The sequence below is a fragment of the Oreochromis niloticus genome, linkage group LG3, assembly GCF_001858045.2.
Source record: "Oreochromis niloticus isolate F11D_XX linkage group LG3, O_niloticus_UMD_NMBU, whole genome shotgun sequence".
In the NCBI taxonomy this organism is placed as follows: domain Eukaryota; kingdom Metazoa; phylum Chordata; class Actinopteri; order Cichliformes; family Cichlidae; genus Oreochromis; species Oreochromis niloticus.
The window spans coordinates 76077921-76149310 of record NC_031967.2 but is presented as its reverse complement, the minus strand read 5'-3'; the positions used below and the strand labels follow the sequence as shown (position 1 = coordinate 76149310).

General features: G+C 44.9%; 4 protein-coding genes and 4 long non-coding RNA genes across 8 annotated transcripts in view; 6 read left to right on the top strand and 2 right to left on the bottom strand.

Moving 5' to 3' along the window:
• Nucleotides 1–1091, top strand: part of LOC109199879 (nuclear factor 7, ovary-like) — a gene marked incomplete at its 3' end in the record, with an annotated part of 1634 nt that extends 543 nt beyond the window's left edge. The window contains exon 2 of the mRNA XM_025906040.1: nt 1–1091. This exon is cut by the window's left edge and continues 267 nt beyond it. Coding sequence (XP_025761825.1) covers nt 1–1091 — 1091 coding nt within the window.
• LOC109199872 (nuclear factor 7, ovary-like) overlaps nt 1–1431 on the top strand; it is an 11445-nt gene extending 10014 nt beyond the window's left edge. The window contains exon 3 of the mRNA XM_019355217.2: nt 1098–1431. Within this exon, the coding sequence (XP_019210762.1) occupies nt 1098–1121 (24 nt within the window). The 3' untranslated portion in view covers nt 1122–1431. The remainder of the gene's footprint in view (nt 1–1097) is intronic.
• A 21239-nt stretch (nt 1432–22670) lies between these two features.
• Nucleotides 22671–25808, bottom strand: LOC102079173 (uncharacterized). Its single transcript, XR_267674.3, has 3 exons — nt 25709–25808; nt 25498–25620; nt 22671–22701 (listed from the first exon to the last, which is right to left on the bottom strand). It is a non-coding gene; the product is annotated as an uncharacterized LOC102079173 (long non-coding RNA).
• A 2425-nt stretch (nt 25809–28233) lies between these two features.
• LOC102080010 (uncharacterized) lies at nt 28234–28777 on the bottom strand. The gene is made up of 3 exons (XR_001223233.3): nt 28753–28777; nt 28472–28578; nt 28234–28339 (listed from the first exon to the last, which is right to left on the bottom strand). It is a non-coding gene; the product is annotated as an uncharacterized LOC102080010 (long non-coding RNA).
• A 16656-nt stretch (nt 28778–45433) lies between these two features.
• On the top strand, nt 45434–47922 carry LOC109199868 (nuclear factor 7, brain-like). Its single transcript, XM_019355208.2, has 2 exons — nt 45434–45653; nt 45755–47922. The coding sequence occupies exon 2, from the start codon at nt 45772–45774 to the stop codon at nt 47188–47190; it is 1419 nt and encodes a 472-aa protein (XP_019210753.1). The 5' UTR covers nt 45434–45653; nt 45755–45771; the 3' UTR covers nt 47191–47922.
• A 5090-nt stretch (nt 47923–53012) lies between these two features.
• Nucleotides 53013–57035, top strand: LOC112845140 (uncharacterized). The gene is made up of 3 exons (XR_003217944.1): nt 53013–53041; nt 56708–56876; nt 56992–57035. It is a non-coding gene; the product is annotated as an uncharacterized LOC112845140 (long non-coding RNA).
• Nucleotides 57036–59275: 2240 nt separating this feature from the next.
• Nucleotides 59276–61846, top strand: LOC112846573 (uncharacterized). The gene is made up of 2 exons (XR_003219584.1): nt 59276–60052; nt 60398–61846. It is a non-coding gene; the product is annotated as an uncharacterized LOC112846573 (long non-coding RNA).
• A 1597-nt stretch (nt 61847–63443) lies between these two features.
• On the top strand, nt 63444–64976 carry LOC109199864 (zinc-binding protein A33-like). The gene has a single exon (XM_019355203.2). It carries the CDS (start codon nt 63444–63446, stop codon nt 64824–64826), a length of 1383 nt encoding a protein of 460 aa, XP_019210748.1. The 3' UTR covers nt 64827–64976.
• Nucleotides 64977–71390: the final 6414 nt, after the last annotated feature.

The window sequence follows — 71390 nt, the reverse complement described above, 5'->3', positions numbered from 1 at the left end:
ACTCTGAGAAACTCAAACTCTTCTGTCTGGACCATCAGCAGCCAGTGTGTCTCGTCTGCAGAGACTCAGAAAAACACACCAATCACAGATTCAGACCCATCGATGAAGCTGCACGACAACACAAGAAGGAACTTCAGGAAACTGTCATGGACTTAAAGAAGAAGTTAAATTTTTCCAAAAGAGTTCAAGTGAAGTTTGATCAAACAGCAGAACACATTAAGGTCCAGGCCCGACACACAGAGAGGCAGATTAAGGAGCAGTTTAAGAAGCTTCACCAGTTTCTAGCAGAGGAAGAGGAGGCCAGGCTGGCTGCACTGAGGGAGGAAGAGGAGCAGAAGAGTGGGATGATGAAGGAGAAGATGGAGGCTCTGAGCAGAGAGATAGCAGCTCTTTCAGACACAGTCAGAGCCACAGAGGAGGAGCTGAGAGCTGAAGACGTCTCATTCCTGCACAACTACAAGGCAGCAGTGGAAAGAGTCCAGCGCTGCCCCCTGCTGGATGATTCACAGCTGCCCTCAGGAGCTCTGATAGACCAGGCCAAACACCTGGGCAACCTGACCTTCAACATCTGGAACAACATGAAGGACATGGTCTCCTACACTCCTCTCATTCTGGACCCAAACACTGCTCATCCAAAACTCATCCTGTCTGAAGATCTGACCAGTGTGAGATATGGAGGAGAGAAGCAGCAGCTTCCTGATAATCCGGAGAGGTTTGAGTGTTCCTATGCTGTCCTGGGCTCTGAGTGCTTTAACTCAGGGACTCACAGCTGGGATGTCGATGTTAAAGACAGTACACGGTGGTTACTAGGTGTTTTAGCAGAGTCTGTGCAGAGAAAGGGAGATATATGGACTGGATTTTGGGGGATAGGGTTGTATAAAGATAAATATTCAGCACTCTCACCATTAACTGAAACTGCTCTCTCAGTACAGAAGAAGCTCCAGAGGATCAGAGTGAATCTGGACTGGAACAGAGGAAAGCTGTCGTTCTCTGATCCTGATACTAACACACACATACACACCTTCACACACACTTTCACTCACAGGATGTTTCCATATATTTGCACTGATGATAAAGTGAAGGTGTTGCCGTTGAAGGTGTCAGTGGAGCAGATGAGTTGAGGATGATGATATTTCTAATGTTGTTTCCTGTCAGTGAATTGAAGCTGTTAAACTGCAGCTGTCCTCCTGCTGCCTCGTTGTTCCAAAGCTCTTTGTTTCTCTTTTAGTTCTCACTGTTTCTTTCTGTTTCTGCTGTCCACCTTTTCACATGGAAAATCATTTCACTGTTTCTCACTGAATGACTCCCCAAACTAGATTTGAAATTCTATCAAGTTTCTAATCATTACAAGTGATTCATGTTTCTATTTGATGTGTGTAAATGGAGATGATTTAGTTTGCTGGGATATGGACTGACATGTGTTGAATGGGAGGAGCAGTTTGTTGTTGTCTTCTTGTCTGTTTATGACAACAATAAATATACTGTTGAAACAATGATTCGTGTTTAACAACATATATGAAATTTTTCTGATATTTGAATTCTGTTTTATTAATTGTAATACATTATTAAGTGTATTAATAGTACTAAATAAGATCAGAGTTAAAAGGCTGGAGTATTATGTACGTGCTTCACTGTCAGTATCTTCAGGGGGATTCAAAATCTTGAGATAAACTAGTGTATAGAAAAATATTTGAGCTTTATTTTGTATCAAAGTAGAACATTTCATTCAGTGTTGGGTTTGAAAAAGTATAAATTGCTCATAAAATAAATAAAGTTGTTTTATTGTTTTAATATATCCCCGATGCAAATGTGCTCCTAAATGGGTTGGCGCTCTGTGTTTTGAGAGTCAAGAGCTTCATTCAGTGTTATTGTCTGGATTTGAAATATTGCAGGTACACAGAGTGCAGAGGGTTTCGCAGCATGCTTACACATACACCTGTGATGGCTTTTTATAAGTCCCTGGGTCACAGAGTCCAAACAGGATGTCCTGAACTGGGCCTTAGAATCAACTGAAGGATAACATTTGATAATCAAGGCTACGCAGGGTGTGTTTTTTTGTGTCCATGTCTCTCTTATTTCAGGAAAAGGAACAGGAGGCCGAGGGACAGAGTGGACTTGGATTGAACAGATAAGATTTGCTGTGGACTGCCACAAAGGTGTTGGGAGAAGATAGCCATAATAATCTTTTGTTATTGTCACAGTACATAAACTGTACAGCCTTATGAGGGTCATCTTTTCTGTGAAGCAGTTTGCTGGTTGACACAAAAGTCCAGTGCTGTAAAACTTCTAATTTCAACTACAAAAGCAAATTAAATCTTTTTAAACAACAAACATTTCTTTCTAGAATTTCTGACCCTTTTTTTACCTGGTGCAATTCCTACTACTAGATTTACTAACCCTGTGCAAATTTGAGTAAATTCCCTTAACCTAACACCTCCTAGCACCCTGCTGAGATTTTCACAGGCCTTCAGCTCCATTATTCTCCTGCTTTTGTTGTGCAAACACACCCTCCCCCAAACCCCAAACAGGAGAGATTCAGAAGGTCTTTCCTTTCATTTGCTTCAAAACTGTATAAAAAGTACCTGCAGCCTACAATACACCATGGTAGTTTCTATGTGCAATATTTCTCATATGCAATATTTTTATATACTACATAATAATAATACTTATATACTTCTCTCTACCTTAAATGTGCGCATGCGCCAACCAGCGTGCAGCCTGTTACAGTTGCTCCTGCTTTTTCTCGTTCGTTTAGCTTTTTTTCTTACGTATTTTTTTTTCTTACTTTTACTTTCATCGGTTTATTATCTTTCATTCAATCATGTGGATTGAGAGAGTTTTTGTTCTTCTGGTGGCCGGGAACTATTACTTTTATCAAGGAACGGGACCGCGGCACCCGAGTGCCTTTATTGTGATCTCGGGTGACTTCAACCATGTATCACTGGACAATACACTACCAACATTCAGACAATATGTGGACTGTCCCACCAGGGGAGAGAAAATTTTAGACCTACTGTATGCTAATATCAAGGATGCATACAGCTCCTCCTCCCTCCCCCCACTTGGAAGGTCAGATCATAACCTGATTTACCTCACCCCACGCTATGTGCCAATTCTGAGGAGGGAACCTGTGACCACGAGGAGCATTAGGAGATGGTCAGAGGAGGCCTTAGCGGAACTACAGGGCTGTTTCGAGGTGACTGACTGGGAAACACTCTGTGAGCCTCATGCCGAGGATATCAATGGGCTTACTGAGTGTATCACAGACTACATAACTTTATGCACCGACTCCATTGTACCAGCTCAGACTGTTCATTGTTACCCAAATAACAAGCCGTGGGTGACTAAGGACATGAAAGCTCTCCTCAACGACAAGAAGGGGGCTTTCAGAGGGGGCAATAAAGAGAAGGTGAGGAAGGTCCAGGTGTTACTAAAGGACAAGATCAGAGAGGCTAAGGACAATTACAGGAGGAAGCTGGAGTGGAAACTCCAGCAGAACAGCATGAGAGAGGTGTGGAGGGGCATGAAGACCATCACTGGATTCAGGCCAACCAACAGCAGGGGAGCTGAGGGAGGTGAGAATACAGGGAGTGCAGAATTATTAGGCAAGTTGTATTTTTGAGGAATAATTTTATTATTGAACAACAACCATGTTCTCAATGAACCCAAAAAACTCATTAATATCAAAGCTGAATGTTTTTGGAAGTAGTTTTTAGTTTGTTTTTAGTTTTAGCTATTTTAGGGGGATATCTGTGTGTGCAGGTGACTATTACTGTGCATAATTATTAGGCAACTTAACAAAAAACAAATATATACCCATTTCAATTATTTATTTTTACCAGTGAAACCAATATAACATCTCCACATTCACAAATATACATTTGTGACATTCAAAAACAAAACAAAAACAAATCAGCGACCAATATAGCCACCTTTCTTTGCAAGGACACTCAAAAGCCTGCCATCCATGGATTCTGTCAGTGTTTTGATCTGTTCACCATCAACATTGCGTGCAGCAGCAACCACAGCCTCCCAGACACTGTTCAGAGAGGTGTACTGTTTTCCCTCCTTGTAAATCTCACATTTGATGATGGACCACAGGTTGTCAATGGGGTTCAGATCAGGTGAACAAGGAGGCCATGTCATTAGTTTTTCTTCTTTTATACCCTTTCTTGCCAGCGACGCTGTGGAGTACTTGGACGCGTGTGATGGAGCATTGTCCTGCATGAAAATCATGTTTTTCTTGAAGGATGCAGACTTCTTCCTGTACCACTGCTTGAAGAAGGTGTCTTCCAGAAACTGGCAGTAGGACTGGGAGTTGAGCTTGACTCTATCCTCAACCCGAAAAGGCCCCACAAGCTCATCTTTGATGATACCAGCCCAAACCAGTACTCCACCTCCACCTTGCTGGCGTCTGAGTCGGACTGGAGCTCTCTGCCCTTTACCAATCCAGCCACGGGCCCATCCATCTGGCCCATCAAGACTCACTCTCATTTCATCAGTCCATAAAACCTTAGAAAAATCAGTCTTGAGATATTTCTTGGCCCAGTCTTGACGTTTCAGCTTGTGTGTCTTGTTCAGTGGTGGTCGTCTTTCAGCCTTTCTTACCTTGGCCATGTCTCTGAGTATTGCACACCTTGTGCTTTTGGGCACTCCAGTGATGTTGCAGCTCTGAAATATGGCCAAACTGGTGGCAAGTGGCATCTTGGCAGCTGCACGCTTGACTTTTCTCAGTTCATGGGCAGTTATTTTGCGCCTTGGTTTTTCCACACGCTTCTTGCGACCCTGTTGACTATTTTGAATGAAACGCTTGATTGTTCGATGATCATGCTTCAGAAGCTTTGCAATTTTAAGACTGCTGCATCCCTCTGCAAGATATCTCACTATTTTTGACTTTTCTGAGCCTGTCAAGTCCTTCTTTTGACCCATTTTGCCAAAGGAAAGGAAGTGGCCTAATAATTATGCACACCTGATATAGGGTGTTGATGTCATTAGACCACACCCCTTCTCATTACAGAGATGCACATCACCTAATATGCTTAATTGGTAGTAGGCTTTCGAGCCTATACAGCTTGGAGTAAGACAACATGCATGAAGAGGATGATGTGGACAAAATACTCATTTGCCTAATAATTCTGCACTCCCTGTAGAGCTAACGAGTTGAATCTGTTTTTCAATAGATTTGACACTACAGTGTCTGCTCACACCCCCAAAACCTTACCTGTAGTCAGCCTTGAATCCAGAGCCACACCACTGTGCCAGCCTCTGTCTTCACATAGCACTGTTGCCTCCCACCCATCACCTTCACTCAATAGGGCTTTGGAGTTGACATTGTGGGATCGCGGTGCCATGTCAGAAGCCCACAAATCAAAACAAACACACTGTGTTGATAGCAGGACTGCCAGAACCATGCTTAAAATCAGCGCAAAAGACAAAGGGCTGTATCGCGAACGATTGCGCCCAGACGCCAAGAGACGGTACATGGAAAAAATAGCGTGCATCGGTAATGTGGACCCGTATGAAAAAAGGGAGTGGAGTGGAAACCCAGACGGCCTACCACCGTTGTCCTATCCCGATATCTTCGCGTACCTTGTCTGTGGAGTCAGCGCATACACGGCGAATCATTTTTGGAATTATAAATTCCTGGAGGCGCACATCTAATTCACAAACGGTTGGGTAAAAGATTTGGCCGTTTTTAAGCCTCCAATTGGTGAGTACGTTGACCATATGACCAAGATACAGCCAGAGGTTGCCAGCTGTGCGTTGCCATGTAAATAGTTTGCATTTCATGTGTATGTACTTGCTAAGTACATGTGAACAGATCTTGAATAAAAAAAATAAACACTTTTCTTTTCTCTTTCATATTTCATATGCTGGTTTGCCTGCAACGTGGTTCTGCAGCATCACACATTAGGATGTTTTATCTAATTATCTATGACCTCAGCGCATTCAAAATAACACTAAAAGCCTATTAAGAGAGATATGAATTTATTTAGAACTCACCGGAAAGAAAATGCTGCGAGCAAACCAACAAAAAATTGGGGATGGCAGAGAACTCGATATCCGCTCGTCTGACCGCTGCAATCCAAGCCTGACGTCTTCGTTTAGTAATATCGGATACATGAGATCCCTCCCGTTGCCTCCAGGAGGGGAAATGATGAAAAGAGAGCCCATTTTCCAGCTTCTTGCCTTCCCTATCGTGTGATCTAACGTTGCAACACAGCACGTACGAACCATAGCTGACGCTTCCGTGTGCTTTGTTTGGCCTACTGTAATGGCGGGAGGGGGTGTGGCCCCGCTCCTGTGACATCACGCTCCAAAGCCCTATACCAGGTTCAGAAGTAAATGAGGAGACTCCACTCAGGCAAGTCTGCTGGACCAGACGGAGTGAGTCCCTGTGTCCTAGAGGCCTGTGCCCCCCAGCTGTGTGGAGTCTTTCATAAACTGTTCATGCTGAGTCTGAGTCTGCAGAGGGTCCCAGTACTGTGGAAGACATCATGCCTCGTCCCTATACCAAAGACGCCACGTCCCAGTGGCCCCCAGGATTACAGGTCCGTGGCACTGACCTCCCACATTATGAAGACCCTGGAAAGGCTCATCCTGGACCAGCTGGGACCCACTGTCAGACCACATCTGGATCCCCTTCAATTCGCTTATCAGCCTTGTCTCAGAACAGAGGACGCCATCATCTATCTGCTCAATTGTGTCTACACCCATCTGGACCAGCCGGCGAGCACTGTGAGGGTCATGTTTTTTGACTTTTCCAGTGCTTTCAACACCATCAGGCTGACCCTCCTTGGTGATAAGTTAACTGCGATGCAGGTGGATGCTTCTCTGGTGTCCTGGATTGTTGATTACCTGACAGGAAGACCACAATATGTAGGTCTCCCACAGTGTGTGTCTGACAAGGTAATCAGCAACACAGGGGCACCACAGGGGACTGTCCTCTCCCCCTTCCTCTTCACCCTCTACACCACAGACTTCAGCCACTGCACAGAGATCTGCCATCTTCAGAAATTATCTGATGACTCTGCCGTGGTTGGATGCATCAGCAGGGATGATGAGACAGAGTACCAGTAGCAGTAGCAGAATCATCTGCAGCTCAAAGTGGCGAAGACCAAGGAAATGATAGTGGACTTCAGGAAGATCAGGAAACACTTGACCCCTGTTTCAATCCAGAGGGTCAATGTGGACATTGTGGATTACTATAAATACCTCGGAGTACACATTGACAATAAACTGGACTGGGCTAAAAACACCACAGCACTTTACAGGAAGGGGCCAGAGTCGTCTCTGTTGTTTGAGGCAACTGAAGTCCTTCAACATCTGCCAGAAAATGCTCAGGATTTTCTATGAGTCTGTTGTGGCCAGTGTGATCCTCTATGCTGTTGCATGCTGGGGGAGCAGGCTGAGGGTCGCAGATGCCAACAGACTCGATAAACTGATCCGTAAGGCCAGTAATGTTGTGGGGATGGAACTGGACTCCCTCAAGGTGGTGTCGAAAAGACGGATGTTGTCCAAGATTCAATTCAATTCAATTCAATTTTATTTATATAGCGCCAAATCACAACAAAAGTCGCCTCAAGGCGCTTTATATTGTACAGTAGATCGCACAATAATAAATACAGAGAAAAACCCAACAATCATATGACCCCCTATGAGCAAGCACTTTGGCGACAGTGGGAAGGAAAAACTCCCTTTTAACAGGAAGAAACCTCCGGCAGAACCAGGCTCAGGGAGGGGCGGGGCCATCTGCTGCGACCGGTTGGGGTGAAAGAAGGAAAACAGGATGAAAGACATGCTGTGGAAGAGAGACAGAGATTAATAACAGATATGATTCGATGCAGAGAGGTCTATTAGCACATAGTGAGTGAGAAAGGTGACTGGAAGGGAAAAACTCAATGCATCATGGGAATCCCCGGCAGCCTACGTCTATTGCAGCATAACTAAGGGAGGATTCAGGGTCACCTGGTCCAGCCCTAACTATATGCTTTAGCAAAAAGGAAAGTTTTAAGCCTAATCTTGAAAGTAGAGATAGTGTCTGTCTCCCGAATCCAAACTGGAAGTTGGTTCCACAGAAGAGGGGCCTGAAAACTGAAGGCTCTGCCTCCCATTCTACTTTTAAATACTCTAGGAACAGCAAGTAGGCCTGCAGTGCAAGAGCGAAGTGCTCTAATAGGGTGATATGGTACTACAAGGTCATTAAGATAAGATGGGGCCTGATTATTTAAGACCTTGTATGTGAGGAGCAGGATTTTGAATTCAATTCTGGATTTAACAGGAAGCCAATGAAGGGAAGCCAAAACAGGAGAAATATGCTCTCTCTTTCTAGTCCCTGTCAGTACTCTTGCTGCAGCATTTTGGATTAGCTGAAGACTTTTCAGCGAGTTTTTAGGACATCCTGATAATAATGAATTACAGTAGTCCAGCCTGGAAGTAATAAATGCATGAACTAGTTTTTCAGCATCACTCTGAGACAGGATATTTCTAATTTTAGAGATGTTGCGCAAATGGAAGAAAGCAGTCTTACATATTTGTTTAATATGTGCATTGAAGGACATGTCCTGGTCAAAAATGACTCCAAGGTTTCTCACAGCATTACTGGAGGCCAAGGTAATGCCATCCAGAGTAAGAATCTGCTTAGATACCATATTTCTAAGATTTTCAGGGCCGAGTACAATAACCTCAGTTTTATCTGAATTAAGAAGCAGAAAGTTAGCGGCCATCCAGGTCTTTATGTCTTTAAGACATTCCTGCAGTTTAACTAATTGGTCTGTGTTACCTGGCTTCATGGATAGATAGAGCTGCGTGTCATCTGCATAGCAGTGAAAATTTATGCTATGTCTTCTAATGATGCTGCCTAAGGGAAGCATGTATAATGTAAATAGAATTGGTCCTAGCACTGAACCCTGTGGAACACCATAATTGACCTTAGTGTCTGAAGAGGACTCTCCATTTACATGTACAAATTGGAGTCTATTAGATAGATATGATACAAACCACTGCAGTGCAGTACCTGTAATACCTACAGCATGTTCTAATCGCTCTAATAGGATATTATGGTCAACAGTATAAAGACAATGTTGGATAACACCTCCCACCCACTCCATGACATGCTGGTCAGTCACAGGAGCAGGTTCAGTGAGAGACTGAGAGTACCGAAAAGCACCACCGAATGACACAGGAAATCATTCCTGCCTGTGGCCATCTCCCGGTACAACTCCTCCACTTAACACACGGTTTACTGCAATAGCTAAAACTTTTTGCACATGTTCTTCCTTTTTCAGCTATTTATTAATAAGTTACTTTTATGTATATATACATATGCATGAATATATTGTGCTATTCTTACATACTGTATTGTCTGTCTTTGTTACTGTTTATTTATACTGGAGCACTGTAACCAAAAATAATTTCCCCGAGGGATCAATAAAGTATTCTGATTCTGATTCTTCTTGTCAATCCCTGTCACTACATTGCATGCCTGTCCATAAAGATATATACACAGTGTTGTACATATAATTATATATCCACTTTGTACATAATATACATACAGTCTACAGGGTGGGCCATTTATATGGATACACCGTAATAAAATAAGAATGGTTGGTGATATCAAAGTCCTGTTTGTGGCACATTAGTATATGTGAGGGGGCAAACTCCTCAAGATGGGTGGTGACCATGGTGGCCATTTAGAAGTCGGCCATCTTGGATACAACTTGCGCTTTTTTCAATAGGAAGAGGGCCATGTGACACATCAAACTTATTGGTAATGTCACAAGAAAAACAATGGTGTGCTTGGTTTCAACGTAACTGAGCTGGCAGCAATCGCTTCAGAGTGTCGGGTCAGAACACTTGTAAATGTTCGTATGCAAGAGGAATAAACAGGCCAGAGTCCAGGAATAAAGTTGTCATTCTTTATATTTCAAGAATGGGCCCACAGGTGAGCGAGAGTGTGGGGTGTGAGTGTGTGTGGTTTGGTCTTATAAACGCACACACTGTCTCTTCTGCCCTCAGCTGAATGTCTCTATCCGACTTATGCAGAGGGCTAAACATGAAATGGCTTCAGTAAACACTCAGGAGACCGTGTTGCATTCTTCAGAGCTTTTCTGATCCTTCTTTTTCCTTCTGTAAAACTGTAAAAACAGAAACAGAATACAGTGTATTCACTTTCCATACGAATACACAAAGATTACATTAAATATTGTTGCCTTATGTAAACAGTCACTACACCGTATGGACACTACACTCGCGTAGCATGTCAAGAAATACAGCTAACACCACATGCTGGTATGTTTCATGCTAGCAGGCTAAACAAAGGACTAACAGCTAGCTTATGCTAGTCATGTAACAAACTCGCTAAACACACAAAAAACTCATTACTTTAATGAACAAGGTACTAATAAGTAAGAACAATCAATTGTTTTGCCACACTTACAGATTATGCCTTTTCAAGAGCACCTGCTGCAGGAATTTACAGAGACACAGAGAAATGGACCTTCCCTGTCGAGTGCTGGACAAACCACTGCTTGAGTAGTCAAAGGAGTTTGCAAAGAAAAGCGTCTGGACTTCTTTGAGTTGCTTGAAGATGTTTCACCTCTCATCCGAGAAGCTTCTTCAGTTCTAAGGTCAAATGGCCGAGAGTCCCAGATTTAAACCCAGTGGGAGTATCCCCCCAAGGAGGGACAAAGGACCCCCTGGTGATCCTCTAATCACATGCGCCAAGGTGTGAAAGTGGGTGTGGGACCTAATCAGCCAGGGTTTCGGGTGAGCTCATTGTGAAACCTGGCCCCACCCTATCATGTGATTTCCTGAGGTCAGATGGCCCAGGATGTGAGTGGGCGTTAAGGCGTCTGGGGAGGGAACTCAAAACTGGATTATAGATGGCAGACAGTTGGTGTCGTAAACCACCGCCTCTGTTCAAAGATGGTCGCTCACAGTGGACATAGATGGCCTCTTTCACTCCTCTTTCAAACCATCTGTCCTCTCTGTCCAATATGTGAACATCTTGAGCGACCATCTTTGAACAGAGGCGGTGGTTTACGACACCAACTGTCTGCCATCTATAATCCAGTTTTGAGTTCGCTCCCCAGACGCCTTAACGCCCACTCACATCCTGGGCCATCTGACCTCAGGAAATCACATGATAGGGTGGGGCCAGGTTTCACAATGAGCTCACCCGAAACCCTGGCTGATTAGGTCCCACACCCACTTTCACACCTTGGCGCATGTGATTAGAGGATCACCAGGGGGTCCTTTGTCCCTCCTTGGGGGGATACTCCCACTGGGTTTAAATCTGGGACCCTCGGCCATTTGACCTTAGAACTGAAGAAGCTTCTCGGATGAGAGGTGAAACGTCTTCAAGCAACTCAAAGAAGTCCAGACGCTTTTCTTTGCAAACTCCTTTGACTACGATGACCTGGATGACTGAGAACCTTCACAGACATACTGCTTGAGTAGCAACGTGTCAGAAAGTATGTTTATTCCTGATCTTCTCTGGGCAAAGCCTGCCATCTAGTGGGTTAACGGGGAAGCGTCATGTAAGAGACATGAAATGAAGCTGTGGACATGCACACCTATGGTGCATTCGGGGCACATGGGAAATCCCATACACAAGCCTAACCGTTTTGTACAGGCATAAAACATTATGGGAGTGTCCAAATTCATGGGCTGCATCCTCTTGAGGACACATTTGTAGACCAATTACGTCATAGCGGCGCGCCGAAGGCTGTCCCATTTCGTGGCCCACCATATACCAGAATTCATAGCGCGGGCCAGCCAAACTCCAGTTTCCATGATGGCCACTACTAAGTTTTAAAATTACTCTTATTAACCTTTCTGGGTCACAAAATAAATTTTAACAGATTTTCAGGCGAGAATGTGGGTGTGTAAACTTCAAATATCTGCTCGGTTTATCAAGATGTCAAGATGGCGGCGCGCACGGGTGCAGCGGCTCTTAGCTCTCCAGTTTGGTGCTCGTTTTTACTTTTACTGTGTATATTTTTGAATGTTTGCAACGCCGCCATCTCTTACAGTCGCCAGAACCTAATTGACCTGGGTTTCAAATATAGTTTGTCTGTTTCTGGCGACTATCAGCGAACACACAACATCCTGGAGGAGATAGCGAGACCGCCAGGGTCACCGTGGATGGTCTGCCCGCCCAGCAAGCGTAGAAGGCGATGGAGGGAGAGAAAGCAGAAGAGGGGATGCCGGTCGGGCTCAGATGCTAGGCTACGCAAACAACCACACCGGCCAGCACTTCCGAGCCTTTTCCTGTCGAACGCCAGATCCATCACCCACAAATTAGACGAATTGGAGCTACAGATAGCCACCACGAGCTTTGCACGTAACTGCAGCATTATTCTTATTACGGAGTTGTGGCTTCACCCACTGATTCCCGACGCTGGAGTCGAGTTAGCAGGCCGCACGCTACATCGGCATGACAGAAACAGCAACTCAGGTAAAAGCAGAGGAGGGGGGCTATGTGTTTACGTGCATAACGAGTGGTGTTGTAACAGCAGGATCATTCACACACACTGTTCTCCTGATTTGGAGGTTCTGGCAGTCTCGTGCAGAACTTTTTACATCCCGAGGGAGTTTACAGTAGTTACTGTGATAGCTGTTTATATACCGCCGGATGCTAACGTTGGCACGGCTCTCAGCCTCTTGCTCAACACCATAAACAAACAACAGCTTGCCCACCCAGATGGGGTTTTTATTGTCGCCGGCGACTTTAACAAAGCGTGCCTAAAGACTGTGCTTCCTAAATTTGTCCAGTTTGTGGACTTTGCTACGAGAGGAGAACACACTTTAGACCATGTCTACTCAAACATCAGGCATGCTTTCAGAGCGACACCCCTCCCCCACCTGGCTGGATCTGACCACCTCTGCATGTCCCTCACCCCCACCTACACCCCCCTGCTGAGAAAAAACAAAGCCCCAGACAAAGACAATAAAAACCTGGCCTGAAGGAGCCCTCTCTCAACTGCAGGACTGCTTCTCAACTACTGTATGGGATTTATTCTCCAGCCACAACCTCCAGGAGTACACAGACACTGTACTCTCGTACATCAGGAACTGTGTTGATAATGTCACCGTCAACAAAAGGGTCAGGGTGTTTCCAAATCAAAAACCCTGGATGAATAGCGAAGTGCAATCCCTCCTAAAAAGCCGCAACACTGCCTTCAAGTCAGGGGACAGGGCTGCGGATAGGGCGGCCAGGGCAGACCTGAGTAGAGGCATCAGGAAAGCTAAGGCTGCCTATAGGAGAAAGATTGAAGATCACTTTGCTGACAAGGACCCCAGAAAAATGTGGCAGGGGATCAATCACATTACCAACTACAGAAGCAATAACCAGGCGAAAACTAGGATTGATGCCTCGCTGGCTGAGGATCTAAATCGTTTCTTCGCCCGCTTTGAGACGACCAGGCCCTCAGCTGTCACACCACTTCCACCCGCCCCCAGCACCGGCACACTAACACTTAGGGAGCATCAAGTGAGGTGTGTTCTAAGGTCAGTGAATCCCAGGAAGGCGGCAGGTCCTGATGGAATACATGGAAAGGTTCTCAGAGCATGTGCTGACGAACTGACCGGAGTCTTCACTAAAATCTTCAACCTTTCCTTGTCATTAAACACCGTCCCGCCCTGCCTCAAAACCTCCACCATCATCCCCATCGCCAAGAAGACAGCTGTGGTCAGCCCAAATGACTACAGGCCTGTTGCACTTACGCCTGTAGTGATGAAGTGCTTTGAGAGACTGGTCTGTCAGCACATCAGGGCCAGTCTGCCTCCCACTTTGGACCCCCACCAATTTGCCTACAGGACAAATCGATCCACCGAGGACGCTATCACCATAGCGCTCCACACTGCGCTGAGTCACCTGGAGCACCGAGCAAGCTATGTGAGAATGCTCTTCCTGGACTTCAGCTCAGCATTTAATCATATCATCCCAGAGATCCTGGTCCAGAAACTGTCTCACCTGGGACTCTCCACCCCCATCTGCCTCTGGATCAAGGACTTCCTGACAAATAGACCACAGTCTGTCAGACTCAGCCCCCACCTGTCCAGCACCATCACACTCAGCACCGTGTCTCCACAAGGATGTGTTGAGAAATTGAGTCCCCTCCTGTTTATGCTCTACACATCGGACTGCTCCCCTACCCATCTCTCAAACACCAACATAAAGTTCGCGGATGACACCACAGTGGTTGGACTCATCTCAAGGGGGGATGAGTCGGACTACAGAGAAGAGGTCAACAGACTGACTGAGTGGTGTTCAGTTAATAACCTCCAACTGAACACCACGAAAACTAAAGAACTTATCTTGGACTTCAGGAAGGGCCCCACTTTACATTCACGGGAACTGTGTGGAGAGGGTACACTCCATGAGGTTTCTGGGCGTGCAGATCTCTGATGATCTCTCCTGGACTGCAAATACCACGGCGGTGGTAAAAAAGGCCCAGCAGCGTCTCCACTTTCTGAGAGTGCTCAGGAGGAACAACCTGGAGGAGAGGCTGCTGGTGACATTCTACAGAGCCACCATAGAGAGCATCCTAACGTATGGCATAACAACATGGTATGCAGGGTGCTCAGCTGCAGACAGGAAAGTACTGCAGAGGGTCATCAACACAGCCCAGAAGATCACTGGCTGCTCTCTGCCCAGCCTGGAGGTCATTGCAAACTCTCGGTACCTCAGCAGAGCTGGCAATATCATCAAGGACCATTCTCACCCCAGCAACCAACTGTTTGAACTATTACCGTCAGGCCGACGGTACAGGTCACATAAAACCAGGGCAAACAGATTCAGGGATAGCTTCTTTCCCAGAGCTATCACCGCTGTAAATAAGCACAAAAACAATTGAACCTGCTTAGCTATATCATACTGTCACTGTCATTATATTATGCTGCTATTCATACTGTCATTATATTAATGCTGCTATCCTGTATATATATCGTACTTACTATTGTTTGAGTACTTACGATTGTTTTATTGTACCTTTTATATTTTACATTTATATTTATTATTGTATTTTTGCACCAAGGGAGTGGCACTCCAATTTCGTTGTACCCTGTACAATGACAATAAAGGCTATTCTATTCTAAGATATTGCATATTTGCAAAAGTGCTTCGATGTTTTCGGAGAAATCTGTTTCCCACCAGCTCGATAGCTAGCCAGGAGCTCGAGGGTCACTACGTACAGCCACTGAGAATGGCCCAACTCCAGGCACATCATTTTCAGATCATCGCAGACTTTCGCTACTCAGGTTAAACGTAATAGATAAGTCACTTAGATAATCTAATAATGTAATTGTTTGGCTTTTTTCAGTGTTTTATTTGTTTGTGAGTAAATCGGTTTGGCTGAGATTAAAGTTATTAGATTAGATTAGATTAGATTAGATTAGATAAAATAAAACTTCATCAATCCCCTGGGTGGGTCCCTCCTTGGTTTTCACACAGCTGAATAAACGTCAAACAGGAAACTGATTAAACAGAAGTGTGAGATGGATGAGAATTTACGGCAGTGTGTGCTTATATTTTAGATAGCAAGGAGCAGACGGACGAGTTTATTAAACTACACCGAGACAGCGGTGATGCAAATGCTCTGTAGGTGATTCTCCTGAGACGATTACCAATGTTATTCTGTTCCCTCCCAGACCGTGCAATATTACCCAAGAATACTTATTGAATATTTGTTTCATCCCCCCATCATACGCTGCTACCCGCTTTATTCTATTGCACAATACTTTGTCACTTTCTATAATCGCCTGCACTGATAGTTAAGTTATTTATTGACCAGGATATAGTTATGTATATTACTTCGTTAGAGTTATCCGATACTATGTCTTGCACTATCCTACTGTATATTACTGTACACTACTATTCTTATTGTACATATTGTATATCTTATATCTTATTCATCTGTTCCTCTGTCTCTCCTGCTGCTTTGAGCATGTACATGACAAAAGAATTTCCCTCGGGATAAATAATAAATAAAGTTATTCTTATTCTTATTCTTAATCAGAAGGCTGGACTATCCAATTTCAAAGCCGTTTACTTCTGGGCTACACGACCTTCTGAGGACCCGGCCCACGTAGACCGCGAAGGCCAGGTCCTCAGGAGGATGCAGCCTATGAATTTGGACACGACTTGTATTTCACTAATAAAGAACTTAATTCTCCAGATCTCGTCATAAGCAGATGAACCATCTTGAAGAAAAGTTTGTAGTTGGAAAATTGTATTTCCTCATTTGGACTTCATTGGGCACAGCCAGGAGAGGATGACATCCACAGTCTGGATGTACTCTTTCTCCTCTCTCAAATCATCTTCAGGACTGGTAGGAGATCTTTAGCAACAGCATAGTATAGATAGGAAATTATGAGTTGTTTTGTGATTTAATCTTAAAATTCATATAATCTGATTGAGCTGTAACTGCGAAATTAAATATCAGTAAAATATCCTATGTGCATTTAAAGGCTAATATTGAGGACATTTTTTGGACATTTCTAATTCTTTGGAAAACAGTGGTAAAGGCTTGTGTATGAACTTTTAGTTCAGCATCATAAGTTCCCATGGTAAGCTACCCCAACAAGAAGTCAACCATCTTAGTACTACAAAAAACTCAAGGTTACCCTGGAGTTACCTAAATCACATGAAATCCTGCTCCATGGTACAAAACCCAGGTCCAGTGAAGAGTCAGAGTTGCAGCAAAAGTGACCATTTACTGAAACTTAGTGAATTTATCATGGAGATTCCTTGAAAACTGTAGACCTTCACTCAGTCTGTCCTTTTCTACATTAAGTCTTCTGTAGAGAATGTGACAGTTACCAAAATTATCCAGGTTTTTCCTAACCACAAACCTTGGATGATGAATTAAGTACAATCTCTAATCAGAACACAGAACACGTAAGTTAGCCTTGAGGCTGAGGGACAGTTCTCTCTATAGCCCTGCCAGCGCCAACATAAGGAGGTGCACCAAACAGGCCAAGGAAGCTTACAGGATAGAGGGCCTTCTCACCAACAACAACACCTGCCAGGTGTACAGTAGAGAGGTATCCAAGCTCTCATTAACTATGAATGACAGGGGCCCCCAACCCGCGACAGAAGCCACAAACTTATAGAGAAGCTCAACACCTTCTTTGCTTCGTTTAACCTCCTAGGACTTGGCGTCCACATATGTGGACATCACATTTTTGATTATTTAGAACCAAATACTAGGGATGGGTAGCGGTATGGCACCGGTTCTGACAGAAACGGTAGTAACCAGACTGAAAAGCAGCGCATATTTTGGTGCTTTATCTCTGTGCTTTTTTTCTTCTTGAGATGTGATACGCTTTGGATTCTAGCCAATAATTTTACTTTTAAAAGGATAGTAGGCGGGCCCAGGTACGTACGTTCTTTTAGAGCAGAGCTACAGATTAAAAATGCACAAGGCAAAGCGGTCAAAAGTCTGGCTGTACTTCACAGCAAAAGATGCAAACTCAGCAGCCTGCAACAAGTGCTATGATGCTGATACTGTGATACTGTGCAAAGGAGGCAACACCTCGAATCTGATGAAACACCTGGCGACACAGGTTTTTTTTTAAAAAGCCGAGAAATGCACTGTATTTGATAGCTTGCTGCAAGACCTCACAGTGAGCACATCTACTGGGGGTGTGGTGCCTGTTATTGGACCCGGAGTTAGCAACATCCCCCAAAAACCCGAAGAGGAGAGTCCTGGCCCCTAGCCCTGCCAGTGTAGCAGAAATGATGACGGATGATGATGGCAGCAGCAGCCGTTCTTCTCTGCGTGAGTAGCTTAGTGTTGTTCGTGTGTAATTTACGTTGAGTAGGCTAACCACGTTATTAAGTTAACCGCTTAAGCCCCATGCCCCCAGTACCGGGGGCAAAAAGGAGGAGATCACGTTTAATCGGTTATAACGCGGGTTGAGAAATATAAGTCCAGACATGTGTGGTATCCACAGAAACCTCAGAATCTCAGCTAAATGTCATATAAACCATTTCTACAACCACCAAACACACCAAAAACAAGCCGTGATTAAACGAGCAGTTACGTAAATGCGCAGAAGTCTGCTAAACAAACAAACCCGAACCAGAAATTCTTCAGACTTCATGTAACCAGCTAAAGATAGGCTGGTCAGCTTCCAGGGCTATCACTGACTCCAGACACCAAGTTTCACCACGATCAGACCAAAATTCACTGAATGAGCCGCAAAAGAAGACCACAAAAACACACAGCGGCGCAAATGCGCTAAGACAGAAATTGGCATACCGTCCCGATTTCCTCCATTATTTTTGCCGATAGCCGGTAGCCATGTGATTGCCAGGACTTGCCATGCCTTCCTAGCCGCATCAGAGCCGTTTTCCGGTGTTGTGCCAAAGTAGTTACCCCCGGCAAAAATTGTTTCCCCATTCACGAGAGCGCGCAAAGTAGGAGGAGCCACTTGCCCAGCTCCGTTCTGTACGCTACTTGTCACTGATCTGCAGTCGACGCTAGTGGTGTGCGATACTGCATATTTTGGTATCGATCCGATACCAGTTAAATACGGGCCAGTATCGCCGATACCGATACTTTTCAATAAATAAGGTGGATGCGTCATTGAATTGCTAAATCGCAATTAATTTTCATGACCTTAAGTGTTTTTTGTGATGTTTCCCTTTTTATTATTAAATAGTTAAAACCCAGGACATAATTAAGAGAAATAATTCATTTATAATTAAATTAAAAATGCTTTATTATTGTGGCGGGTCGTGGTCTGCGATGCCGCTGCAGGTGAGATGGACTCACCTTCACGGCATCTACAATCATGCCTCGCCGGCTCAAAACCTGTGCGCTGCTTGTGCTTTTGTTGTTTTTGGTGTTGATGTGTACAGCTGGCAGCGGGAGAGCTGCAGCGGTTAAATGTACTGTCACAGCACCCGTGTGATTACTGTAAGGGTGGACAGCGCGCGGCTCGGGGTGAGCCGGAGGCTGGGGCGCCAGCGAGACCTGCCAAGCTGGAGATGGAGGTCAAGGTGCGCGGGGGTCGTGCCACCCCCGAGGGTGCTGTGCTGTCCGCTTTGGCCACCTCCAACTGAGGCCGGCACGCTGCACAGCCATCTGCCCAGCTGCCTGTAAGCCCTGGCTCACTTCCATGCCTGCTGCTTCCACGCCGCTGTTTGCCACAGCAGCGGCTGCTCCGGGGCTTCCGCTGGAGGCGCGGGCGATCGCCAGAGTGGACACTTCCCCGTCGCTGGGCCGGGGCATGGGGCGCCGATGGTCTGGGCCGATTCCCTCGCCTGCTCGTGGAGTGGGGAGTAGGTTCGACCGGATGACTCCCCGGCCTGAAGCGGGCGATGGGGGTATGTGGCGGGGCGTGTTCTGCGATGCCGCTGCAGGTGTGGTGGTGGTGATGTGTACGGCTGGCAGCAGGAGGGCTGAAGGCAGTTGAATGTACTGTTAGAGCAACCGTGTGATTATTATAAGAATAAATGATGCTGCGAAGCATGAAAATGCCATCGGATCTGGCGATCTTTTTTTCTTTTTGAAAAATTCTAAGTGCACGCAAACCAGTAAACAAATTAAAACAAATACTGTTGATAAACTACAATACAAAAATTACAATTAAAATTCTCAACAACAAAAACAACTGGTAAAAATATGATTAATATGTAAACAACTTAAAAAACCCCAAAGGGTTTAACACCGAAACATAAGAGTGAGGGAGAGGGAGCAAAGTGTGCCTGCTCTTCGCTGAGACAGGAGCGGCGAGTCCAGCGACCTGGCTGTTTCGTCTTTGCCGAAAGCACAGCGTTGTAAATGAGAAGAACTCAAAGTAAAGAATCAATCTCACCAGGCTGATACCGATGCCGACTTGGTATCGATACTATCGATATTTGGATCGATCCGCCCACCACTAGTCGACGCAATAAAGAGTTAAAGCTGGAAAACAGCAGACTCGATGAATTTAATATTAGTTTCGTGACATTGTAATGTGCCGTGTGGAAGACAATTTACCTTAAACTGTACACTGAAATAACCTGCTGGGAATACTTTGTCTAGAAAAACACTTTGATACTATAATACTGTAAAACCAGAAGCGATCGGTTTACACTTTGTAGCGAAGCTATCACGAAGGAGTTTATTTGCAAAATCAATCACAGTATAACCAATAACTACAGTAACTTTGGAGACGATTTCTTCTCCAAAGCAAAAGTTATGGAGGGATACAGATGTTATCAGGCTGTGTGGCATCGGCTGCCAAAATGTGTGCCGCCCCCCATCTGTAATCCATATTAGCGTTGCTATCATGAAAGAGTTTATTTGCAAAATAAATCACAGTATAACTAATAACTACAGTAACTTTGGAGACCATTTTCTTCTTTTAGACTTCTTAATTTAACATCTACATCTATATATGTAGATATGTGTGTTCTCAACAATGTGTGCCATAAGAACACTAGCTGTGCACCTTTAGTGTCAACTATGTACAAGCAAAACAAATAAACATGTCTTCTGGTGGTGGACTTTTCAAGCAGAGCTGGTGGAACCACCGCAAACACATCTCACACTAAATCTGTAAAAAAAATAAATAAATACAAATCCCAATGTTAAAATTTCATTTATGGGAACTGATCATAACATTTAGCAGTCTTTCTTGATGTCATTACCCATTTATTGTCAGTTTCATGCTCTTCTTCCCCGCACAAATGACAGATGTTTGTCAAGTCATCTGTTTTAAAAAGTGAAAAAACAGCACATAGAGTATACTACTTACTGCACTTATTACTTCATTCAAACAACTATATGGTTTGTTTCTACATCCCTCATGATGAAAATATTCATGATGTCAGAACACTGAATGGTGGAAAATGAGTTACCTGTCTCTAGGAGGAGAGTGGTGGCAATTTGCAGCCTGTGTGTGTTTACGGCCTTTTTTGTAGATGGAAAGTCTATTGACTCTTTTCGCAAGATCTTTTCAGCAAACTGAAAAAGAGATTCTAAGATGACTAAATAGGCTAATATCATAAATGTTATTTTATAGAAATTAGTTTTCTGTGAATCAATTTCTTTATTCTATTGTGTAATTATCTTATATTCCTTTTCCTGTCATTAACATTTATTACAACACAACATTTCCAATATTCTCGTATATGTGTATGTATTACGGTTAAGACTCGTACTTTCAATGCAAAGACTCCACATGAGGCAGCGTCCAATTGTTTTGGGTGTTTGACTGTGTCACAAGTCCACCTTGAGACGTTGCATCCTTTTTTTTGCATGAATGCCCTGAAAGACAAGTATAATAAAAACAAATAACATGTTTTTAAATTTTGGTGACACAAAAAGGCTAACAGTATGGAGAGCTTATGTCATGATCCTGGGTCCGTTTGACCCAGCGTTTTGTGTTTTTCTATTTAGTGTGATTTTGGTTCTGTTCTTCCTCTGTTTAGTGTTTCCTCTGTTCGGCCCGTGTGTGTACTTGTATGTGTAGTTCCTGTTTTATTGTGAAGGTCTGTGTCTTATGTCAGTGTGTTCTGTTTACGTTTTCCCCTGCCTCGTCAGTTGTGATGTCTTCCAGGTGTGTTCCCCTCCTGTTTCCCTTTCCCTGATTCCTGGCGTGTGTATTTATAGTGTGTGTTACCACGTCCTCATCGCTGGTTCATCTGTGTTGTTTCCCCGGACCTCCCTGCTTCTTCGTTTCTGGTTTGTTTTGTTAGTTTTCCCAGTTTAGGCTTTTGTAGTTCATGCTCACCCTCGTCGCTTTTGTCTGTCTCCACTTCAGTTTACCACCCCTGTTTAATAAATACTCACCTGCACCTGAGTTGCTGCTTTTTGGGTCCTAATTTATCTCCACACGGCTTGCCCCGGCAAACCGTGACAGCTTAAGTGTCTGTTAAACACCAAGTTAAGAACAATGACCACACTGTTTTGTCTACAACGCATTTTTGGGGACAATTACTTGCGCTTTTATTTTCCTGTTTCCTCCCATGATATAGAAATCAATCACTTACACAGTACACTTTGAAGAGATGTGGAGGAGAAGCAAAGATGAAATTCACACATGTATAACCTATGTGAAATTATTTTAGACATTTGTCTGATGTTTTATTGCTAAACCTCCACAACACTTTATGCAACTACTAAACATTATTATCCCCGTGCTATATTTTCTAATATGAAAACATCATCTCATACAGACATCATGTCCTCAAATAAACATTGAAACATGGGGAGACTTCTCTTTAAAGGCAAAATTAACCCATAACACCACAATATCAGAAGGCCAACACAAAAATTTAAACCTGTTGCTGCTAGTTTTTTAATTCTGAGTACCATTTATTTTTTGATTGACATCATACTTATAATTGTCATAATAAATGCAAAAATAACAACAGCAACAAAGAGTTTAATAAAGGGTCAAAATAAATTTGAACAGTTATCCTTACCTTGTTGATTCCAAATAATTTTGGATACCTTGTTTAGTTTCTCTGAGTGGATCAAGATACTGCGACTTCTTTTCTTGTGGGTAAATGACCTACAATAAAATTGGGTGGAGAATGACATGTAATAATTCAATATTTAAGATTATCTGCATGCCATGCATTTGTCTTACAAAACTGATTTGATGAATAGTGTAAATGCAGTTATTTTTTACCACTAATGTCCAGTGATGATGTTCATGTACAATTCCCAGAATGACTTCATGCTCCATGGGTTTGATCTTAACCCTTGGATACACAACCTAACAATACCTACACTCTTCCACGAGTGGGGTCAAAAATGACCCCAAATAGAAACAATGCATTTTGCTATAAACTCGGTTGTTATTCTTCAAAATCTTTAAAACAAAGAGTTGTAATAGTTTCATATTTGAGGTATTCCTCATAAAACATGTTTGTGACATGAGGCCCTTTGCATTTTTATTTATTTTTTCATTAATTTTAAGAAATTGCTGTTTTTGTATCACTTGTATCACTTTTGTATGCTTGCGCTGCATATACTGCAGAAGTTGGGCCTTCCTTCTGAAAGGCACAAGTTGTTCATCCACTGTAACACAATCACTGAGGATGAATTTCTGCCTGCAGTTGACCAGGAACAGGCCCAATATGTAGCGGAAAGCTGCCGTGTGGTTTGTTTTCAGTCGGTAGGCTCTGGTCCTCTTGTCATGAAAGTGCAAGAAACGGTGAATGTGTTCAAATCTTTGAATTGACATAGAAGGCCTTGTACAATGGGTTATGCAGAGGACTCCTAAAAAACATACCGACTGGTACATTCCAGTTCTTCTCACTTCCTGCAAGAATGGTCAATCAAATGAAGGCCAGGAGCTTATGTTTGATGACATTTTTCCACTCTTTTCCCCTGTCTGTGGCTTCTCTTCGTGCCTCCATGTTTGTGTATGACAGCACCTCTTCTATTATATTATCAGACATGAACATCTTCCATGCATCTATTGGGGAGACAGTACTAGACCCAGGTGCAAGCCATGGCCGACTAATTCAGAATATTGTGGCTAATGCAGTAAGAGGGGCTCATTCTGTTAGACTCAATATCCATTTCCTCTTCAGGGGACTCATCAGAGGACTCCTCTGTGTCTGACTGGCCTTGTTCAGTGGGGGGGACAATAGTCTGGGTCCTCTATATCTGAGATGTCAGATTCTGAGTCAGTGCCTCCGATGGGCTCTTCATCTCATCCATCCTGGATCATTTGTAGGGCAAGGTCCACAGGGATCCTAACTGGCCTCATAGTAGCCATGTTACTTCAGGTATTTCAAAAAAACATCAGAAAGGACAATGTTTGAAATGCACAGGAAACTATAAACAGGGCTGCACATAAATGGTCAGCAGGTGCGCATTCGCTGTCAAAATAATAGACACGGACCAGATAAGAAGTTGGAATGTGTGTTTGCATAGATGAGATGTTCTGGAGGAGGACAGACATTTGTTCAGAACTCTTAAAGATGTCGAAGAACCAAGCTCTGTAAGCAATTACTTTGCTGTTCTTCCACCGCAAAAGAAGTGTGTATTCTCTGAATTTCCAGGAATACTTTTATTTTGACAGCGAATGCACACCTGCGGACCACTTATGTGCAGCCCTGACTATAAATCATGTATGTTTCTGTGTAAAAAATAATTCCTGATCCATCAGATGTGTAAGTGTGACAGTCAGAGTTGCTAAGAATGAAAGTTTCATAGAAGATTCCATAGGAACTGCTTGGGGTCATTTTTGACCCCACTTGTGGAAGAGTGTGGTAGTGATAAAAAAACTGCATTTTTTTTAAATTAATGAAAAAATAAATAAAAATACAAATGACTGTCAGGATTCCTGGGTCATTGACCCAGCGTTTTCAGTTCATGTTCTGTTTTCACCACTCCTACCATTTCCTGTTTCATTATGTTCAGCTGTGTATTCGCCTGTGTCCAATTATCGTCATCATCCAGTCTGTGTATTTAATTTCCTCAGTTTTACCACTTCTCTGTCGTGTCATTGATGTTATTGTGATGTTATGTTGTCGGTTCCGCCTGCATTCAGTCAGCCAGCCATTCAGTCCTTCAGTCAGTCAGTCCATCATTCGTTCATTCAGTCAGTTGTCCAGCCAGCCAGCCGTTTCCTACTTCTGTTCTGTTTGTTCACTCCATCGACAATAAACACCCACCTTCACCTACCTACCTGTGAGTCCAGCGTTTGGGTCCTCCTTCTCTCATCCACGCCTCCACGACACAAACCCCTGACAATGGCCTCATATTACAAACATATTTTATGAGGAATACCTGGAATATGAATATATTACAACTTTTCATTTTAAAGATTTTGAAGAAAAATAACCCGTGGGGTCATTTTCGTGTGCATCTAAGGGTTAAATTGAAACAAAAGAATAAAAATATTAACTTCAGACATAAAAAAAGAAATGCAATAACATGTTGTTTAGAGTCCTTTTTTATTAAAGCAATTAATGATATATTATATATCATCCACTTATATAGCACTCTGCAACAGCCATGATTCACCCCTCATTTCTTTAAACTGTGCAAGAAGCTGGACTATCTTATATTTTTTATAAGTGGTTTTGCACATTACTTCCTCCAAAACTAATAAAGGTCTTTCTAAGGATTTTTTTTGGACATGGAGTTCATTTTCACTGATTTTCAACACGATCATTGTACCATCTGCAGAATAATGTTTAATGCTTTCTTAAGCCTCTTCAACAGTGACATATGAATCACTTGAGAATAAAAAGGTACCTATTTAAGAGATGAAGCAGTGTTGATGATTTCAAAAGAGGTATTAGCCCAAATGTTTGCAAATTTCAGCATTGATTGAAGTGTGTACAAAATAAGGAGGAAACCAGACAAGCAGAGAACAAAAGAGAACTGGCAAGTCTAATAAACTATCCACATCTACAAACCCCAGTCTCAATTCATTCTTTCTCCATAAGCTGTTATCCAATCTAAATCTGGATGTGGATATGATCCGAGGTACTTAAACAATACACACAAGATTCTTTCTAGAGATACCTACCTTGAGTCTTGGAGCTTTTCTCTTCCAAATGGCAGTCATTGAAAATGAATCAATGAATGCTGCTTTTGCTGAATTATGGCGATTGCATTGTCTCACCATGATCGCAAGATATGCATTAATAGACTGCGAATACAAAATGTAAACATTTTTTAACTGTTGTCAAGTAATAAAACACTGATAGTTGCATTGTTGTCAGTAAAGATCACTGTACCTCACTTTCCAACTCCATGTCCGGACCAATTTGTTGGATATCCCAGTAGAATAATTTGTAAGCACCAATTTTTGAGAGTAGAAGATGAGGACTCTTTCCACCCCAGGCATCCATTATATCTACAAGAAGTAATGAGAAAAAGAGATTAATTATGTTTTTTCTTGAAGCTACATGAATAGATTTTAAAATACTCATGTTCAAGGCTTGCACCTGTGGCCTTTACTATTACAAAACCATTTCTGGAAAAATGTTATTTTTCTCCTCCAAAACTATTATTATTATCTTTAAAATAGAGTGTCAATTTCTGGGCTGTTAAAGGCAGCATCTTAAAGAGTATTTGATCTTTCAAACTATTGCTGGCAGGCAGTCATCATCACATCATTAATATACTGCTTGTAGTGGGCATTCTATGTCACTAACAGCATATATGACAGCAATTTTAGAAAATAAGAAAATGATGAACATACACTACTAGTCAAAATTAGGGACACACCTTCCCATTCAGTGTTTTTCTGTGTGTTCATGCTTTTCATGCAGTGACAATCATCTTAGGTGACTACCCCATGAAGCTCACTGACAGAAGGCCTAGAGTGCGCAAAGCAGTGATCAAAGCAAAGGGTGGCTAATTTGAAGAATCTAAGATATAAAAATATTTTTGGGTCTTTTATACTTGTTGGTTTACTACATCATTTGTGTTAGGGTTAGTGCTCCATATGTGTCCATTCATAGTTTTGATGCCTTGAGTTCTAATGAACAATGAATCTACAAAATAGACAAGGAAATTAAGAAAAAATATTAAAATGAAGGTGTGTCCAAACTTTTCACTCTTAGTGTACATCAGATGTACAATATCAATCATGAACATTCGGGGTTACACAACAACAAAAGAAAGATTCACAGTTTTGAAGGACTCACTTTTTCATTTGTGTAATTTTACACATGTGGCTTACATCCTTTTCCAAGTTTTCTATACTGTTTTGCACCATGAAGTTTTTTTTTTAAACATTACCATATTGTTGAATTTAAAGATTCTTTTAGGAAATATACCTAAAAAATCTGGTTAAAGGTGTAAAATTTGCTATGCCATGATCTACAGAGTACTGAAACAAACACTGTCATAGGAACAAAAGTCCTTTTTAAAAAAATATTATATTTATTTACATTTCTCTGCAACAGGTTCAGTGTATCTTTGAGGTGGTGATGCTGGAGGTGGTGCAGGGCTAGCTTGTGCGGCTGTTGCTGGGGCTGGTGTCACAAGTGGAACTGTTGCTTCCATGGTTTGTGCTGTAGATTGCTGGGCTGTAATCTGTGAGGCTTGTGTGGTTGTAGCATTTGGAGCTGTGGTCTGTGAGGCTGGCTCTGCTGTTGTGGTCTGTGAGGCTGGGTCTGCTGCTGTTTGGGATTTGGTTTGTAGAGCTGTAGCGTGTTCTGGTGCTGTAGCACTTGTGGCTGGTTCTGGTGGTTTGTTCGCTTTCTGTGCTGTTGCTCCTGACTCTGGATCTGATACCGTTGTTGCTATACCTTGTGGAACTGGAGATGGATGTTGTGTTTGAACTGGTAGTGATGCAAGTGATGCCATTGGTGCTGTAGCCTGAGTAGCTCTAGGAGGAGGTGGTGGTGGTGGTGCAACCGCCACTGGTGCTGCTGTAGTCTTTGGAGCTAGAGCAGATGCTGGTGCTGCTGCAGCTTGTGGTGCTGCTGGACCAGGTTGTGCTGTTAGTAATGTGGCTGCTGTTTTCTTTAAACCCCGGTGTGGCACTCTTGGCATGCTGTCTTTGCTTAACCTTAGTTGGTCAATATTTACTTTTGGAATGATTGTCCCATTGGAATCCTGAAGATCTGCACTTTTACCTTGGATTGCTGTAATAATGTAAGGGCCTAAAAAGTTTGCTTCAAGTTTTCCCCCTTTCCTCTGCTGGCTTCTTATGTTAGCTCTTAAAAGCTTGTCACCAACTTTGAAGACGATATCTCTCTTCATCATTTTTATTTTGCCCTTTGTTTTTTCCTGAGCTTTGACCACATTGTCCTTCAACAGTTCCAACAGCTTTTGATGCTTTTGAATGTCTTCCGACAGCTCCTCCTGCCCCACAATGTCTTCCACACTCTCATCAACCTTTGAATCAAAAGACATGTCTATCATTACTATAATTTGTGTAAGATACACAGATAATACATAAAAGAACTGAGAAATACGGTGAAAATTTACATTGTCTTTGGTAAGGTTTTAAGACACAATGTATTGCTGGCAAAGATTCAGTGTATCTTGGGATTGATTGGACATGAAGAAAACTGTTACTGAGGGTTTGAACAATCCATAAAAATATTCAGTGGTGTAGTGCTTTTATGGTGGTGACGTAACATCCATTGAAATCCATTGAAACTGATCTCCCTGCACCTCAAAAACTAAAAACGTTTCGTTGTGTGGGATTTTCGTGTAGTTTGTCAGAGACAGAAAGACATACCATGAACTCTTCTGGGATTTCGGAAGGATAGCGAGCCTCTCTGCCAAACATTAGGTAGTAAGGTGAGTATTTGGTGGTCACTTGCTTTTTAGTTCTGATTCCAAACATTACAGCATCCAGATACTCATCCCACATTTCTGGATGGTCGCCAACAACTTTGCACAGGGCTCTGACAATGAAAGCACATAAAAGACATTCATATGAAAGATCATTTACATTTTTTAATAATTTAATGTCATGCATTCATGTTTTGGTTGAAGGGAACCCCCATAAATGTATAACATGTACTCCAAGAATTTACCTCTGGATGGTGCCATTCATTTTCTCCACCAGCCCATTTGTTTGTGGGTGATAGGGGGAGCAGAGGCTTCTTTTAATTTTTAACAATCCGCAAACCCTTTTGTTGAGCTGCAAAAGCAAGTAATATACACTGACTATAAGCACATTACAATAAGAATTTAAATAAACAGCTGTCATACTAATATCTCAAAAATAGATTTATAAAGAACAGAAAATGAACCATTTTCCAAAAATTATTCAAATATGAGTTCACATATTTTTGCCAAAGACTAAAGTACTTACAGAATTGACAAATTCTTTGCCTTGGTCAATAAGAATCCTTTTTGGGGCTTCGAACTGGTGGACAAATTTTATGAGACAGTTTGTCACTTCCCCAGCTGATTTTGACTTTAAAGGGTATGTTTGTGGCCATTTTGTAAAATAATCAATAAAAACACATATGTATTGATGTCCATTGTTGGTTTCAGTAAGTTTTCCAATAAGGTCCATCCCAACCAGTTCCAATGGCTGAGAGACCTTAAAAACACAATCATAGTTAAGTTAATAATACTGAAATTGTGTGATTAAATGTGATTATTTGCTATGGTCGATGACTAACCTTTATCGGAATGTATTCCGCTGGTTTTTTAATTGTCGCAGCACTTGCCTGGCAAAGTGCACACTGGGAAACCTAATCAAAAATAAAAGCAATTCAATAAGAAACACAAGAGTTGATGATCAAGGTTTACATAACTTATTTTGAGAGATACAGAAACATTGCTGTGTTCCCCTTAAAATAGGTTAGCTGTAGTAGAATTACATAGACTTTGTTTTGGAGTACCCACCCAATTATTGATGTCCACTGACATCCCTGGCCAGTAGAACCGCTTTGAAATGGCTTCTCTTGTTTTTGTTTGCCCGCAATGGGCCCCAGTAGGACTGGCATGAAAATCTGAAAAAATTGTGTTTGCCTTATCAGCCCCACAGACTACCGTTGTCTTATGGTTTTGTCTGTGCCTTTGTTGTTAAAAGTAATGTTTGACTTTATGACTTTCTGTATAGTTTCTGGGATGCTTAGAACTCCACTTGCACTTCTGCAAATAGTTTATTTTGATGCACATGGTGTTTTTTTGCAAATTTGTATTATAATAGTCATTTGTTTTTCCTGTAGTATATAAAACCTGGTGTATCTAAAAAAAAAAAGTATGAAGCCACTTCAAATAAATTTCTTGTGGTTGGAAACTATTTTGTGGAACTCTTTTGTATTTACAGTTTTGAGGGATAAACCTCTGAGATTTCTCTAACTAGAAATATATGTAAAAAAAAACAAAACAAAAAAGATTTTCAATTTTTTTGTGGTTTGTTGTACTTTTTTGCAATTCATGTAGTTACTATGGACTTAATGTATACATGTTATTAAAAATTTGGGATATAACCGTTGTATTGATGTATAGCAACTTGAAATACAGCATCTTAAAATACAAAGATAAGCTCTGGCGGACTTGGTTCTATGGTAGGTCTTAAAGGGTTAATAAAGAGCAAAATTGCTCTTTAGCTCTTTATTAACCCTCCGTTTTAGTGACCCATGAACAGAAAAAAGCCCTGTGAACATGTTCCTACAGGTCAACAGTGGGCAGCTGTGGGTGAACTGAGGGCCTGTCTGGGTCGAATAAACCACGCTTTTTATATCACGTGGGCCCCAAGTGCGTGCGCAGACTCAAAGTCTCTACTTTTAAGACTAGGCTTAAAACTTTCCTTTTTGCTAAAGCATATAGTTAGGGCTGGACCCGGTGACCCTGAATCCTCCCTTAGTTATGCAGCAATAGACGTAGGCTGCCAGGGGATTCACATGATGCATTGAGTTATTCCTTTTTAGTTATCTTTCTCACACACTATGTGTTAATAGACCTCTCTGCATTGAATCATACTTGTTATTAATCTCTGTCTCTCTTGAACAGCATGTCTTTTATCCTGTTTTCCTTCTCCCTTCCCAACCGGTCGCAGCAGATGGCCGCCCCTCCCTGAGCCTGGCTCTGCCGGAGGTTCCTTCCTGTTAAAAGGGAGTTTGTCCTTCCCACTGTCACCAGAGAGCTTGCTCATAAGGGTCATATGATTGTTGGGTTTTTCTCTGTATGTATTATTGTAGGGTCTACCTTACAATATAAAACGGCTTGAGGTGACTGTTGTTGTGATTTGGCAGTATATAAATAAAATTGAATTGAATTGAAGTCCTGAGTACCTTTACCTCTGCCTACATAGCTGTACCTCAGGGAGCATTTCACACCAGTACTGAAGCTGGAGTAGCCTCCAAGGGTTCCATCTGAAATTCCGTCTCTTATATGGCTGGTCATGGAAAGCTCAAGTGCTATCTTATGAGCAAAGAGGTAAAAGGGTAGTCAAAAACAATCAAATATTACACCTTAGTCAGGTGTGCTTCTTCAGTTTAGGAATGGCTGTTAATAATGTTTAGTGACCACACTGAAAGTGTCACAATGATTTAAGTGTGCGGACAGCTTCTTGTTCTTCAAGTGTAAATTCCTTCCCATTTCCACCACTATAGTGTTATTGTACTACAACTAATAATTGAATCCAGTGGTCCTTCTTGTGATTAATTTAGGAAACAAGAGGACAGATAGAAATTGCGGTAGTGTGGGGCACAGATAAAATGATCAGGCACCCAACTAAGCGATCACACTTCAATACCAGTGTTGTGGAAATTTGATTACCAAAGCCTGCAGACACGATGAGTTGTAACAACACCTTTATTTCAGCTATCTCATGCATAAGGAGGGACGTCAGTCAGGGGGCGCTGAAAGTCGTCTCTGACAATGAACAGTTCAGGTCCCTTTTGTACACAGTCACAGAACAAAAGGCTTTTACAGTTGCAGTTCACACCTTGGCTCTAAACAGAAAAACTCTCTATCACCTGTGTGAATCTCCCCCACTCTGGGGTCAAGCCTTCCTGTATGAGCTTCCGTCTCCTGGCTTCCGTCTCCTGGGAGACATTCGCCAGTTTCTCACCGTCTGTTTCCCAGCGTGAATGAGGTGTGAACCAGACATACTAAATTAAGTAACATGAAAGCATTTCATCAAGACAATACATTAAAGGACAATACACTAAAGAGTAGTCCCACAACAACCAGTGCACACAATTTTAATTCAAAGCCAGGAACAACCATCAACCATACAGTTCCATGTGTGCACACTGGATGCCACAAAGATGCCCTGAAGACAGAAGAGTCAGAGTTAAAATCACTAGCACAAGATTTTAAAAACCTCAAGAAAACTAAGCAAGCTATGTATCAAAAATATTTAAAACTGTCACGATCCTGGGTCCTTTTGACCCAGCGTTTTGTGTTTTCTACTAGTGTCATTTTGGTTCTGTTCTTCCTCCGGTTTAGTGTTGTTCTGTTCTGCCGTCTACCCTTGTGTTAAGTCCGCGTTTGCTAGTCTGTGTCTTTGTGTGTATGTGTTTCCTGTTTTATTGTGACGGTCTGTGCCTTATGTCAGTGTGTCCTGTTTACGTTCCTCCACCTCGTCAGCTGTGATGTCTTCCAGGTGTGTTCCCCTCCTGTTTCCCTTCCCCTGATTCCTGGCGTGTGTATTTATAGTGTGTGTTACCTCGTCCTCGTCGCTGGTTCGTCTGTGTTATTCCCCTCCATTTTCCTGCGTATTCTGGCCGCATTATTCTCCCTGCATCTCCGTTTCATGTTTCAAGGTTTCAGCTCGCTCACCACTTAAGCAGTCTGCATCTTGGGTCCTTATCTACACTCCACACGTCTGCCACATCGGACGTGACAGCACGAACCAGCCAACACATGGATCCAGCAGACTTACCCGGGGAGAGCGATCTGATGCGAGTCCAACGCCTGGTTGAGTGGATAACCCACACCTCGAATATGAGAGCTAGGATCGTGGGGATAAATGGCATTGAGGAGATCCTCAAAGGAAATCCCTATCTCCGCCAGGTCAGAGGATGTTCGGACTTATTGGCCAACTTGTATGAAGCCCGGGAGGCGGCGCGAGCTTGGGAAATATCGGGCGTCCAGCAGCGACAGCCAACAGCCACCCCGGAGCAGCCGCGTCAGCCTCACCTGCCGGATGCGAGTTTACCCGGCCTGTCGGTGCCGGCTGCGGGGAAGAAACGTCGATCGCGCCGCCGGCGCGCCACCCCACAGCCGGACATTCGGACTTCTACATCGTCGGCTGTGGTGGGTGAGGACTCTTTTTCCGTTATGGATTGTGGAACTGTTTGTTCTGGGGCAGTGTTTTGTGCTGCAGATAGCAATGTAAACAGCTTATCGCCTGCTCAGCCATTCTTAGCTCAGTTAGCTGCCCAGCTGCCACTCTCAGCTCAGTTAGCTGCTACGCAGCCGCTCTCCACTCAGTCTCCAGTGTCAGTCGCTCACTCACCGTCTACTCAGTCTCCGGTGCCACACTCTGCTCAGTCTCCGGTGCCACACTCTGCTCAGTCTCCGGTGCCACACTCTGCTCAGTCTCCGGTGCCACACTCTGCTCAGTCTCCGGTGCCACACTCTGCTCAGTCTCCGGTGCCACACTCTGCTCAGTCTCCAGAGCTCCCAGCTTCACCCTCAGTGCAGTTTCCAGAGCTCTCAGCTTCACCCTCAGTGCAGTTTCCAGTGCCCCCAGCTTCACCCTCAGTGCAGTCTCCAGTGCCCCTTTCGGCTCAGTTCCCCCCAGTGTCACCTGTAGTTCAGTCTCCAGTGCCTCCAGTGTCACCTGTAGTTCAGTCTCCAGTGCCTCCAGTGTCACCTGTAGTTCAGTCTCCAGTGCCTCCAGTGTCACCTGTAGTTCAGTCTCCAGTGCCTCCAGTGTCACCTGTAATTCAGTCTCCAGTGTCACCTGTCGTTCAGTCTCCAGTGCCTCCAGTGTCACCTGTAGTTCAGTCTCCAGTGCCTCCAGTGTCACCTGTAGTTCAGTCTCCAGTGTCACCTGTCGTTCAGTCTCCAGTGCCTCCAGTGTCACCTGTCGTTCAGTCTCCAGTGCCTCCAGTGTCACCTGTAGTTCAGTCTCCAGTGTCACCTGTCGTTCAGTCTCCAGTGCCTCCAGTGTCACCTGTCGTTCAGTCTCCAGTGCCTCCAGTGTCGCCTGTCGTTCAGTCTCCAGTGCCTCCAGTGTCGCCTGTAGTTCAGTCTCCAGTGCCTCCAGTGTCGCCTGTAGTTCAGTCTCCAGTGCCTCCAGTGTCGCCTGTAGTTCAGTCTCCAGTGCCTCCAGTGTCGCCTGTAGTTCAGTCTCCAGTGCCTCCAGTGTCGCCTGTAGTTCAGTCTCCAGTGCCTCCAGTGTCGCCTGTAGTTCAGTCTCCAGTGCCTCCAGTGTCGCCTGTAGTTCAGTCTCCAGTGCCTCCAGTGTCGCCTGTAGTTCAGTCTCCAGTGCCTCCAGTGTCGCCTGTAGTTCAGTCTCCAGTGCCTCCAGTGTCGCCTGTAGTCCAGGCCCCAGTGCCGCCTGTAGTCCAGGCCCCAGTGCCGCCTGTAGTCCAGGCCCCAGTGCCGCCTGTAGTCCAGGCCCCAGTGCCGCCTGTAGTCCAGGCCCCAGTGCCGCCTGTAGTCCAGGCCCCAGTGCCGCCTGTAGTCCAGGCCCCAGTGCCTCCAGTGTCACCGTTACTTGTAGTTCAGGCCCCAGGGCCACCTGGTTCACCCGTTCACTCCACGCAGGGAGGAAGTCTTACGTCTTCTCAGTGTACTTTTCAGGGGTTAGCCGCCGTTGGTACAGTTTGCCACTCCAGGGCTCCCCCAGAGGCTAGGTGTCAGGCCCCAGCTAATTCTGGACCCCTGCAGTTTAAGCAGCCCCCTGAGTACCACCTCATGTCAGCGTTGCCTGGGCAGGGCCAGTGCTCTGGGCAGTGCCAGTTGCTTTCATGTGTGCTAGTGGCCTCCATGGCTGCTGGCTTAGTGATGGCTTCTGCTGGAGGGTCCGTGGGACCGCTCCGGCCTTCGTCTCGTGTCTCCGCTGGAGGGTCCGAGGGACCGCTCCGGCCTTCGTCTCTAGTCTCCGCTGGAGGGTCCGAGGGACCGCTCCGGCCTTCGTCTCTAGTCTCCGCTGGAGGGTCCGAGGGACCGCTCCGGCCTTCGTCTCAAGTCTCCGCTGGAGGGTCCGAGGGACCGCTCCGGCCTTCGTCTCAAGTCTCCGCTGGAGGGTCCGAGGGACCGCTCCGGCCTTCGTCTCAAGTCTCCGCTGGAGGGTCCGAGGGACCGCTCCGGCCTTCGTCTCCTGTCTCCGCTGGAGGGTCCGAGGGACCGCTCCGGCCTTCGTCTCCTGTCTCCGCTGGAGGGTCCGAGGGATCCGTCCAGCCTGCTGCAGCGCCTCCGTCTCCGGCTTCCACGCCGCCGCTTGCGGCCTCTTCGTCTCCGGCTTCCACGCCGCCGCCAGCGGCAGCGCCTCCGTCTCCGGCTTCCACGCCGCCGCCAGCTGCAGCGCCTCCGTCTCCGGCTTCCACGCCGCCGCCAGCTGCAGCGCCTCCGTCTCCGGCTTCCACGCCGCCGCCAGCTGCAGCGCCTCCGTCTCCGGCTTCCACGCCGCCGCCAGCTGCAGCGCCTCCGTCTCCGGCTTCCACGCCGCCGCCAGCTGCAGCGCCGCCGTCTCCGGCTTCCACGCCGCCGCCAGCTGCAGCGCCGCCGCCTCCGGCTTCCACGCCGCCGCCTGCAGCGCTTCCGTCTCTAGCTTCCACACCAGCTGCCGCCTCTTCATTCACGCCAGCTGCAGCGCCTCCGTCTCCGGCTTCCACGCCGCCGCCAGCTGCAGCTTCACCATCCACGCCAGCGGCAGCCTCACCATCTACGCCGCCGCCTGCAGCGCCGCCGCCTCCGGCTTCCACGCCGCCGCCTGCAGCGCCGCCGTCTCCGGCTTCCACGCCGCCGCCAGCTGCAGCGCCGCCGCCTCCGGCTTCCACGCCGCCGCCTGCAGCGCTTCCGTCTCTAGCTTCCACACCAGCTGCCGCCTCTTCATTCACGCCAGCTGCAGCGCCTCCGTCTCCGGCTTCCACGCCGCCGCCAGCTGCAGCTTCACCATCCACGCCAGCGGCAGCCTCACCATCTACGCCGCCAGCTGCAGCGCCGCCGCCTCCGGCTTCCACGCCGCCGCCTGCAGCGCCGCCGCCTCCGGCTTCCACGCCGCCGCCTGCAGCGCTTCCGTCTCTGGCTTCCATGCCAGCTGCCGCCTCTTCATTCACGCCAGCTGCAGCCTCACCATCTACGCCGCCAGCTGCAGTGCCTTCGTCTCCGGCTTCCTCGCCGTCGCCTGCGGCCTCTTCGTCTCCGGCTTCCTCGCCGTCGCCTGCGGCCTCTTCGTCTCCGGCTTCCTCGCCGTCGCCTGCGGCCTCTTCGTCTCCGGCTTCCTCGCCGTCACCTGCGGCCTCATCGTCTCCGGCTTCCACGCCGTCACCTGCGGCCTCATCGTCTCCGGCTTCCACGCCGTCACCTGCGGCCTCATCGTCTCCGGCTTCCACGCCGTCACCTGCGGCCTCATCGTCTCCGGCTTCCACGCCGTCACCTGCGGCCTCATCAGCCTCGCCTGGTCCAGCCTCCGAGTCTTCAGCGTCGCCTGGTCCTACCCCGTCGGGGTCCGCAGCTGACTGGCCACCTTTCAGGCCACTGGCCAGGCGACATCGCCGTCGTGGGCGGCCCCCGGACCGCCTTCGCCTGAGTCGCCGCCGCTGCCGTCCTCACGGCCGGCCTCCTGAACTGTTTCCTGGGCTCCGGTGCTGTCGGCCCCCTGGCCGACCCCCTGAACTGCTTCCACGTGGCCGCCGCTGCCTTCCGCACGGCCGGCCTCCTGAACTGTTTCCTGGGCTCCGGTGCGGTCGGCCCCCTGGCCGTCCCCCTGAACTGTGCCCACGTCGGCACCGCTGCCATCCTCACGGCCGGCCCCCTGAACTGTCCGGGCTCCTGGGTTGTCGGCCCCCGGGCCGGCCCCCTGACCTGGGTCCACATCGCCACCGTGGCCTTCCGCACGGTCGGCCCCCGGAACTGTTTGGACTCCTGTGCGGTCGGCCCCTGGCCGGCCCCCTGAACTTTTCTGTTTTAGACTCTGTTTCCTTGGGCTCCAGTGTGTTTCTTTTGTTGTTTTTTGGTGCTGGCTCGTGTTTTGCTTTTGGTTTTTTTTGTCCCTCTTGTGCTCCTGTTTTGGTTTTGCCTCGAGCCCTCCGTCCTGGACCCCCACCGCCCGCCCTGGTCGGGTTGTTTGTTGTGGTGTTTTGTTTTTTTTTTTTTTTTTCTCTCTGGCTGTTTTGTTTCCTTGTTGGGCTGTCTGGGGCCAGCCTTTGACGGGGGGGTACTGTCACGATCCTGGGTCCTTTTGACCCAGCGTTTTGTGTTTTCTACTAGTGTCATTTTGGTTCTGTTCTTCCTCCGGTTTAGTGTTGTTCTGTTCTGCCGTCTACCCTTGTGTTAAGTCCGCGTTTGCTAGTCTGTGTCTTTGTGTGTATGTGTTTCCTGTTTTATTGTGACGGTCTGTGCCTTATGTCAGTGTGTCCTGTTTACGTTCCTCCACCTCGTCAGCTGTGATGTCTTCCAGGTGTGTTCCCCTCCTGTTTCCCTTCCCCTGATTCCTGGCGTGTGTATTTATAGTGTGTGTTACCTCGTCCTCGTCGCTGGTTCGTCTGTGTTATTCCCCTCCATTTTCCTGCGTATTCTGGCCGCATTATTCTCCCTGCATCTCCGTTTCATGTTTCAAGGTTTCAGCTCGCTCACCACTTAAGCAGTCTGCATCTTGGGTCCTTATCTACACTCCACACGTCTGCCACATCGGACGTGACAAAAACAGTCAAAACAATAGTGGATAATAATTGTTGCTTTCCTGGAAAGAGAGAAGAAAAGAACAATTAGATTTGATTCATACATCAGTATAACAAATATAAAAATATGTGAAGGTTTGTCATAAAATCACATCTGCTTCATAAATATAAACAATTCAAGTCTACACAGTCCATCAGTTAATCAGCGATACTAACTTATTTAGTCTGGAAGAGATCATTTTGTTCAGCTTTCCTCTAACACACCATCAGCTATTACAGCAAATGCAAAAGGACTCAAGTTTGACAAATCTCAAAATGAATCTTGCCATTGGTACATTTACTGCACATGTATAACTTGGGGAACTGTGCTGAACCAGCCTTCAGTAAGGAGGACAAGACACCTACTACACGTGATACATGGGCTTATATAAGCACTTCCCATCTACATACAGTGAACAAAATTTTCCATACTCCAAGGGTTCTAAGAAATCCAATACACTATCTTTGCTCCCTTCACATTAGGAATAATACACTAATACTGTTCTTTTCCAGAACCTCTTTTTTTCACGCCCAGCAGCATCCAGTGCTTGTGACCAGTTCTTTCATACACTATTACTTCTTTTTTTTGTTTTAATTTTGACTACACATCAAATAATTATCACACAGTGTGATATTTCTGTTAGAACGCTTCAGGCTTTTTTTCTTAAAAAATGACAGAGACAAAGGTGAGCAATGAGACATGTAGGCAAAATATTTAAGGTTTATTTTGCATAAAAGTGGTGTGATAAACAAACATGTTGCTGTTGGCTAGAAATTGGGAAATGTTGAGCTTCCTTTCTGTTATCTGATTGCAGCTGCTTGTGTGGTTTCACCAATGTTCCTAAAAACCAAACTTACTCACGCAGCTTAGAGCGGAGCAAAAATATGCAGGCAAAAACCTTTAAAGTGTATCTGTTCTTATTATGCTTACACAACATGTTGATGTATTTAAAGCCACACTGAAGATGCTGAATATGGTTTGACAAGTCATATTGAAATAAGTGTGTTTCTCTGATGTAGAAAGATAAAGCTATAAATTATGTTCTGTAAATAGTTGGCAGCTATCTGAGCCTCTCTCTCTTTGCTCCCCTGACACTGAGTGATCTTCCTGTTTTCAGCTCATCAAATTTCCATTGCTCTTTCAGGTATAAGTCTCTGTCATGTCACTTTTGCTGTCATGTCAAATTTTTTCTGCTGCTTGTGCTTTGTAGAAGCCATCTGCTTTCTTTCACTCCCCCAGATCCTCAACCTCATGCATAGCTAGTATGTCATTCATTGCTATCTGGTAATTCTTTTTTTGTTTTCTCCCACTGGGCGTAAACAGATGTTTTGGTTGTATGTTCTCGCTGGATTAACCCTGTGCTAGCCACCTCCTTCATGAATTAATATGCATTAATGTGCAAAGTGTCATGAACATTGATCAACAACCACTGATTAAGGACCATTGATCATTGATCAAATATTGTTGATCAAAGGCCATGAGTACCATTCAGAGAGAGTTAGGGAATGGCTGCAATCACAGCATTGTAAGATGGTGAATCCTTGAATCAGAGACGGTCTTTCCCTTCTTATGGAAGTTTTCATTTGGACTCATAATTCTGACGCTCTCTACAGGAAAGGGCAGAGCAGACTGTACCTGCTGTGAAGACTCAGGTCTTTTGGAGTGAAGGGCCCACTCCTGAAGACATTCTATGACTCTGTAGTATGTATGTATCTTTTAAGGTGTGGTCTGCTGGGGTGGCAACATCTCTGCCGGGGACAGGAAGAGACTGAACAGGTTGATCAGAAGGGCCAGCTCTGTCCTAGGATGCCCTCTGGACCCAGTGGAGGTGGTGAGTGACAGGAGAATGGTGGTTAAGCTGTCATCCCTGATGGACAACATCTCCCACCCCAAGGGGAAACTCTGACAGCACTGATCAGCTCCTTCAGTGGCTGCGGCACCCACGGTGTGGGACGGAGAGATTTCGCAGGTCTATACTCCCCACTGCTGTCAGATTCCACAACAAAGACTCCAACTGATCAAACACACACACATCCACACATGTGCAATAGCAATAACACTAAGTGCAATACTCTTTTTCTGACAAAGTTGTATTTTTACTCAGTTGTATACAGCATTTGTATTCTATTTTTATCCTATTGTATATTTTATTTTATTTATTCTACTGTATATAGTATTTTATTTTATTCTATTCTGTATAGTTGTGTACAGTATTTTATTCTTATTGTATTCTATTTTTTTGCTATACAACTTTTGCACTATCCACTTCCTGCTGTGACAAAACAAATTTCCCATGTTTGGGACTAATAAAGGTTATCTTGTGGTGGACCACTGGAGGGCTCCACTCACACCCAGTTCTCAGGAAGTGTTGTTGCTATGTTTTGGAGGGAAAAGTGTTCAGTTCTGTGGTGATGAGTAATAAACGAGGAGTGTTAATCGAGAGCTCTCATGTCGTCTGTGTTTACCTCCACATTGGTGACCCCTGACTCGAACATGCTGCAGTCCGATGGTGGCACCATCGCCGTGGCACCGACTCCGCTCTGGATGCATCAGCAGCCGCCAGCCCTCTGCCTCCGGCTGCAGCTGCGTTTGCTGTGCCGCTCGAGCTGCCGGACTTTTGGCTTCACGATCCCCCGTCGTGGTTCATGCACGTGGAGGCTCAGTTCGCCCTTCGTGGCATCTCGGCTGACGACACGAAATATCACCAGGTGGTGGCCTCTCTTGACCCGCTAGCCACCCGTCGTGCATTCACTCTCCTCCGGGACCCACCCGCCCGAGGGAAGTACGCCGCCCTTAAGGAGCTGCTTCTTCGGCGCTATGCCCTCTCCAAAGCAGAGCGAGCCGAGAAGCTTCTCTCCCTCTCAGGCCTGGGTGGCGGTACAGCTCTCGAACTGATGGAGCGCATGCTGTCCTTTCTCGGTCCGGACGACGGGGGATTCCTGTTCGCCCACATCTTCCTCCGACAGCTGCCGGCGGCCGTGAGAGCCGGCCTCGCCAACTCTCCGCTTCTGGGCACGAAGGATTATCGCTCCCTGGCTGAGGACGCGGATCGTATTCTCTTGGCTACCCGCGCTTTCCACGATCACGACCTAGTTCCAGCCTCGCCGGCGGCGCCTTCTACTTCCCCGCTGACCTGCCCCGACATGTCCGCTCCTTCACTGGCGGCAAAGGTCGCGGCACAGCCACACCGCGGACGGGACCTCTGTTTCTACCATCAGCGTTTTGGCCCCAGAGCACGCCGCTGCTTGCTGCCTTGTGCTTTTCTGACTCTGGGACACGGGCCCCGACAGCGCGCTGTAGCGGCCGCGACCGCTGGCGACAAAGAAAAACTGTTCTTCATAGAAGACTCGCACTCCGGGAGACGTTTCCTGGTCGACTCCGGCTCCCAGAAGAGCCTCCTTCCCCCGTCCGGCGCCGACAGTTTAGCAGCGGGCTGCGGACCGCAGCTTATTGCGGCTAATGGCTCTCCCATCGCAACGTTCGGGGAAAGGTTCGTGACTGTTTGTTTTCATGGTCGGGATTTCCAATGGACCTTTGTTGTTGCCGCTAGCTCTGTACCTATTTTGGGCGCTGATTTTCTTTGTGTCCACGGACTGCTGGTCGATGTTGCTAACAGACGCTTAATCGACGCCCAGTCTTTTTCTTCAGTACCCTGTTTCACTCGCACCATCGAGCCCCTGAATCGGGCTAATTTGGTGACTTCTGGGAATGTTTTTCAGCGTTTGCTCTCTGAGTTCCCTTCACTGACTGTTCCTAATTTCTCAAACACGGCAACGAAGCACGGGGTTGAACATTATATTCCGACGGTCAGTCCCCCGGTGTTCACACGTGCGCGCCGCCTCGACCCCGCGAAACTCTCTGTCGCTCGGCAAGAGTTTGCCGCTATGGAGCGCCTCGGCATTGTGCAACGCTCGAATAGTGCCTGGGCCTCTCCGCTACACATGGTGCCCAAGTCCGATGGTCGGTGGCGGCCGTGTGGGGATTTTCGCCGTTTGAATAATGTCACGGAGAACGACCGTTACCCCATTCCCCACATACAGGATTTTTCCACCCACCTCACCGGCACCTCGATTTTTTCTAAAATTGACTTGGTGCGGGGGTATCACCAGGTTCCCGTGCGCGCCGAAGATGTCCCAAAAACTGCCGCTATTACCCCTTTCGGCCTGTTTGAATTTTTGCACATGCCGTTCGGACTGAATGGCACCGCCCAGACTTTTCAGCGGTTGATGGACTCTGTCTTGCGCGGACTGCCTTTCGTCTTCGTGTACCTTGACGATATATTGGTGGCCAGCTGTTCTGAGAGTCAGCATGCGTCACATTTGCGTCAGGTTTTCTAGCGCTTGGCGGCACACGGCCTGATCGTCAACCCCTCCAAGTGCCAGTTCGGCTTGCCGATTCTGGATTTCTTGGGCAACCGCATTTCCGCTGACGGTGTGGTTCCGTTGCCGGACAAGGTCCGGGCCGTTTCGGCTGGCCCACCCGTTTCCGTCGGCGGAGATTGCGTTGACCAGCGACGCGTCGGACGTGGCGGTGGGCGCAGTGCTGGAGCAGCAGGTCTCCGGTGTCTGGCAACCGCTTGCCTTTTTCAGTCGCACGCTTAGGGACAGTGAGCGCAAATATAGCGTTTTTGACAGGGAGTTGCTGGCCCTGCACCTCGCGACCCGGCATTTTCGTTTTTTTCTCGAGGGTCGGAGTTTCACCGCGTACGTCGATCATAAACCCTTGACATTCGCGATGTCCAAGTTCTCTGACCAGTGGAGCGGGCGCCAGCAGCGCCAGCTGGCAGCCATTTCCGAGTTCACAACTGACATTCAGCACGTGGCTGGTAAATCCAACTGCGTGGCTGACTGTCTATCCCGTGCGCTGGTTTCTCCCGTTTATGTTGGCATAGACTTTGACGCTATGGCCGCTGACCAACGGGCGGACCCGGACGTCCTTGCCCTTCGGTCTGAGCAAACGGGCCTTGTACTGGAGGACAGACCCGTGTGGAACGGCGGGCCTAGCCTGCTTTGTGACGTTTCCACCGGCCGAACACGCCCTGTTCCACTTTCGTGGCGTCGTCGCGTTTTCGACCCCGTACACGCCCTCTCTCATCCGGGCGTCCGGGCCTCGGTCAAGCTGGTCAGCTCTAGGTTCGTTTGTCCGGGCCTTCGTAAATCGATGAAAGACTGGGCAGCAGCGTGCATCCCATGCCAACGCGCTAAGATCCATAGGTACACACAGGTGCCCCTCGAATCCTTCCGCATTCCAGGGAGGCGTTTTGATCATGTACATGTGGATCTGGTTGGTCCCCTGCCGCAGTCACAAGGTTTCACGCACCTTTTGACTGTGGTGGACCACACAACCCGCTGGCCTGAGGCAGTGCCTCTGGCGTCCACTACAGCAGCAGCAGTGGCCAGGGCATTTTTGTCAACGTGGGTTTTGCGTTTCGGTCCCCCGCCGACATCACCTCAGACAGGGGCCCCAAGTTCGTTTCCGAGCTTTGGTCTGCCATGGCTGACGGCCTGGGCATCAAGGTCCACCGAACCACTGCGTACCACCCGCAGGCCAACGGGATGTGCGAGCGTTTCCACCGGTCGCTTAAGGCCGCGTTCCGTGCTTCTCTCACAGATGGCAACTGGGTTGACCGCCTTCCATGGGTTTTACTGGGGTTGCGCTGCACGGTTAAAGAAGACCTCGGGGTTTCCCCGGCTGAACTTGTCCTCGGTCAGCCCCTCCGGGTCCCCAGGGAATTCTTGCCCGAGAGCCCACCCCCGTGCTTCGCTCCCTCTGTGCTGTCTCTCCGTCCCCCGAGAGACTCATTTTTTCTTCCTGACCCAGTGCACCATTGTCTGCCCAACACCTTTGTTCCGAGGTCGTTGGACTCTTCGCAGTTTGTTTTCATCAGGCATGACGCTCATAGGCCTCCGCTGCGTCCACTGTATGACAGCCCCTTTAGGGTTATTCAACCGGGCCGGAAGCATTTCCTTTTGGACTTTGGGGGTCGTCAGGAGACTGTGTCTATTGACAGACTTAAACCGGCACATGTGCTGCAGGATGATCAGTTGGTGCCGGCTCAGGCCCCCCGCCGTGGCCGCCCGCCTTCCACTGGACTGGACAACCCTGCTTCTTCCTCTGGGAGCACCCCCCACCTGACAGGGCCCGAGCTATCTTCAGCTTCTCCTGGTCGCCCATGCCAGCCTGGTCCTCAGGCTCGTTTCCCCTCAGCCAGCTCTCCACCTCCCCGGTTCAGCCGTTCTGGACGTTTGATTAAAGCAAGGGTTCTGGACTAGGGGATGACCCTACTGGGTGTTCGGGGGGGGGGCATGTGTGGTGGACCACTGGAGGGCTCCACTCACACCCAGTTCTCAGGAAGTGTTGTTGTTATGTTTTGGAGGGAAAAGTGTTCAGTTCTGTGGTGATGAGTAATAAACGAGGAGTGCTAATCGAGAGCTCTCGTGTCGTCTGTGTTTACCTCCACAATCTTATCTTATTTAATAAAGCCTGCAGACAAACTGAGCGGTAGCAAACATCCTTTAATAAAGGATGGCTTGTCCAAATGTGCTTTACAGCTCTCAAATGACCTGAAGACAAAGATTGTTCACCATCATGGTTTAGGGGAAGGATACAGAAAGCTGTCTCACAGATTTAAGCTGTCTGTTTCCACAGTTAGGAACATATTGAGAAAATGGAAGACCACAGGCTCAGTTCAAGTTAAGTCTCGAAGTGGCAGACCAAGAAAAATCTCGGATAGACAGAAGCGACGAATGGTGAGAACAGTCAGTCAACCCACAGACCAGCACCAAACACCTACAACATCATCTTGCAGCAGATGGAGTCACTGTGCATCATTGAACCATTCAGCGCATTTTACACAAGGAGATGCTGTATGTGAGAGTGATGCAGAGGAAGCCTTTTCTCTGCCCACAGCACAAACAGAGCAGCTTGAGGTTTGCTAAAGCACATTTTGACAAGCCAGCTTCATTCTGGAATAAGGTGCTGTGGACTGATGAAACTAAAATTGAGTTATTTGGGCATAACAAGGGGCATTATTCATGGAGGAAAAAGAACACAGCATTCCAAGAAAAGCACCTGCTAGCTACAGTAAAATATGGTGGTGGTTCCCTCATGCTGTGGGGCTGTGTGGCCAGTACAGGGACTGGGAATCTTGTCAAAGTTGAGGGACACATGGATTCCACTCAGTATCAGCCGATTCTGGAGACCAATGTCCAGGAATCAATGACAAAGCTAAAGCTGCGCCAGGGCTGGATCTTTCAACAAGACAACGAGCCAAAACACTGCTCAAAATCCACTAAGGCATTCATTCAGAGGAACAAGTACAATGTTCTGGAATGGCCATCTCAGTCCCCAGACCTGAATATTATTGAAAATCTGTGGTGTGAGCTAAAGAGAGCTGTTCATGCTCGGAAGCCATCAAACCTGAATGAACTAGAGATGTTTTGTAAAGACGAAAGGTCCAAAATACCTTCAACCACAATCCAGACTCTCATTGGAACCTACAGCAAGAGTTTAGAGGCTGTAATTTCTGCAAAAGGCAGATCTACTAAATATTGATTTCATTTCTTTTTTGTGGTGCCCAAATTCATGCACCTGCTTGATTTTGTTTAAATAATTATTGCACACTTTCTGTAAATCCAATAAACTTCATTTCACTTCTCAAATATCACTGTGTGTGCGTCTGGCCGCTATATCTGTGGGGATGGTGTTCACTCTGTGTTGGAGTGTCCTGATGACATCCAGTTTGTGCTTCAGTGTTTGATAAGTGTATGTGTTGGTTTACTGTACAACTTTTGTCCCCTATTGGTGATGGAAATCTCACAGTTTAGGAAGGCTAACCTGTCATATTTTCCATATTCTCCTTGGTAAACCTGATGTGTTGGTCCACAAAGTTCATGTGATCAGTGAATACCTGAAACAATGACTTGGTGGTGTTCGAGGGTAGGGTTTTCCTGTTAGTGTCAACTGTCTATGAATGATACTTGATCTCAGTTTCCTGAAAATAGTGTCATTTGAAGGCTAGCAAACAGTATGTTGTTCCCAGGCATACTGATATGAGAGCCATGTTGTATGTGGTAATGTCCCCGATCTAATAACACCAGGAATGCACAGAGGACACACACAAACTTGGATTCATAGTTATTATTTATTTAAGACAAGAAAATACACTACTGTTCAGGATGACGCAACAGCATGTACAGGAGGAGGTGGATGAGACTCCGCCTCTGACCTTACACAAGTGCTGCGACAAACCAGGAAATAAGCTGTTCCTCTTTCTCGGTAAAGAGAGACACACAGACAATCAGACTGAGTTCAGACCAAACTAGCAGCTTCCTCTGAGTGAGTCCAGCTACAGGAGAGAAAAGTGGAAAACTCCAACACTGCTGCTTCAAGCTGCTGACGCTCCACACACTGAATGTGAGTTTGAGCAAAAACACGACTAAAAGGAAGTTTCAGTGAAAGTAGTAGAGGAGGGAGGGGAGCCAGGACTGACTGTACTTCTTGTCTGCTGTTTTCAGCTTCACTCACAGACTCAATGGCCTCCAGATCAGAGGAGGATCTCTGCTGTCTGTTATGTCAGCAGGTCTTCAGAGATCCTGTTATTCTGTCATGTAGTCACAGCTTCTGTGAAGACTGTCTGAAGACATGGTGGGAAAAGAGAACAACACACGAGTGTCCAGTTTGTAAGGAAATATCAGTTTATGATCCACCTTTAAACCGAGCTTTGAAGAACCTGTGTGAGTCGTTCTTACAGGAGAGAGATCAGAGAGCTTCAGAGGCTCTCTGCAGTCTGCACTCTGAGAAACTCAAACTCTTCTGTCTGGACCATCAGCAGCCAGTGTGTCTCGTCTGCAGAGACTCAGAAAAACACACCAATCACAGATTCAGACCCATCGATGAAGTTGCACAACAACACAAGAAAGAACTTCATCAAACTCTGGAGCCCTTAAAGAAGAAGTTAAAGGTTTGTGAAGAAGTTCAAGTGAAGTTTGATCAAACAGCAGAACACATTAAGGTCCAGGCCCGACACACAGAGAGGCAGATTAAGGAGCAGTTTAAGAAGCTTCACCAGTTTCTAGCAGAGGAAGAGGAGGCCAGGCTGGCTGCACTGAGGGAGGAAGAGGAGCAGAAGAGTGGGATGATGAAGGAGAAGATGGAGGCTCTGAGCAGAGAGATAGCAGCTCTTTCAGACACAGTCAGAGCCACAGAGGAGGAGCTGAGAGCTGAAGATGTCTCATTCCTGCACAACTTCAAGGCTGCAGTGGAAAGAGTCCAGCGCTGCCCCCTGCTGCATGATCCACAGCTGCCCTCAGGAGCTCTGATAGACCAGGCCAAACACCTGGGCAACCTGACCTTCAACATCTGGAACATAATGAAGGACATGGTCTCCTACACTCCTCTCATTCTGGACCCAAACACTGCTCATCCAGAACTCTTCCTGTCTGAAGATCTGACCAGTGTGAGATATGGAGAAGAGAGGCAGCAGCTTCCTGATAATCCAGAGAGGTTTGATTATTACATTTCTGTCCTGGGCTCTGAGGGCTTTAAGTCAGGGACTCACAGCTGGGATGTCGAGGTTGGAAATAATACAAGCTGGATGCTTGGTGTGGTAGAAGAGTCTATTCGGAGGAAGGGAAACACAGAGTTTGGATTTTGGGGTGTAATGTTCAGTTTAGGTAAATACTCAACACGATCACCATCAGCAGGATTCTATAATCTCTCAGTAAAGAAGAAGCTCCAGAGGATCAGAGTGAATCTGGACTGGAACAGAGGAAAGCTGTCGTTCTCTGATCCTGATACTAACACACACATACACACCTTCACACACACTTTCTTTCACAGGATGTTTCCATTTATTCAAACTGGGGATGATGTCAAGGTGTTGCCGGTGACGATGACGGTGTCAGTGTCAGCGTTAGTGGAGCAGGTCAGTTCAGGATGGTTTTTTTTCTAATGTGCTTTCCTGTCAGTGCTGCATGCAGCCAAAACCCCAAATATTTCAAAGATATTCTTGTTTAGCTTTTTGTCCTTTTTAACATTGTGCTCTAAAGCTTCTGTGACTATAGCTTATTCAGTTCAAAATTTTAAGTTTATTTGTAATGTATGACAGCAGTAAGCTACAGCACAAATGGTGGTATAAAATCTGTTTTGGATTGTTTGTTATTTTATATGGGTATATGCTGTATTAATTATTTTTCTGTTCTTTTTGAGTTCCCTGGCCTCCGCTCCAGTCTTTCTCGATTTGAGTGAAAGAGGAGGTTGAGGGTGGAGCTGGTTTAAAAGCAGAAGCCAATAAAATGGACTGAATCATGTGTTGCGATCACACAGGGGGGAATGGCGTTCTTCTTAAATACACACACACACACACACACACACACACACACACACACACTTGTTTAATAGATTACTTCTCTGTGTTCTTGGCTTATTGGTCCCTAATAGTGCTGTCCACCTTTTCACATGGAAATCATTTCACTGTTTCTCACTGAATGACTCCCCAAACTAGATTTGAAATTCTATCAAGTTTCTAATCATTACAAGTGATTCATGTTTCTATTTGATGTGTGTAAATGGAGATGATTTAGTTTGCTGGGATATGGACTGACATGTGTTGAATGGGAGGAGCAGTTTGTTGTTGTCTTCTTGTCTGTTTATGACAACAATAAATATATTGTTGAAACAATGATTCATGTTTAACTCCATATATGAAATGTTTCTGATATTTGAATTCTGTTTGATTAAAGACTTTCTTCATGACACAAATGAGATTTCAGTGTATTAATAGAACTAAATAAGCTCAGAGTTGAAAGGCTGGAGTATTATGTACGTGCTTCACTGTCAGTATCTTCAGGGGGATTCAAAGTCATGAGATAAACTAGTGTAGAGAAAAATATCTGAGCTTTATTTTGTATCAAAGCAGAGTGTGTCATCCAGTGTTAGGGTTGAAAAATCATAAATTCAGTGTTATTGTTTGGATTTGAAATATTGCAGGTACATAGAGTGCAGAGGGTTTCGCAGCATGCTTACACATACACCAGTGATGGCTTTTTATAAGTCTCTGGGTCACAGAGTCCAAACAAGATGTCCTGAACTGGGTCTAAGAATCAACTGAAGGATAACATTCGACAATTAAGGCTACAGAGGGTGTGTTTTTGTGTCCATGTCTCTCTTATTTCAGGAAAAGGAACTGATAGGAGGTCGAGGGACTGAATGGACTTGGATCGAACAGGTAAGATTCGCAGCAGACGGCCACGTTGGTGTTGAGAGAAGATAGCCATAATAATCTTCTGTTATTGTCACAGTACATGAGCTGTACGGCCTGATGAGGGTCATCTTTTCTGTGAAGCAGTTTGCCGGTTCACACAAAAGTCCAGTGCTGCAAAACTTCTCATTTCAACTGCCAAAGCAAATTAAATCTTTTTAAACAAACTAAGAACTAATCATGGTGCGACTGGAGTCGTGTGTGTGAAGACTGATTTCAGCAGGAGTGGAGAGAGGGAAGAGTAGAGTGAACAGGTATTGTTTAGAAGGGTTCAGGAAATCTGAGCTGGCAGCAATCGCTTCAGAGTGTCGGGTCAGAACACTTAGAGGAACAAACAGGCAGAGTCCAGGAATAAAGTTGTCATTCTTTATATTTCAAGAATGGGCCCATGGGTGGGCGAGAGTGTGGGGTGTGAGTGTGTGTGGTTTGGTCTTATGAACGCACACACTGTCGGTTGTGCGGCTGCTGTTTGTCTCTGAACTGAAGCTGCATGTGTGCACATGAGCCAGCTTCAAACTTGGCAGTTTTGTGTCTGGATTAATGCAGGAAGATGTTCTTGTGTTTAAGTTTAAATATTTGAAATACTGTATTTGTGTTTCTGATAATATCTGTGAATACTGGATTACTATACATCAGAGAGAACTGTGTTTTTCCACATTATTACTTCTGTTTTTATTTGCTAATGTCAGAAATTATTTTTGAGAATAATAAAAGAAATGTTTGAAAAGAAACAATGTAAACAATTATGGACAAATAATATATGATCACAAGATTATATTTAAAAAATCAAGCTGCTGTAATGAGAAAAACCATTTGGGCTGAGCACAATTATCTGTAGTTTGTTTCCATTGAGGAACACTTCTGCATTACATAGACAGGCTTGTTTGTCCTGAGAACTCCTGTGTGAATGTAGATGAACATCAAAGTGTCAGATAGAGATACAGCACATGTAGCTGTACAAAAGATTACTTATACTCACTGTAGAGAATCCACAGGGACACCTGATGACAATGTTTAGAATCAGCAGCTTATTTAAACCATTTATTTGTCAGGAGTGTCGTGTGTGGAGGCGAGGAAGAGATGACCCAAACGCTGGACTCACGGTGCAGGATAATGGGGTTTATTGTAGGTAGGTTGGATGAACAGAACATGAACTGAAATGGCTGACTGGGTGGACGACTGACTGACTGAAGGACTGAATGGCTGGCTGACTGATCTGAACATACATGCGGAGAGACGACATTAACATCAATGACACGACAAAGAACTGGTGAAACCGAGGAGCTTAAATACACAGGTTGAATGATGACAATGATTGGAAACGGGTGAGTACAGGGCTGAACATAATCTGACTAATGACACAAGTTGACATGGGAAAAAACAGGAAGTGGGAACATTAGTGTGGCAAACTAAACTGAACATGAACAGAACTGAAAACATTGGGTCACCGACCCAGGAACCCTAACAGTACCCCCCCCCTTCAAAGGCCGGCACCCGACGACCGAAAGAGAGAAGGACCAGAACAGGGCGGGCGGAGGGGGCCCAGGACGGCCCCCTCCGCCCTGACATTATTAGCCACAAACATGAGGTCATGACCTGAAATAGTTTTCCAAAAGTCTTGAAGGAGATCCCAGAGACGCTGAGCACTTGTTGGCCCTTTTGCCTTCACTCTGCGGTCCATCACATCCCAAAACATCTCAACTGGATTTAGGTCAGGTGACTGTGGAGGTCAGGCCATCTGGACAATAAGTCTCACTATCTGTTTAACATCTCCCATGAAGTTACAATGCGCCAGTATTTCTGTGTGTGTGTGTATAGCACACATTTGTGGTGCTATCCTTTATGTATGTATGTGTATATGTAAAGCGCTTTGAGGGTCTCGAAAAGCGCTATATAAATGCAATCCATCATTATTGTTATCATTATTATAATTATGACACAAAAGTGACATTACTAAAACATGTTATCAATACATAAAATAAAGAAATATCAATCACAATCACCAACAGTGTCACCAGCAAAGCACCTCCACACCATCACACCTCCTCCTCTATGCTTCACAGTGGGAACCATGCATGTAGAGGTCATCTGTCCACCTTTTCTGTGTCGACCCAAAGACGCGGGAGGGAGAACCAAAGATCTCAAATTTGGACTAATCAGCTAAAAATACAGATTTCCACTGGTCTAGCGTCCATTCCTTGCGTTTCTTGGCCTAAACAACCCCCACCCCCCCAAAAAAAGTGCACATGTGAAACTTTGGTGTTAAGTGATGTGGTTGAAAAGTTTGAGTGCGCCTAACTTTTGTGATGGTGCGCCTAAGAAAAAAAGTTAGGTGCACCAGTGCAACCATGGAAAAAAGTTAGTCTAGAGCTCTGCGTCTGCTTGTTGCTTTTCCTTAGTAGTGGTTTCTTAGCAGCTGTTTGACCATAAAGGCCTGATTCACAGAGTCTCCTCTGAACAATTGATGTAGAGATGTGTCTGCTACTGGAACTCTGTGTGCCATTTACCTGGGCTCTAATCAGAGGTGCTCTTACCTTGTGATTTCTGAGCCTGGTGACTTGGTTGAATTTATCCTCAGCAGCAGAGTTGACTCTTGGTCTTTCTTTCCTGGGGCGGTCCTCATGTGAGCCAGTTTTTGTGGTAGCACTTGGTAGCATGGTTTTTGTGACTGCATTTGGAGACACATTCAAAGTTTCAACAATTTTCCGGACTGACTGACCTTCAGTTCTTAAAGTAATGATGGACTGTAGTTTCTCTCTCTCTTGGGGCAGGGATAGCTCAATAGGTAGAGCAGCTGCCTCATGATTGGAAGGTTATGGGTTCAACTCTACTGAACGGCTACCCTGGGGTACCCCTGAGCAAGGTACCATCCCTACACACTGCTCCCCGGGCGCTGCATTGGTGGCTGCCCACTGCTTCACTAGGTGAATGGGTTAAATGCAGAGGAGCAATTTCCCTACGGGGACTATCACATACGCATTATTATCTCTTTACTTAGCTGATTGGTTCTTGCAATAATATGAATCCTAAGACTTCTCAAATAGGCCTGTTAGCTGTGTACCAACCTGACTTCTGCGCAATACAACTCATGGTTCCAACCCCATTAAGAAGGCAAGAAATTCCACAAATAAAGCCTGACAAGGCCCACCTGTGTAGGGAAAACCATTTCAGGTGACTACATCATGAAGCTCACTGAGACAAGGTGAAGGGGTTCAGGAATCTAAAAAATATATATAACATATAACATCGACTAACAGGTGTGATGAGATGAGTGAGTGCACTTCCTGTCAGGAGAATAATGGTAGTTCAAGCCAGAATGGTACACAGGATAAAGCTCAGACCTTTGTTAACCGTGTAGATTAAGTTTTGGTTGGAGGTGGAGACAATGCTCAGCAGCAGCTAGCTTCAAAGTAAAACAGGAAACTCACAAACTGTTTTACAAACACAAACTCAGGGATACGAACAGAGCATGAGGGGGAGAATACAGGTTGGAGTAATAAACCACTGAACACCAGAATCAAACCCTGAGAACTAATACAAAATCAGAAGAAACTAGAAAATAATAACAATAAACTCAAAGCAATGCGTCACCGACCCAGGACCATGACACAACGTGGGCGACAGAGCATTTAGTTTCGGCTTCTCTGACCTTCACATACTGACCTGTTCACTATGATCATAACACCTCTATTCATATTATATTTTGTAGTGCTCATTATTCATTTTTCATTGTTTTTATTGCTTTAAAGAGAGTGCAATGTTTTACTACTTTAATGTAACACCATCCACTCATTTTGACGCTATGTGGCACCGAACAGATGAAGGTAGCTGATGTCCACAGCTGTGCAAACCAAGGTTATTATCGTTAACGAAAACTAACGAAATAACGAAAACTAGAAGTGAAAAAACATTTTCGTTAACGGAAATAAAAATAAAAACAAAAAAAAGGAAAACTAACTAAAACTGTAATGAGTGTTCACAAAACTAACTAAAACTGTAATGAGTGTTCACAAAACTAACTAAAACTGTAATGAGTGTTCACAAAACTAACTAAAATTAACTGAATTTATAGCAAAAATGTGTTTAGTTTTCGTTGATGTGTGCGTGTCATACAATAGTCAAGGGTGAAAATGAAGTTTAGTTTCCAGGTTTTTTTCTTGCTGTGTCTCATTATGCCAGCAGGTGGCAGTACGTTAGTCGAGTCGTCTGTGTTGCTGCTCCGTCCACGCGCAGAATCATGTCAGGAAAAGTCTGGAGAAAGCGCCAGAGTCCAATTTGGGATTACTTTGAATATGACTGTGTTTTGGATAAAGCAAGTGTCTTGTAGTGGAAAAAGACAAATTATAAGGGACATTTCTAAAGTGAGAAAAATCCCACAAACCTTAAAGTGCACTTGAAAAGCTCACACAAGAAGGCTAACCTAGCTTACCTTGAGAAGGTAAGGGAGAATACTCAACCCTCATCCCCAGAAACAGAAGCTAACCCCAGGCAAGGCAGCGTGATGCATCCCGAGACAACAGGACTGGGATATCTACATAACTGTGTGAGTCAATTGCCTTAACACCCGGTGCTGCAGGAGTTAATAGTCTCATTGGGGCCAAGATATACATTTTATAGTTGCCTGGTATCAATGGTTGTTCATCTGCCTTTATTTATTTATTTATTTAAAGAACCCATAGTTGGGAATGTGAGTTGTCTGTCTCTGCGTGTTAGCCCTGCGACAGACAGGCGACCTGTCCAGGGTGCAGGGTATGGTAGCTTGAATAGCAACATACCCAAGGATAAGCAGAAGAGCATGACTGATATGATGAAACTGGGATTTTGTTACACTTTATTGCAAACACAACTAAAACTATAACTGAAACTAATCAAAACTAAACTGAAACTAAGGATTTTCAAAAAACTAAAAACTAAACTAAACTAGCAAACAATTGGTAAAAACTAATTAAAACTAATATAAAATTGAAAATCTGAAGTCAAAACGAAATAAAAATAAAGACTAATGAAAATTGCAAAACTATTAAAACCCTGGTGCAAACACATGAGTGAGAGTGAAAGAGACATAGGAGAGTTCACCTATAACATGAGGAGACATGTTACAGCAGCCAGAGAGCACAGAAATGGATGATTCTGTCTTCCAGCAAGAATCAGAGGACATGAGTGGACAGAACAACTTTTCCTAATCTATGAGTAATGATTTTAATATTTCTGTATTTGATTTGATTTGATTTAAAATTTTGGACGGGTTGGGTCGGGAGTTCTCTCACTCAATGCCTCTAGATCAAAAAGTATATAATTCCCATTTAACATGTGTGTATGTGTGGCAAAGCAAGGAAGTGATGATGAGAGAGTAAAAAGGGAAAGCAATCATGATGCATGCACACTAGGGTGGTGGTGTGGTGACTGCAAGCTCAAAAGCTTTACTGTTTCAAGGAAAAACCTGACAGCACCACCCAGTCACGCCCACTTTAGGCTTTCAGCTTCTGAATAAGAGAAACAAAAGTTTTGAATATATCCAAAACATGAAAAGAGTCGTCCTCTTCACCCTCTGTAGTTACTGTAGAAACACACCGGTGATATGCAGCTTCAAAATGACCTCCTTCCAGTGCTGCGACACAAAAATAAGAATTTACAAATCATACAGAAACAAAATGTCCAAAACAAATGAATGAACCGAATCTCCAGTTTAAAGCAAACAAACTATCTATTCAATCTATCAGTATTGTGGATTGTGCAATAAAATGAAAAACTCCATGCATTCAAAACACATTAACAAATTAACATTAACAACATTATTTTTCAAGGGAACTTAAAACCCGAGTAATAAACAAAGATTAATGCTAACTAGTGCCCATCACATTATAGAGTTGGGCACTCCCTTAACCACAAGCAAAGCAGAACAAACGAAGTGAAAAAAGGGGAAGGGCAAAGCAGCAGCTCTTCTGTAACACAGCCCAGAGTAGCAGTAGTGGTCCAGCTGAAAAAAAAAAAATATTAAGTGCAAACCAGGTATCTAGAATGTGCAATAAATTGTGCAAAGTCGTGTTAAAACATTGACACTGACCATTTCCAGTCAGATGATGGAGGTGTGATTAGGCCTCACTGAAAGTAGAAACCTATATTTAATAGTCTTTTGTGCATTACTGCACGCTTTGGATAGAACTGTTCCCTCTTTGTAAGGCCATGACAGAAACTGTATCCCATGTACTAAACCCATAAATACTCATCAACCTATATTCTCTCAGACCAGGGCCAACAGTTTGTTTCTTTATATTAAGGTAAAGATTGTTTCATCTTTTGTTCGGCTCAGAGATTATTAAACCTCCGTCAGGGCCGGCGTACAATCGCAGATTATGTAATAGACTTTCGGACCGCAGCTGCAGAGGCAGGCTGGCCGGGTTAAGCCCTTCAGTTTACCTCTGTTCCCTGAATGAAGCTATGAAAGATCAAATGGCCTCACCTGACAAGCCAGCCACCTTTGAGGAGTTAGCCTCTCTCTCCCTTTGTATTGATAATTGTCTGAGGGAGAGAGAGGGAGAAAAGAGTTATAGTTACCAACGTTCTCATGTGATTCACAAGCCCTGTCTTCTTCTCTCGGTGTCATTAATTGTCAACCAGGTCACTAACTTATTTCAGGCTCTTGTTGATTCATGCTGTGAACATAACCCCTTGACTTGTATCTGGCTAGTGAGTTAAATATACCTCTCCTGCCCCTAGATTGCCCTTTTCTGGCCTGTGCTAACGGTAACCATAGAGAGACACTGCTTTTCTTCATCATCTGTTCTTGGTTCAGGGTTCAGGGGTGGCTGCTATTTAACATGACCTCCATCCAAGAGGTTTTCAATAACAGTAAAGCCCTGTCACTTCCACCATTCCACGACTGCACCATAGAACTCCTTCTCAGTGCCAATCTACCCACCAGTCACCAGTACAATCTGTCAAAACTAGAATGAGTTACCATGGAAAACTTCAATGGGTGCAGGGTTTGTTTTTGTAGGGGAAAAGGATGACTTGCTGTGCCCCTGACTTCCAGGGGCAAATGTGTACAAATGTGTACAATACGATCCATAAACGTAATGTGACACGTACAAACCTTTGTTACTTTTAAAGATTTGGAAGCACCTGCTTCAATTTACACACAAACCCTTTCATACATCTGGACCAACTGCCTGTTACGCCATGATCACGTTGCATGCTTACGTAGGAGTTTGAAACACGGCCCACGTCATCGCTACTTGCGCCCGCATATTGCATAAAAAATAAAATAAAATAATGGATCTAATATGAACGCAATATGATATTTAAAATGAAAAAAAAAAACATCTTTATGGGAGGTGTATTCTGTGCTGCTGGGAGAATGTCTTGGACTGCCCCTCCCGGTGTGTGTGTGTGTGTGTGTGTGTGTGTGTATGTGTGTGTGTGTGTGTGAGCAGAGGGAGGGACAAAAAGGAGAGTCAAAATGTGCGAGTCACCGACGAGAAATGACAGATGAAAGCATGGAAATATAATAATAACGACTTCAGCTGACAAGAGTGCCTGACAACCCAGTTGTAAGTAAGCTGTTAAGACTCTACTGTACACTCTGTTCGCCGCCTCCAAATCAATAAACTTCTGATGGAGCAGCGATTCAAGGCAGCATTTCAGTCTCTCGCTAGCAAATTTGACCCAGACAGTAAAGCTAGTTAGGAGTCAGACAGGGTACCCAACGTATTAGCCAGAGGTCTCCTTACTACGGTTCGGAGGGGCGGATCTGGCGAGGTAGCAAGACAGTACAAACATGTGGAGGGATTGGCTGTGTTAGTTCAGAGAGAGTTATTTGGAAAGAAAACTATTTTCACTAGCAGCCCAAAACCAATGTGTCCACTTGTGTCCACATTTTAATTTTGTTAAATAAGAAGAAAATTAATACTAAAATCGTTGTTAATAAGAAACAAGTTTCTGGAAGAAAAAAGGTCTTTTTACATAAGTTCCTGAATTTTTTTTTTTTTTTTTTTACTTATAGACCAAATCCCCTTTACAATTACACAGACTGATGATGAACAACCTCCAGGCCCCTTGTGTGAAGTATCAGGTAATAATGTCATGTTTAGTTTGTGTGTGTGTGTGTGTGTGTGTGTGTGTATGTATGTGTATATATCTGTATGTGAGGAAAAGGAACCTTTTTAGATAAGTTATATGTAGCCTTTTTATGTTGTAATCATTTTTCTAGACAGCCTCCACCACTCTGGCATCTGTCCTCCAACCCACTATTTGCAACCATCGCGATGCCCCGGCCAGCTACCGTCTCCTTTCGCCTCTCCAGTCCAACACACCAACCTACACAACTATGCAACCTCCCCAGCAAATGGAGTCTGCAGTCAATGCCTTCAATAATGAAGGTGTGCTTTGATTAAATATGTTTCACCATAAGTGCATTGTAATTGTAATAAAAACATCATCAAAACACTGATTTTATATTGTTAAATATTATCTTATTGTGATTATTTCTTTTAGATTCAAGAGAGTCTGTGAGGCAATTCCAGAGAGTCTATTAAAAGGCAAGTTGTAAAATTCTGTCCTTTGTCAATTTACATAGGATTTATTTTATATCTGAAAGGGATAAACTTGTAAACATTTTGAGATGATTGAACTATTTGAACTTGAAATTAAAATGTGAAGCCATAACTTATGGATATATTTGTTTTTCTCATCACTAATTATCCGGTTTATCACAAGCCAGTATTCTCTGTTTTATTGTTCTTTTCAACAGATGCAGCCTTTCAAAAACTGGTAACCATTGTGACAGAGCTGACCAGAGAAGTCAGGGACCTTCCTGAGGAGTTAAGCCTTCCACCAATCCTGCAGCAATGAACCGCTTGATGCTGGGGTTTTCCCTCTGGATTAGCCTTTGCACAATACGGATGAGTTGAACAATGCAGAAGCATTCTTACCAGAAACAAATTTTAAAAAAAGAAAAAAAAAAGAACTTAAGACATTTTCCAGTTTGGTTAAACTGCTTAAAATGGCATGCTGGTGTATGTTCTGCTGCAATGTACAACAGCAGGCTGTCATGGGAAGATCCAACAAATAGGAATTGAAATACATGTCACTGTAAAAAATTTCAGGCAATACCTTTTATCTCTGGAAAATTAGGCTTAGGAAAAAAAATCACATAAAAGCATATTCGTACACGTTTAAAACATGACTCACAATAATGTTTTTTTTTTTAATTTTTAATTTCTTGATAGGTGTGACGCTTTTCTTTTATTGGAGGGACCACACTGGAGGTGCGAGGCCATCTATGCCATTACAAATGAGCTGGACTTGGGAGGAAAAATAAGGACCAGACCAAGCAAAAGAGGACACTTAAAAAGACAGCACTCAGCACTCAGCCTAGTAGTTTATAGGCTTATTCACTGCTAAAAACTTTTGACAAGAGGTTATTCATATATAAGCTCTAATTCAGCCTCTGTTTTTCTGTTTAACGTTTTTTGTGTTTGTTTTTGTACTACATGGACTGACTCTATGGAGGACCACAAGAGCCACGCGCATCGAAATAAAGATTTCTGTGCTTAAATAATGAATTGTAGAATAAATTCTGCATTTGTAAATTCATTTTTGAATTCCAATTTAATAAACTGCATTTCAAAATCCTTTTTCCAATTGCACTTTAATAAACTGCACTTTAAAATCCCTTTTCCAATTGCACTTTAATAAACTGCATTTCAAAAACCTTTTTCCAATTGCACTTTAATAAACTGCATTTCAAAATCCATTTCCCTTTCCTGTTCGCTCAGGGATTAACTTCTGGATTAGCTGCTGGATTAGTTGTTGGATTAACAACTTCATTTTAAAAATCATGCGGCTATTCAAATTAGCCAAACCGTGGGATGTAAGGAGCTCTCTGATTGGTTGGACAGACACAGGCTGTCTGCTTGGATTTTTGTAGCTCATGGCTTCGCCCTGCTACGAAGCGTGTGTGCTTGTACAAAGGCTGTTCAGCCTCGGGATTTACACTTATCTTCACAGATATGTGAAGAATGAAGGGACCCTGCAGCGAAACGGAGAGCCCAACCTCTGACTGAGTGCCTGTTTTCGCAGTCTGACCTGTTGAAGGTAACGTGCTAACATGGCTAACGCTAGCATCACCGCACGTAGCCCCGTTATTTTAAGGTCAATTTAGCTCATGAAAGTTTTACGTCGCAGCTTTACGAGCTAGCTACGTGTTTTGTAAGCTGCTGTGCTCTTCACAAATAAAGCTGGAAGCAGCTCAGACTATTAGAACCTGCACTGAGCCCTGTTACATTTATACAGTGTTAGAGCAATGGCTGCAACCTACAGCCTTTAAACTAGCGATTAAAATGCTGACAGTAAACTCGTTAGTCCAGATGTTACCACATTACTTTATGATACTTAGAGTTAAAACAACTGAGACAGGCTGATTAAAATAACAGCTGTCAGTTCTCTCATTCAATCTATCAAGACTGAAGATCACACTACTGATTTCAGTTCATTTAATATGTGCATGTGTAACGGGTGTATTAAAAAATAATTTATATTTCACCAAAGATCCATCCTGCAGTGTTATTTTGGATTGTCAGTATTGGTTATGTATATGTGTTTATTTATATATATGTTTATTTTCTGTATTTATATTTTGGGAGCGTTTATTTTGTTTGTGTGACCTTTGACTTCCCACGAAGTCACTTCCTGTAGCTGTGCGCTATTTTCCTCGGTCGCCTAGAGGCCCCGCTGAGGAGAGGCGAATAAACACAGTTAAAGTAACTAAAAGTAATTCAAACACTGCTTGTTCCCTTTGTGCATTTTGTCTCGCAGTTCTGTTCGATGTTTCAGTGTGAATTATTGTTTCTCTGTCGAGTACAGCACTTTATTGTAACATGCTAGTTAGCCATTCTCAGATGAGAGCATAGGAGCATGCAGGTGACTTCTCATGTGGTCCGCTATCCTTCTCTCTCCCTTGAAGGTGTTCATGCAGAAGTCCAGTAAAGTGAAGTCACTGTACTGTTTTATTTTTATTTTAAACAGGTATGTGAGCTCCCTCTTTTATTTTTGTGTCATGTGTACTGGTTATATTTTTTGTTTGTGATTCATGTTCACTGTTTCAACTTACTGTTAGATATATGTAACTAAAAAAATATGTAAAATTGCCATTGGTAAATGAAGTCTCCCTAAACTATAATTTTGTTGTTGAGGTAATTGTCACTATATGGTCACGATGCAGTGCATTTTCATTTGTTATATATGATTATAAATGCATTTTAGCAGTATTATTTGTTAATTAGATTTTATTGTGATGTTGCACCTCAGTCGCCCAGAGGCCCTGCTGAGGAGACGTGTTCATGCAGAAGTCCAGTAAAGTGAAGTTGCTGTACTGTTTTATTTTTATTTTAAACAGTTCTCGGAGAATAAATCCACCCAGCTGGCAAAGTGAGAGCTGACTCCTCTGGTCATTCGCACAACACAACGCAGAGAACTAGCGGCACTCAGAGTTTAAGGCCAGACTGGCTACACATGCACAGATTCATTCTCAACTGGACATAAATGATGATCAAAGGTTGTATATATGATGAATTCATCAAATCCCAGCCTCTAACACAGTGCGCTGAATCTTAGCTTTGAATGTCCAGTATATTAAGCATTCACTGAACCTACCTACCTACAGTATCTACACCTGTGTGGTAAAGACACAGATAATGAAGTTTAATTATTAATACAACATACATCATGAGAAACAAAGCTGAAAATGATTTAGTTTAGTACTTTCCTCTGTATGCTCTGTGATTATAAAGACCTTAAATTCTGTGATATATACTGTAAATGATTTTCACATTGGTCTTAAAGTACTTAAATCACTGCTGATAGTCTGGTTGTTTATATTTTCACGTTTTTGTGTCTGTAGGGCTGTTTGATGACGATTTGGACTCCTCTGGGAGATGAGGACACACCCACATCTGTTCCATACTGTAGCCATGAATAGTGTTACAGCTGTGAGTCAGCTTTGGGCCATCAGATGCACACACTGGAAAACCAGCACCTGGACTTCATGCAGGAGAGACAGCCTAATCCAGCAACTAATCCAGAAGTTAATCCCTGAGCAAACAGGAAAGGGAAATGGTGTTACGATGTACAAGGTGGACTCACGCGCTGGACTCCAGGGATGATGCACACAAGAAAATTTATTAAAGAACAATGTCCAATGAGTGTATATACAAAGGTGCGGGGCAGTGCTATTTACAAGGGGTGCGGGGCAGTGCTGCTAGGTACAAAAGGTGAGGGGGGCAGGGCTCCGGGGAGAATCCAGGGGAACACGCTCGTCTCTCTCCACACAATCCAAACACGAACCTACTCGCCCACTCGTCGTTCAGGGAACACCAGGGAAACAGTCCAGGGAGTCTGTACACAAAGAAACGCTTGTTAGATTCCAAACACACACTGCAGGGGAAAACACTTGCTTAGACGCTCGACTTTCACTGACGCGATTCTCACAACGATCCAGCGAAGAACAGCCGTTGCTTCCTGGCTTAAATATCATCCACACTGATGAGGCACAGGTGTTCCTTCCTCCGAGGGCGTGGGCCAAGGACGTGAACCCATAATGAGTTCAGCCCTGGCAAGAGAGAGAGGGAGAACTAGAGAGAAAGAGGGAGAGACAGCTGATCAGCGAACCTCCAGGCCGTGACAAATGGATTTTGAAATCCAGTTTATTAAAGTGCAATTGGAAAAAGGATTTTGAAATGCAGTTTATTAAATTGGAATTCAAAAATGAATTTACAAATGCAGAATTTATTCTACAATTCATTATTTAAGCACAGAAATCTTTATTTCGATGCGCGTGGCTCTTGTGGTCCTCCATATGACTCAGCAGGTGGGGGTAAATGCAGTTTCTGAGTTTGACTTCGCCTAAGGAATGCAGAAATGGCTCCGCTATGCTCCGGATGGGGGGTGCAGGATGCCCGATATCCAACCCAATCCTGGAGTAAACTAAAAGCAATGAGTTGTAAATAAGTCATTTAACAAAAAACGTCTTCATAGGATAATATTTTTTTCTTGATGCAAAAATGTGTATTGTTATTTTGTTAATTACATAATGCCCGATCCTTAATGTTGTGGGATATTATAATGAACATGGTAAGCTGAAAGAAAATGTCTAACATATATGGTAATCCTGTTTTTAGATAATACACAATTGTCTTTTTTGCAGGTTTAAGTATTGATTGATTAATTTGCAGTGGTTTAGTATTGAATGAAATACCTATTAAGTCCTCTTTATTTTTGACCATGATGTAATTGTTATTTCAATATTAACCATGGGTGCAAATGTTGTGGAAAATAAACACTAGAATTCCAAGATCTTTTCATTATTAACTGAGGGTGCCAAAGTGATGTAAAATCAATGTCAAATTTGAAGATTGATCCAATATCCAACTCTAACATTGTTTCAATATTAATTGAGGATGCAAAAGTGATGTAAAATCAATGTCAGATTTCAGTGTTAATTGAATGGAATTGCCTGATATTGATTTAACATCATGTCAATGTCTTTGCTATCTATGTAAGTACAGGTCATTCCACATGAATTCATCCAGTACCTTGCACCTGACCAACAAACATCTGCCTGAAAAACTTCCAGCGGAAAGTTTAAAACAACATTTCTTACAAACTCAAATTGATCAAACTGTGGTTCAGGCAATAAAAAAGGAGGGCTTAAAGTCAAAGGTTAAGGTTAGGTTGTCAGACAGAATGTGATGTTGGTGTTGGTCTGATGGAAAAGTAGCTGCTGTTACAGTAACTCAGGGGTGGGCAACTCCAGGCATCAAGGGCCGATGTCCTGCAGATTTTAGATGTGTTGTTGATCCAATACTTTTTTAAACGATTTAAACGGCTAAATTACCTCCTTAACGTCTCTTGAAGTTCTCCTGGAGCCTGGTAATGAACTATTCATATAATTCAGGTCTGTAGATTCAGGGTGACATCTAAACATGCAGGACACTGGTCCTTGAGACCTGGAGGTGCCCACCCCTGCAGTAACTGCTGGTTGTTCAATGAGAGGAGCAAAAAACTCACATTTACAATCCGTTTCATTTTTATAGGTCTGTAACAAAGTAAATCCACCTCATCACCACCTGTTTGTGTGACTGCATTACACTCCCACTGCTGGGAAATCTGACAAATAACCAGAACAAAGTCTGAAATAAAAGCTGCCAAACAGCTGCATGACTGAGACACACTTTATTTTCTGAGCTTCAGAAAAGTTTTTCTTACCTGCAATAAACATCTGTGCTCTGCTTTCACACTCACATTTTTGGAGATAAAATATCTTTTAGGAGCAGCCATACGTCTCCAAACACTATCTACACAAACATATCTATATGTGATCCCCCAGTTATACAAGCTGTTTGTTCTCATTTTCCTGCCCCACCCTTCTTCCCCTTTTGAATCCTTTCACTTCTTCACTTCTTATTAGTACATGGGGATCTACCAGGCCCACCGCCAGTCCCCTCCAAAGCTTTTCCCAAATCGAAGCTCAGTTCATGTCTAAGCGATTCACCTTTGTCTACTAAAAATGCTATCAAACCTAAAATGAGGATGTGGGCCCAGCTAAGTGAAATAAGTGGAAGTTTAATGAAGCTCCGCCTTCTCATGTCACTCACCTGAGAGAAATGAGGAAATAGGCTGTTCCTCTTTCTCAGTAAAGAGAGACGCACAGACGATCAGACTGAGTTCAGACCAAACTAGCAGCTTCCTCTGAGTGAGTCCAGCTACAGGAGAGAAAAGTGGAAAACTCCAACACTGCTGCTTCAAGCTGCTGACGCTCCACACACTGAATGTGAGTTTGAGCAAAAACACGACTCAAAGGAAGTTTTAGTGAAGGTCGTAGACGAGGGAGGGGAGCCAGGACTGACTGTACTTCCTGTCTGCTGTTTTCAGCTTCGCTCACACACTTAATGGCTTCCAGATCAGAGGAGGATCTCTGCTGTCCGGTCTGTCAGGAGGTCTTCAGAGATCCTGTTATTCTGTCATGTAGCCACAGCTTCTGTAAAGACTGTCTGAAGAGATGGTGGAGAGAGAGACCAACACACGAGTGTCCAGTTTGTAAGGAAATATCAGTGCAGGAACCACCTTTAAATCTGGCGTTAAAGAACCTGTGTGAGTTGTTCTTACAGGAGAGAGATCAGAGAGCTTCAGAGGCTCTCTGCAGTCTGCACTCTGAGAAACTCAAACTCTTCTGTCTGGACCATCAGCAGCCAGTGTGTGTCGTCTGCAGAGACTCAGAAAAACACACCAAGCACAGATTCAGACCCATCCATGAAGCTGCACAACAACACAAGAAGGAACTTCAGGAAACTCTGGAGCCCTTTAAAGACAAGATAAAGGTTTGTGAAGAAGTTCAAGCGAAGTTTGATCAAACAGCAGAACACATTAAGGTCCAGGCCCCACACACAGAGAGGCAGATTAAGGAGCAGTTTAAGAAGCTTCACCAGTTTCTAGCAGAGGAAGAGGAGGCCAGGGTGGCTGCACTGAGGGAGGAAGAGGAGCAGAAGAGTGGGATGATGACGGAGAAGATGGAGGCTCTGAGCAGAGAGATAGCACCTCTTTCAGACACAGTCAGAGCCACAGAGGAGGAGCTGAGAGCTGAAGACGTCTCATTCCTGCACAACTACAAGGCTGCAGTGGAAAGAGTCCAGCGCTGCCCCCTGCTGGATGATCCACAGCTGCCCACAGGAGCTCTGATAGACCAGGCCAAACACCTGGGCAACCTGACCTTCAACATCTGGAACAGCATGAAGGACATGGTCTCCTACACTCCTCTCATTCTGGACCCAAACACTGCTCATCCAAACCTCATCCTGTCTGAAGATCTGACCAGTGTGAGAGGAGCAGGAGAGAAGCAGCAGCTTCCTGATAATCCAGAGAGGTTTGATTATTACATTTCTGTCCGGGGCTCTGAGGGCTTTAACTCAGGGACTCACAGCTGGGATGTTGATGTTGGAGAAAGCACAAGCTGGATACTTGGTGTGGTAGAAGAGTCTATCCAGAGGAAGGGAAACACAGAGTTTGGATTTTGGGGTGTAATGTTCAGTTTAGGTAAATACTCAACATGCTCACCATCAGCTCCTCGCACTGCTCTCTCAGTACGGAAGAAGTTCCAGAGGATCAGAGTGAATCTGGACTGGAACAGAGGAAAGCTGTCGTTCTCTGATCCTGATACTAACACACACATACACACCTTCACACACACTTTCACTCACACGATGTTTCCATTTATTGAAACTGTTGGTAAAGTGAAAGTGTGTCCATTGAAGGTGTCAGTGGAGCAGATGAGTTGAGGATGATGATATTTCTAATGTTGTTTCCTGTCAGTGAATTGAAGCTGTTAAACTGCAGCTGTCCTCCTGCTGCCTCGTTGTTCCAAAGCTCTTTGTTTCTCTTTTAGTTCTCACTGTTTCTTTCTGTTTCTGCTGTCCACCTTTTCACATGGAAAATCATTTCACTGTTTCTCACTGAATGACTCCCCAAACTAGATTTGAAATTCTATCAAGTTTCTAATCATTACAAGTGATTCATGTTTCTATTTGATGTGTGTAAATGGAGATGACAACAATAAATATATTGTTGAAACAATGATTCATGTTTAACTCCATATATGAAATGTTTCTGATCTTTGAATTCTGTTTGATTAAAGACTTTCTTCATGACACAAATGAGATTTTAGTGTATTAATAGAACTAAATAAGATCAGAGTTGAAAGGTTGGAGTATTATGTACATGCTTCACTGTCAGTATCTTCAGGGGGATTCAAAGTCATGAGATAAACTAGTGTAGATGTCATGGTCCTGGGTCATGCGACCCAGTGTTTTGAGTTTTAGTTTATTTTGATGTTTATTGTTTAGGTTCATTATGTATTGTAGCTCATTTGTTATTATATTACCCTTGTGTTAAGTCTCCCTTGCCCTTCGTGTGTTATGTCTGTGTGTCTTATGTTGTCAAGTTCATGTACAGGGAGTGCAGAATTATTAGGCAAGTTGTATTTTTGAGGAATAATCTTATTATTGAACAACAACCATGTTCTCAATGAACCCAAAAAACTCATTAATATCAAAGCTGAATGTTTTTGGAAGTAGTTTTTAGTTTGTTTTTAGTTTTAGCTATTTTAGGGGGATATCTGTGTGTGCAGGTGACTATTACTGTGCATAATTATTAGGCAACTTAACAAAAAACAAATATATACCCATTTCAATTATTTATTTTTACCAGTGAAACCAATATAACATCTCCACATTCACAAATATACATTTGTGACATTCAAAAACAAAACAAAAACAAATCAGCGACCAATATAGCCACCTTTCTTTGCAAGGACACTCAAAAGCCTGCCATCCATGGATTCTGTCAGTGTTTTGATCTGTTCACCATCAACATTGCGTGCAGCAGCAACCACAGCCTCCCAGACACTGTTCAGAGAGGTGTACTGTTTTCCCTCCTTGTAAATCTCACGTTTGATGATGGACCACAGGTTCTCAATGGGGTTCAGATCAGGTGAACAAGGAGGCCATGTCATTAGTTTTTCTTCTTTTATACCCTTTCTTGCCAGCCACGCTGTGGAGTACTTGGACGCGTGTGATGGAGCATTGTCCTGCATGAAAATCATGTTTTTCTTGAAGGATGCAGACTTCTTCCTGTACCACTGCTTGAAGAAGGTGTCTTCCAGAAACTGGCAGTAGGACTGGGAGTTGAGCTTGACTCCATCCTCAACCCGAAAAGGCCCCACAAGCTCATCTTTGATGATACCAGCCCAAACCAGTACTCCACCTCCACCTTGCTGGCGTCTGAGTCGGACTGGAGCTCTCTGCCCTTTACCAATCCAGCCACGGGCCCATCCATCTGGCCCATCAAGACTCACTCTCATTTCATCAGTCCATAAAACCTTAGAAAAATCAGTCTTGAGATATTTCTTGGCCCAGTCTTGACGTTTCAGCTTGTGTGTCTTGTTCAGTGGTGGTCGTCTTTCAGCCTTTCTTACCTTGGCCATGTCTCTGAGTATTGCACACCTTGTGCTTTTGGGCACTCCAGTGATGTTGCAGCTCTGAAATATGGCCAAACTGGTGGCAAGTGGCATCTTGGCAGCTGCACGCTTGACTTTTCTCAGTTCATGGGCAGTTATTTTGCGCCTTGGTTTTTCCACACGCTTCTTGCGACCCTGTTGACTATTTTGAATGAAACGCTTGATTGTTCGATGATCACGCTTCAGAAGCTTTGCAATTTTAAGACTGCTGCATCCCTCTGCAAGATATCTCACTATTTTTGACTTTTCTGAGCCTGTCAAGTCCTTCTTTTGACCCATTTTGCCAAAGGAAAGGAAGTTGCCTAATAATTATGCACACCTGATATAGGGTGTTGATGTCATTAGACCACACCCCTTCTCATTACAGAGATGCACATCACCTAATATGCTTAATTGGTAGTAGGCTTTCGAGCCTATACAGCTTGGAGTAAGACAACATGCATGAAGAGGATGATGTGGACAAAATACTCATTTGCCTAATAATTCTGCACTCCCTGTAGTTATTTCTGCCATCTTCCCCTGTACTCAGTCTCCCTGGTTTCTGCGTCTACGTTTCATGTCTATGCAGTTATGTTAAGTTCATGTCATGTTTTATTTCCATGTCTAATCTCCATGTTGCCTGTTTTACTTTGAAAGTCTGTATTCAATGTCAGTGTATTTAGTTTCACCTCTCCTGTCCTGTCCTTAGGTTCATGTGTGTCAGCTGTGCTCCCATGTGTGGCCGCTTCCCCTGATCATCCCTCATGTGTATTTAGTCTCTGTGTTTCATGCAGTCTGTGTCGCGTCGTCTGTGTTCCCACCCTCCGTGTTTCCATGCCCAGTCTTTTGTATCCTCAGCCTTAGCCTTACCTTAGTTTGTTCCCAGTTTAGGTTTCTGGTTAGTTACTGCTCTTGTGCTGCCCGCATTCTTGTCTGTTTCTTTCGTGATCATCAGCCACAATAAAAGGCTCGCTTTCATTTAAGTTCACTCCCGTATCCTCACTTGTGTTCGCACCTGGGTCCACCACACACATCTCCGCACGGTCTGTCTCCACAAATCGTGACAGTACGATGCGACCATGCCGGACCCAGCGACACAGAAGAGGGAGATCATCCAGACGGTGGAGTCGCTATGTAGTAAATGGCTGCAGTGTTCCGGAGAGGAGGAATGGGAAGAGTTAGCCCGCCAAGTAGGAGTATGCGCATCTGTATTTCCCTGGTTATGGGAGGCACTACACCCGCTGATCATTGACCTTCTCGTCACCGCTCTCCAACTCCGTCTGCAGCCGCAGCTGCCCAGTGTGCGGGCTGCGCCGCTTGAGCCCTGCTGTGATCCTGTTTCCCCGCTGCTTCGCGAGCCAGAAGCAGTTAGGGTCGGAACAGTGAGGCTCACCACCGACACACCATCCGCTCGCGCCTCATCGGCTTCCGCGTCCTCACCACAGTCTAGCCGCACGGCGCGGCGCACGGAGACGACGGAGGCCATTGACTTTGGTGAGGAAGAGCGGCAGCAGGTGTTACGGGCTTATCGGGAGGACGAGCTCTGGTGGAAGCTCATTCTGGAGGAGGAACTCTCACCTGTTGCACCGCCTACCAGCTGCTCGCCCTCTCCACCCCGCTCAGACTTCACTTCCCCTGCCTCGCCTTTAGCGAGGATATGGGCAGAGGGTGAGATTGCCGCCACGTCACCCTCTGTTTTGGTGGCATCAGTGTCCTTCGCACCAGCTACCAGAAAGAAGCGGCGCCGGCGCCGCCATTGCACCGCGCTAACTCCGGTGAGTGACTGTGTTTTTGTGCCTCACAATCCTTGTATGGAGAAGAGTGAGATGAGCACTGATTTGCCGGGGCCGGAAACTATAGTGGAATTGTGCTCCAAAGCTGACAGAACTGTGTTTAGTTGTTCAGAGGGACCTACTACGGGCGTCATGGATTCCAGCCTCCTTGAGCGGCAGGAAGCAGCTTGTGCCCAGCTAGAGGAGGAGCTCCGGGGAAAGCCGTGGCTCACCCCCAATTATCAGCACCGTTTCCGGGGGACTCGCCTGGCTCTCGGGGGCCCCCTGAGTTGCCAGAGACTCACACCACCAGCGCCCAGCTCCCCAGTCTCAGCAACGCCATCCAGCACGCAGGGGGCTCCACAGTTGGGCTCACAGGTTCCTACTAGAAGGAAAGGACGTCTGCGTCGTCGTCACCCCTCGCAACAGTCGGAGGTGAGTGACTGTATTTCTTCATCCCAAACCTCCACCGAGGAGAGGAAGAATTGGACTGTGTTGCCAGCGTCTGAAAAGCACAGAGAGACTCATAGTTCGGAAGTGTCCGATGTTAGCAATGAATCCCACTATCTCTGTGCCGCGGGTTACATGAATAAAGGCACTGTTCCTGAGCTAGCCGAGGCAAAATGTGGGTTTTGTAAAGCACAGCCAGAGTTACAAGATTCAGTTTCAGAGGCTACCATAGACAATAGTAGCGGTCCTGCAGGCTTCTTAGATTCCACAGTTAAATGTAATGAGTCTTCCATGGACCATGGTGTTCATAATGTGGGTAATGGTGGGGATTCTGAATCTCTGGAAAGGCTTATGTCTATGCACGTCACTCATGATAAAGGTGCCTCTGTACCTGAGTTGTTCAGCCCCCAAGTCATGCCCCTGTTAATGAACTAGCCATGATGAGTGTTTCCGAGCCTGTTGTCAAGAACTGTGGCATCCTTCCTCCTGCCCCTTCTGGAATCTCGGTGAGTGTCTGTTGATCAAGGGGAGCCATTCATGATCTAAAAAGTGAAGAGACTGTGTTTGAGTTGACTGGGAACCATGTTTTATTTGCAGTACCTGTGCTCAGTGAGTTAAAAGCTAAAGGAGCAAATCATGAACCCATCCTGAATATTGAAAATGAGAAAATAAATGTGGCCCATAGCAATTTGGATTTTGAAACCCCAATGACTGGTTTCTGTTTCTCTCAAGATGTTGTGCATCATGGTTTGGAACTATGTAGCCCTAGTACAGCCACTCCTCTCAAGCTCAATTCCGAGTCCCCCAGCAAGGAGACTAACACGTGTTTCAGACTCATTAACAATGCACTCAAAGACTATGATCTTCAGAATAAAGTTCGGGGGGGACAAGTCAGCCGCCCTAGAGGCTGGTACTGGGTATGACTTTATAGATAATCCTTCTTTGGGCAAAGATGTGAGTGTTGTTTGTGTAGCTGGACTGTCTTCCTCAGAGGCTGAAGCACTGACAGAGTCATGTGAGTCAGAAGGAACTGTGCTCTGCCCCTTAGAAAGAGTGAATGAAGATTGAATGACTTGTGTTAAAGACTTAATAAACTCAATGACTGTTTCATGCGTTGCTCCCGTGCTAACCCAAGAAACTAATGTTCCAGACCCATCTCCTACTCACAGGGTGGCTGAGGCGCCGCGCGACCTTACACCCGTGCCTGAATTCCGGGTGGAGGCAGCGGTCACCCAGCCAGCGCCTGTTCTAGTTCCAGCTACTGGGGTCAGGGCAGCTGTGGGTCAGCCATCTCTTGCACCCGTTTCTACTTCTCGGGTGGGAGTGGCTGGCATCCTGTCTGACCCTGCATCCACTGCGGCGCCCAGGGTGAGGTCAGCCAGCGCGAAGCTAAGCTCCACACCCATACTAAGAACCCATGGGGGAGCAGCTGCTGCCTTGCAGGTGCCTGCACCAGCTCATGTTTCCATTGGAGGCTCAAGAGAATCATCGCCGCCACGACGGCCTCCTATTCAGCTCCCTGTCCAGTTAGCAGCCCAGCTCGCTGTCCAGTTAGCAGCCCAGCTCGCTGTCCAGTTAGCAGCTCATCCTGCATCTGCTGCTGGATGCCCGGGTGTGCCAGCCCGGCACCCCGCAGCATCCCTGCTGCTTCACGCCACGTCAGCTGGAGGGCCCGAGGAGCCCGTCCAGCCTCACGCCACGTCAGCTGGAGGGCCCGAGGAGCCCGTCCAGCCACCACCTGCTTCGCCACCTGCGGCTCTGTTGCCTCCAGCTCCAGCGTCGCCTTCGCCAGGTCCGGCCTCGTCTGTCATATTCTCTGTCATATGGGCCTGAATGAATAAACTTTCTGAATCCTTTATCATCTGCAACTTGTGAGATTGTGATATTATGTTATGCTATGTTATACCCCTGATTAATGATTGTGAAATTATTATGTAGTTTTAGTTTGCATTGTTCTCCTGAATTAGAAGAAGGTGATAATTTTTACGCTTATTAGACTGATTTGTATTAAATTAGACTGCTGATTCAGTGTGAATGAATGATATTATTTATGATGCATTATACTGCTGTGTTATAAGAAATACTGTTTTCAGAGAGTCAGGACCTTGCTTTTTCTGATAGTAGAGGAGACAGAGAGCACATTCCACGGGAGCTTCACTCCCACCGTTGTTGAAGGCAGACGAAATAGGGAGCCAAGGCCATAAGTCAGGCTCGCTTTTGATTAGAGAGTCCCAAACATGATAGCTTGAACCAAGTTTAAATAATTAAGCGACCAATTGAGGAACATAATAAGTGAGGGAGGCGTAGTAGGGAAAGGTGTTTGTTTCCTTTGCAGGAAATTTCGGGACCACAGCGACCACAGGGGTGGCGAGGATCCTGGAGGCCCCAGACCGAATGGAGCCACCAGAGATGGACCCAGAAAAGAAGCACAGACCACTAGAGATTCACCAGTGTAAGGGGTATCTCACTGGGGTCAGTGGGTTCAGTGGTGAGGGAGGAGTGCTGATTGAGCTCAGCTCGCACTCTCATTCTCTCCAGCCACTGACCAACTTTAGTCTCACTGATACTTTTGTGTGTGACCAACCTCAAGCATGAACTGTTCTCAAGTGGGAGCTGGCGTCTTACTA

Coding starts and splice junctions, on each gene's coding strand:
- LOC109199868 (XM_019355208.2), top strand. CDS start 45,772: ATGGCCTCCAGATCAGAGGAGGATCTCTGCTGTCTGTTATGTCAGCAG.
- LOC109199864 (XM_019355203.2), top strand. CDS start 63,444: ATGGCTTCCAGATCAGAGGAGGATCTCTGCTGTCCGGTCTGTCAGGAG.